The following is a 72,089-nucleotide window of genomic DNA, read 5'->3' as shown; positions in this document are numbered from 1 at the left end:
ATGTTTTCTTCTTCCACCGCCGGAGCTTGATCCTCCATGGCCTTCTTGATCCCTTCATCCTTGTTGATCTCCTCAGGTTCTTCTCTTTTCAGCTCTACCTTCAATAGCCAAGCATCCTTGTCTTCATTGTTGAAGGAGGGTGACGTCATGATGCTCTAGATCTGTCAGAAAAACATCTCGAAACGAAAACAGAGGATTTTTGCGTGATAGGATGGTCAAAACCTTCGGGATATTATATAATGAATTTTTACCGACCAAAAGGAGTAACGTGCAAGGAAACAGAGTCCGGGAGGCACACGAGGTGCCCACTAGATAGGGGGCACGCCCAGTAAGGGTGAGCGCCCTCCACCCTCGTGGAGGCCTTGTGTCCTTCCCGAATTAATTCTTGCTTTCCAAAATTCTTAAATATTCCAAAACGGAGAAAAATTGCCATTAGAACTATTTTGGAGTCGGTTTACTTACCGTACCACATACCTATTCCTTTTCGGAGTCTGAAATGTTCTAGAAAGTGTCCCTTATGTATTCCTCCGGGGTTACGGTCTCAATAATATTAGTTTCAACATTTATAGGATTATCTGATATATAATGTCTGATTCTTTGACCGTTCACCACCCTCGGACTTGTGCCTTCGAAGTTGTTGGTTTTTATGGCACCGGAACGATAGACCTCCTCGATAACGTAAGGACCTTCCCATTTAGAGAGAAGTTTTCCTGCAAAAAATCTTAAACGAGATTCGAATAGCAACACATAATCACCTACGCTAAATTCTTGCTTTTGTATTCTTTTGTCATGCCATCTTTTAACTTTTTCTTTGAACAGCTTGGCATTCTCATATGTTGGGTTCTCCATTCATCAAGTGAGCTAATACCAAATAACCTCTTATCACCGGCAAGTCTGAAATCATAGCTGAGCTCTTTAATAGCCCAATATGCCTTATGTTCAAGTTCGAGAGGTAAGTGACATGCTTTCCCATATACCATCTTATACGGAGACATACCCATAGGATTTTTATATGCAGTTCTATAGGCCCATAATGCATCATCAAGTTTCTTGGACCAATTCTTCCTAGATCTATTAACAGTCTTTTGCAAAATTAATTTAAGCTCTCTATTACTCAATTCTACTTGACCACTAGACTGTGGGTGATAAGGAGATGCAATTCTACGATTAACATCATACTTAGCAAGCATCTTACGGAAAGCACCATGAATAAAATTTGAACCACCATCAGTCATGAGATATCTAGGGACTCCAAACCTTGGAAAAATAACTTCTTTAAGCATTTTAATAGAAGTGTTATGATCAACACTACTAGTTGGAATAGCTCCTACCCACTTAGTAACGTAATCAACAACAACTAAAATATGTGTATATCCATTAGAGGCAGGAAAAGGTCCCATATAATCAAAGCCCCAAACATCAAATGGTTCAATAACAAGAGAATAATTCATAGGCATTTCTTGACGTCTACTGATATTACCAATTCTTTGACATTCATCACAAGACAAGACAAACTTACGGGCATCTTTGAAGAGAGTAGGCCAATAAAAACCGGATTGCAATACCTTATGTGCAGTTCTGTCTCCAGCGTGGTGTCCACCATATGGTTCGGAGTGACACTTGCGTAGGATCTGTTCCTGTTCATGCTCAGTTACACAACGTCTAATAACACCATCTACTCCTTCTTTATAAAGGTGTGGGTCATCCTAGAAGTAATGTCTTAAATCATAAAAGAACTTTTTTTCTTTTGCTGCTATGTGAAACTAGGTGGTATAAATTTAGCAACAATGTAATTAGCATAATCAGCATACCATGGAGCAGTACGAGAAGCATTAATGACCGCTAATTGTTCATCAGGATAGCTATCATCAATAGGTAGTGGGTCATCAAGAACATTCTCTAACCTAGACAAGTTGTCTGCAACGGGGTTCTCAGCTCTCTTTCTATCAATAATATGCAAATCAAATTCTTGGAGCAAGAGAACCCATCTAATGAGTCTAGGCTTAGCATCTTTCTTTTCCATAAGATATTTAATAGCAGCATGATCAGTGTGAATAGTAACTTTAGAATCAATAATATTTATCACATGCAAATACAATTGCTAAGAATTCTTTTTCAGTAGTAGCATAATTTCTTTGGGTAGTATCAAGAGTTTTACTAGCATACTGGATAACATTTAATTTCTTATCAACTCTTTGCCCTAGAACAGCACCTCCAGCATAGTCACTAGCATCACACATAATTTCAAAAGGTAAATTCCAATCAGGTGGCTGAACAATAGGTGCAGTGATCAAAGCTTTCTTAAGTATTTCAAATGCTTCTACACAATCATCATCAAAGACAAAAGGAATATCTTTTTGCAATAAATTAGTCAGAGGCCTAGAGATTTTAGAAAAGTCCTTAATGAACCTCCTATAAAAACCGGCATGACCAAGGAAACTTCTTATACCTTTAATGTCCTTGGGACATGGCATCTTTTCAATAGCATCAACTTTAGCTTTATCAACTTCAATACCTCTTTCTGAAATTTTATGCCCCAAGACAATGCCTTCATTAACCATAAAGTGGCACTTTTCCCAATTCAAGACGAGACTAGTGTCTTCGCATCTCTGCAAAACTCGATCAAGGTTGCTCAAGCAATCATCAAAAGAGGATCCATAAACGGAGAAGTCATCCATGAATACCTCACAAATCTTTTCACAAAAGTCAGAGAATATAGCCATCGTGCATCTTTGAATGGTAGCAGGTGCATTACATAAACCAAAAGGCATACGTCTATAAGCAAAGGTACCAAAAAGGCAAGTAAAAGTAGTTTTTGATTGATCCTCCGCTGACACAGGTATTTGAGAGAAACCAGAATAACCATCTAGAAAGCAGAAATGTGTGTGTTTGGATAGTCTTTCTAGCATTTGATCGATAAAAGGTAAAGGGTAATGATCTTTCTTAGTAGCTTTATTTAATTTACGGAAATCAATTACCTTCCTATAACCTATAACAATTCTTTGCGGAATCAATTCATCTTTATCATTAGGAACAACAGTAATACCTCCCTTCTTAGGGATGCAATGGAGAGGACTTACCCAATCACTATCAGCAACGAGATAAATTATACCTGCCTCAAGGAGTTTTAGTATCTCCTTTCTTAAAACTTCTTTCATCTTAGGATTTAATCGTCATTGAGGATCTCTAACTGGTTTGGCATCTTTCTCCAATTTAATTTTATGTTCGCATAGAGTGGGACTAATGGCCTTAAGATCATCCAGAGTATATCCAATAGCAGCACGGTGCGTTTTCAGAGTTTTCAATAATCTTTCCTCTTCCTACTCTGAAAGGTTAGCACTAATAATAACATGATATATCTTCTTTTCATCAAGATAAGCATATTTAAGATTATCAGGTAATGGTTTGAGCTCAAACACGGGATCACCCTTGGGTGGAGGGGGATCCCCTAGGATTTCAACAGGTAAGTTATGTTTCAGAATAGGACCCTGTTTAAGGAATAATTCATCTATTTCCCTTCTTTCATTCATAAACATATCATTTTAATGGTCTAGCAAATATTGTTCTAAAGGATCAGTAGGAGGCACGACAATAGAAGCAAGACTAATAATCTCATCCTTACTAGGCAATTCCTTATCATGGGGTTGTCTACGAAATTTAGCAAAATTAAACTCCTGTTTCATATCCCCCAAGCCAATTGTAACAACGTCCTTTGCACAATCAATCTTAGCATTGACAGTATTCAAGAAGGGTCTACCAAAAATAATGGGACAAAAGCTATCTTGTGGGGAATCAAGAACAAGAAAATCAGCAGGATATTTAACCTTCCCACACAAGACTTCTACATCTCTAACAATCCCAAAAGGTGTAATAGTATCTCTATTGGCAAGCTTACTTGTAACATCAATATCTTCTAACTCAGCGGGTGCGATATCATGCATAATTTCTTTATATAGGGAAATAGGTATTGCACTAGCACTAGCACCCATATCACATAAGCCATGATAACAATGATCTCCTATTTTAACAGAAATAATAGGCATGCCTACAATAGGTCTATGTATCTTAGCATCAGGTCTAGCAAAGTTTCACCACACAAGTAAATAACATGCCCATCTATATTATCATCCAGGAGATCTTTAACCATAGCAATACTAGGTTCAACTTTAATTTTCTCAGGAGGTGTATATGTTCTAGTATTACTCTTACAAACCACAGTTGAAGCTTTAGCATGATCCTTTATCCTAACAGGAAAAGGTGGTTTCTCAACATAAGTAGTAGGAACAATATGATCATTATAAGTGATAGTCTTTTCTTCAACTGTAGCAGGTGCAACTACTTTTACTTCAATGGGAGGATTAAATTTAAACCACTTCTCCTTATGGAGATCAACGTGAGCAGCAAAGGATTCACAAAAAGAAGCTACTATCTCAGAGTCAAGTCCATATTTAGCGCTAAATCCACGAAAAGCATCGGTATCCATAAAAGATTTAACACAATCAAACTTAGGTGTCATACCTGACTCCTTACCATCGTCGGAACCCCAATCTTCAGAGTTGCGTTTAATTCTTTCCAATAAGTCCCACTTGAATTCAGTAGTCTTCAGCATATAAGAACCAGCACAGGAAGTATCAAGCATGGTGCGATCATTGAGAGAAAGCCGAGCATACAAATTTTGAATAATCATTTCTCTTGAGAGCTCATGATTGGGGCATGAATATAACACTGACTTAAGCCTCCCCCAAGCTTGAGCGATGCTTTCTCCTTAGCGAGGCCAGAAATTATATATGTAATTACGATCACGATGAACAAGATGCATAGGATAGAACTTCTGGTGAAATTCCAACTTCAATCGTTTATAGTTCCAAGATCCCGTATCATCACATAGCCTATACCATGTCAATGCATCTCCCTTCAAAGATAAAGGGAAGACCTTCCTCTTAACAACATCATCGGGAATACCTGCAAGCTTAAATAATCCACAAACTTCATCCATAAAGATAAGGTGTAAATCGGGATGCAATGTTCCATCTCCTGCAAAGGGATTAGCTAGCAGTTTCTCTATCATACCCGAAGGAATCTCAAAGTAAACATTTTCAGTAGGTTCAGTAGGTTGAGGAGAAACTCTTTGCTCTACTGGTCGGTGCGAAGATACCCCGAACAAGCCCCTCAAAGGATTAGCTCCATAGCAACAAGTGACAGAAAATTTTAGCACACTATATAAATATTTCCTTACCAAGTTCCACTCACCAAAGGTGCTTCACTCCCCGGCAACGGCGCCGGAAAAGAGTCTTGATGGCCCACAAGTATAGGGGATCTATCATAGTCCTTTCGATAAGTAAGAGTGTCGAACCCAACAAGGAGTAGAAGGAAATGACAAGTGGTTTTCAGTAAGGTATTCTCTGCAAGCACTGAAATAGTAGGTAACAGATAGTTTTGTGATAAGATAATTTGTAATGGGTAACAAGCAATTAAAGTAAATAAAGTGCAGCAAGGTGGCCCAATCCTTTTTGTAGCAAAGGACAAGCCTGGACAATTTCTTATAATGAGAAAAGCGCTCCCGAGGACACATGCGTAGGAATTATTGTCAAGCTAGTTTCATCACGCTCATATGATTCGCGTTCGGTACTTTGATAATTTGATATGTGGGTGGACTGGTGCTTGGGTACTGCCCTTTATTGGACAAGCATCCCACTTATGATTAACCTCTATTGCAAGCATCCGCAACTATAAAAGAAGTATTAAGGTAAACATAACCATAGCATGAAACTAGTGGATCCAAATCAGCCCCTTACGAAGCAACGCATAAACTAGGGTTTAAGCTTCTGTCACTCTAGCAACCCATCATCTACTTATTACTTCCCAATGCCTTCCTCTAGGCCCAAATAATGGTGAAGTGTCATGTAGTCGACGTTTACATAACACCACTAGAGGATAGACAACATACATCTCATCAAAATATCGAACGAATACCAAATTCACATGACTACTAATAGCAAGACTTCACCCATGTCCTCAGGAACAAACATAACTACTCACAAAGCATATTCATGTTCATGATCAGAGGAGTATTAATATGCATTAAGGATCTGAACATATGATCTTCCACCAAGTAAACCAATTAGCATCAACTACAAGGAGTAATCAACACTACTAGCAACCCACAGGTACCAATTTGTGGTTTTGATACAAGATTGGATACAAGAGATGAACTAGGGTTTTGAGAGGAGATGGTGCTGGTGAAGATGTTGATGGAGATTGACCCCCTCCCGATGAGAGGATCGTTGGTGATGACAATGGTGATGATTTCCCCCTCCCGGAGGGAAGTTTCCCCGGCAGAACAGCTCCGCCGGAGCCCTAGATTGGTTCCGCCAAGGTTCCGCCTCGTGGCGGCGGAGTTTCGTCTCGTAAGCTTGCTTATGATTTTTTTCCAGGATAAAAGACTTCATATAGCAGAAGATGGGCACCGGAGGGCCACCAGGGGGCCCAGGAGACAGGGGGCGCGCCAAGTAGGGGGGCGCGCCCCCACCCTCCTGACCAGGGTGTGGGCTCCCTCTGGTACTTTCTTCGCTCAATAATTCTTATTAATTCCAAAAATGACTTTCGTGGAGTTTCAGGACTTTTGGAGCTGTGCAGAATAGGTTTCCAATATTTGCTCCTATTCCAGCCAGAAGTCCAGCTGCCAGCATTCTCCCTCTTCATGATAAACCTTGTAAAATAAGAGAGAATAGCCATAAGTATTGAGACATAACATGTAATAATAGCCCATAATGCAATAAATATCTATATAAAAGCATGATGCAAAATGGATGTATCAACTCCCCCAAGCTTAGACCTCGCTTGTCCTCAAGTGGAAGCCGATATCGAGAAATATGTCCACATGTTTAGAGATAGAGGTGTCGATAAAAATAAAATACGGACATGAGAGCATCATGATCATTCTTATAACAACAACGTATATAGATTTTTGTCATATGATTTCTTATGCTCAAGTAACAATCTATTCACAATGTCAAGTATGGTTCAGAAACTTCATTGAGAACTAACAAACTATAATCTCAGTCATTGAAGCAATTGCAATTTACCATAACATCAGAATGAGTCAAGAATAGAGCATTTCAGCAAGTCCACATACTCAACTATCATATAGTCTTGTACAATTGCTAACACTCACGCAATACTTATGGTTATGATGTTTTAATCGGACACTGAGAAAGATAGGGGCTTATAGTGTTGCCTCCCAACGTATTCACCTTTGGGTGATGTCAACAATAATAGTTCATGCTAACTTACATCCAGTTGGATATATATATCAGGATCTTCCTGATGTATACTACACAACCTTCTTCTTGTAGACATTGTTGGGCCTCCAAGTGTAGAGGTTTGTAGGACAGTTGCAAATTTCCCTCAAGTGGATGACCTAAGGTTTATCAATCTGTGAGAGGTGTAGGATGAAGATGGTCTCTCTCAAACAACCCTGCAACAAAATAACAAGGAGTCTCTTGTGTCCCCAACACACCCAATACAATGGTAAATTGTATAGGTGCACTAGTTCGGCGAAGATATGGTGATACAAGTGCAATATGGATGGTAGATATAGGTTTTTGTAATCTGAAAATATAAAAACAGCAAGGTAACTAATGATAAAAGTGAGCGTAAACGGTATTGCAATGATAGGAAACAAGGCATAGGGTTCATACTTTCACTAGTGCAAGTTCTCTCAACAATAATAACATACTTGGATCATATAATTATCCCTCAACATGCAACAAAGAGTCACTCCAAAGCCACTAAAAGCGGAGAACAAACGAAGAGATTATGGTAGGGTATGAAACCACCTCAAAGCTATCCTTTCTGTTCTATCTATTCAAGAGTCCGTAGTAAAATAACATGAAGCTATTCTTTCCGTTCAATCTATCATAGAGTTCATACTAGAATAACACCTTAAGACACAAATCAACCAAAATCCTAATGTCACCTAGATACTCCATTGTCACCTCAAGTATCCGTGGGCATGATTATACGATATGCATCACACAATCTCAGATCCATCTATTCAACCAACACAAAGTACTTCAAAGAGTTCCCCAAAGTTTCTACCGGAGAGTCAAGACGAAAACGTGTGCCAACCCCTATGCAAAGGTTCATGGGCGGAACCCGCAAGTTGATCACCAAAACATACATCAAGTGGATCACGTGATATCCCATTGTCACCACACATAAGCAAGGCAAGACATACATCAAGTGTTCTCAAATCCTTAAAGACTCAATCTGACAAGATAACTTCAAAGGGAAAACTCAATCCATTAAAAGAGAGTAGAGGGGGAGAAACATCATAAGATCCAACTATAATAGCAAAGCTCGCGATACATCAAGATCGTGCCATAGAGAGAACAAGAGAGAGAGAGAGAGAGAGAGAGAGAGAGAGAGAGAGATCAAACACATAGCTACTGGTACATACCCTCAGCCCCGAGGGTGAACTACTCCCTCCTCATCATGGAGAGCGCCGGGATGATGAAGATGGTCACCGGTGAGGGATTCCCCTCCGGAAGGGTGCCGGAACGGGCTCCCCAGAGGTTTTTGGTGGCTACAGAGGCTTGCGGTGGCGGAACTCCCGATCTATCTTGTTCTTCGATGGTTTTAGGGTATATGGGAATATATAGGCGAAAGAAGTCAGTCGGGGGAGCCTCGAGGGGCCCACGAGGGTGGAGGACGCGCTCAGGGGGTGGGCGCTCCCCTCTATCTCGTGGCCTCCTCGACGCTTCCTTGGCTTGCACTCCAAGTTCTCGGGATTGCTTCTGTTCCAAAAATAACTTTTCCAAAGGTTTCATTCCGTTTGGACTCCGTTTGATATTCCTTTTCTTCGAAACACTGAAATAGGCAATAAAACAACAATATGGGCTGGGCCTCCGGTTAATAGGTTGGTCCCAAAAGTAATATAAAAGTGTATAATAAATCACGTAATCATTCAAAATAGATAATAAAATAGCATGAATGCTTCATAAATTATAGATACGTTGGAGACGTATCAGCATCCCCAAGCTTAATTCCTGCTCTTCCTCGAGTAGGTAAATGATAAAAGAAAGAATTTATGAAGTGTGAATGCTAGAAGGTGCACAAGTTTGATCAATGATAATTTCAATCACCTTTTCTAGCATGATTTTATGTCATAATAGTAGTTCATCTCATGAAACTTCTCACGATCAAGTAACAAGCTATTCACATGTTAAAGCATAAACCATAAACTTTCTTGAAAAGTAGCAAACTTCATTCTCACTCATCAAACAATTACAATTCATCCTATTTTCAGGAAGGGTCCATGTCAGAGCTTTGATTTAGCAAACTCCACATACTCAACCATCATATAGTCTTCTACAATTGCTAACACACATGCAATACTTATGGTTATGGAGTTTTAATCAGACACTAAGAAAGATAGGGGCTTATAGTGTTGCCTCCAACGCATTCACCTTTGGGTGATGTCAACAATAATAGTTCATGGTAACTTACATCCAATTGGATATATATATATGTCAGGATCTTTCCAACACAAGGTGCTTGCCAAAGGATAAAATGAAAAAGGGAAAGGTGAAGATCACCTTGACTCTTGCATAAAAGTAAAATATAGGCCCTTCGCAGAGGGAAGTAGGGATTTGCAGAGGTGCCAGAGCTCAATTTTGAAATAGAGATAAATAATTTTGAGAGGTATGATCTCATTGTCAACATAACAACCAAGAGTTCCCAATATCTTCCATACTACATACATTATAGGTGGTTCCCAAACAAAATGGTAAAGTTTTTAGTCCCCCTCCACCAACAATCACACTCCATGGCCATCCAAAACAATGGGGTACCATCCATACCAACAACAGTCCTGGGGGAGTTTTGTTTTAATTATTTTTGATTTGATTTTGATATTTTGATCATGGGACTGGGCATCCCGGTTACCAGCCATTTTTCTCGTGAATGATGAGCGAAGTCCACTCATCTTGAGAATAACCCACCTAGCATGGAAGATACTGACGGCCCCTAGTTGCTACATGAGCGATTCGGGCATACAAAACAGATTATTATTTGAAGGTTTAGAGTTTGGCACATGCAAATTTACTTGGAACGGCAGGTAAATACCGCATATAGGTAGGTATGGTGGACACTCATGGCAAAAACTGGGTTTAAGGATATTTGGAAGCACAAGTAGTATCTCTACTTGGTGCAAGGAATTTTGGCTAGCATGAGGTGGAAAGGCAAGCTCAACATGTTTGAATGATCCATGACAATATACTTTAACTGAGATGTGAGAAAACATAACCCATTATGTTGTGTTCCTTGTCCAACATCAACTCTTTAGCATGTCATAAGATCGTATATTTATATGTGAAATCTCTCTTCCTTCAATATTCTTTCATGAATTGCTCAAATGACCAATACAATGCTTGCTAACCTTCAATAAATTTACAACCTCTACTTCTAGATGTGAAGTCATTACTTCCCATGGGATAAGCAAATGAAACATATATAATTTCAGATTTATGACATTCAACTCATTCAACCATTTACTCATAGGATATAAGTGAAGCACACGAGTAAATGACAAACTACTCCAAAAAGCTATAAGTGAAGATCAATGAGTAGCTAAATAATTATGTAGCTATGCGAAGACTCTCTTTCATTTAAGATTTTCAGATCTTGGTATTCTATTCAAACAGAAAGCAAAACAAAATAAAATGGCATTAAAAGGATAGCACAACTCATGTGAAGAAGCAAAAACTTAGGCTCAACCGATACTAACCGATAATTGTTGAAGAAGAAAGGTGGGATGCCTACCGGGGCATCCCCAAGCTTGGATGCTTGAGACTTCTTGAAATATTATCTTGGGGTGCCTTGGGCATCCCCAAGCTTGAAATTTTGTGTCTCCTTAATTCCACTCATATCATGGTTTCTCTTTTTATCAAAAGCTTCATCCACACCAAACTCAACAAGAACTCGTGAGATAGGTTAGTATAAACCAATGCAAAACCTTATCATTTTCTACTGTAACAAATAACTAAAATTATTATTCAATATTGCACACTAAATGCCCCTGCTTATTTAATACTCCTATCCTCAAACAGAATCATTAAATAAGCAAACATATGCAAACAATGCAAACATAACAGCAATCTGTCAAAACAGTACAGTCTGTAAAGAATGCAAGATTCATCATACTTCCCTAACTCCAAAAATTATGATAAAAATATCTTACTGTAGAAGATTTATCAGATCTCAATATGCAAAAAGTTTCAACATTATATCATTCTCTGACTTTTCTAGGGAATTTTTGCAACAGCGGTAAACTTTCTGTTTTGAAACAGCAACATGTATACTAGCAAAATAAGCATGGTAAAGGCTATCATTGACATTTTTATTGAAAATAAAGATGCAAAACATTATTATAAATAACAGCAAGCTAATACTATAAAAATAAAATGATGCTCCAAGCAAAACACATATCATGTGGTGAATAAAAATATAGCTCCAAGTAAAGTTACCAATGAACGAAGATGAAAGAGGGGATGCCATCCGGGGCATCCCCAAGCTTAGGCTCTTGGTTATCCTTGAATGTTACCTTGGGGTTCCTTGGGCATCCCCAATCTTAGGCTCTTGCCACTCCTTATTCCATGGACCATCGAAGCCTTACCCAAATCTTGAAAACTTCACAACACAAACTCAACAAAAAACTCGTAAGCTCCGTTAGTATAAGAAAATAAAACCACCACTTAGGTACTGTAATGAACTCATTATAAATTCATATTGGTGTAATATCTACTGTACTCCAACTTATCTATGGTTCATACTTTCCGGTACTACTCATAGATTCATCAAAATAAGCAAACAACACATAGAAAACAGAATCTGTCAAAAACAGAACAGTCTGTAGTAATCTGTATCAAACGTATACTTCTGGAACTCCAAAAATCCTAACAAATTAGGAAGACCTAAGAAATTTGTGTACCAATCCAGATCAAAAAGAATCAGATCAGAAGCACGTTTCTGTGAATTAACAACACTAATTTACTGGGTGCAAAAGTTTCTGATTCTCAGCAGGATCAACACAACTATCACCGTTAGCTATCCTAAAGGTCTTACTTGGCACTTTATTGAAACAAAAGCTATAAAACATGATTACTACAGTAGCATAATCATGTGGACACACAAAAACAGTAAATGTAAATATTGGATTGTCTCCCAACAAGCACTTTTCTTTAATGCCTTTCTAGCTAGGCATGATGATGACAATGATGCTCACATAAAAGATAAGAATTGAAACATAACGGGAGCATCATGAAGCATATGACTAGCACATTTAAGTCTAACCCACTTCCTATGCATAGGGATTTTGTGAGCAAACAACTTATGGGAACAATAATCAACTAGCATAGGAAGGTAAAACAAGCATAGTTTCAAGACTTTAAGCACATAGAGGGGAAGCTTGACATTATTGCAATCCTACAAGCATATGTTCCTCCCTCATAATAATTTTCAGTAGCATCATGAATGAATTCAACAATATAACCAGCACCTAAAGCATTCTTTTCATGATCTACTTGCATAGAATTACTACTCTCCACATAAGCAATTTTCTTTTCATGAATGGTAGTGGGAGCAAACTCAACAAAATAATTATCATGTGAGGCATAATCCAATTGAAAACTAAAAGCATGATGACAAGTTTCAAGGTTATCATTATTCTTAATAGCATATGAGTCATCACAATAATCATCATAGATAGCAACTTTGTTCTCATAATCAATTGGAACCTCTTCCGAAATAGTGGAATCATCACTAAATTAAGTTGACACTCTTCCAAACCCACTTTCATCAATATAATCATCATAAATAGGAGGCATGCTTTCATAATAATAAATATTCTCATCAAAACATGGGGGACTAAACATATCATCTTCATCAAACATAGCATCCCCAAGCTTGTGGCTTTGCATATCAATAGTATCATGGATATTCAAGGAATTCATACTAACAACATTGCTATCATGCTCATCATACAAAGATCTAGTGCCAAGCATTTTAATGCATTCTTCTTCTAGCAATTGAGCACAATTTTCCTTTTCATCATACTTACGAAAGATATTAAAAAGATGAAGCGTACGAGACAAACTCAATTCCATTTTTTTATTTTGTAATTTTCTTTTATAAACTAAACTAGTGATAAAACAAGAAACAAAAAGATTCGATTGCAAGATCAAAAGATATACCTTCAAGCACTCACCTCCTCAGCAACTGCGCTAGAAAAGAGCTTAGTTGATAGGGTGTGAGTGCCGCTTACCTAGCCTCCCCGGCAACGGCGCCAGAAAAGAGCTTGATGTCTACTACACAACCTTCTTCTTGTAAACGTTGTTGGGCCTCCAAGTGCAGAGGTTTGTAGGACAGTAGCAAATTTCCCTCAAGTGGATGACCTAAGGTTTATCAATCCGAGGGAGGCGTGGGATGAAGATGGTCTCTCTCAAACAACCCTGCAACCAAATAACAAAGAGTCTCTTGTGTCCCCAACACACCCAATACAATGGTAAATTGTATAGGTGCACTAGTTCGGCGAAGAGATGGTGATACAAGTGCAATATGGATGGTAGATATAGGTTTTTGTAATCTGAAAATATAAAAACAGCAAGGTAACTAATGATAAAAGTGAGCGTAAACGGTATTGCAATGATAGGAAACAAGGCATAGGGTTCATACTTTCACTAGTGCAAGTTCTCTCAACAATAATAACATACTTGGATCATATAACTATCCCTCAACATGCAACAAAGAGTCACTCCAAAGCCACCAAAAGCGGAGAACAAACGAAGAGATTATGGTAGGGTACGAAACCACCTCAAAGCTATCCTTTCTGTTCTATCTATTCAAGAGTCCGTAGTAAAATAACATGAAGCTATTCTTTCTGTTCAATCTATCATAGAGTTCATACTAGAATAACACCTTAAGACACAAATCAACCAAAACCCTAATGTCACCTAGATACTCCATTGTCACCTCAAGTATCAGTGGGCATGGTTATACGATATGCATCACACAATCTCAGATTCATCTATTCAACCAACACAAAGTACTTCAAAGAGTGCCCCATAGTTTCTACCGGAGAGTCAAGACAAAAACGTGCGCCAACCCCTATGTAAAGGTTCATGGGCGGAACCCGCAAGTTGATCACCAAAACATACCAAGTGGATCACGTGATACCCCGTTGTCACCACAAATAAGCATGGCAAGACATACATCAAGTGTTCTCAAATCCTTAAAGACTCAATCCGACAAGGTAACTTCAAAGGGAAAACTCAATCCATTACAAGAGAGTAGAGGGGGAGAAACATCATAAGATCCAACTATAATAGCAAAGCTCGCGATACATTAAGATCGTGCCATAGAGAGAACACGAGAGAGAGAGAGAGATCAAACACATAGATACTGGTACATACCCTCAGCCCCGAGGGTGAACTACTCCCTCCTCATCATGGAGAGCGCCGGGATGATGAAGATGGCCACCGGTGAGGGATTCCCCCTCCAGCAGGGTGCCGGAACGGGCTCCCGAGAGGTTTTTGGTGGCTACAGAGGCTTGCGGCGGCGGAACTCCCGATCTATCTTGTTCTTCGATGGTTTTAGGGTATATGGGAATATATAAGCGAAAGAAGTCAGTCGGGGGAGCCTCGAGGGGCCCACGAGGGTGGAGGGCGCGCCCAGGGGGTGGGGGCGCCCCCTATCTCGTGGCCTCCTCGACGCTTCCCTGGCTTGCACTCCAAGTTCCCGGGATTGCTTCTGTTCCAAAAATTACTTTTCGGAAGGTTTCATTCCATTTGGACTCCGTTTGATATTCCTTTTCTTCGAAACACTGAAATAGGCAATAAAACAACAATATGGGCTGGGCCTCTGGTTAATAGGTTGGTCCCAAAAGTAATATAAAAGTGTATAATAAAGCCCGTAATCATTCAAAACAAATAATAAAATAGCATGAATGTTTCATAAATTATAGATACGTTGGAGACGTATCACTTCCCAACACGAGGTGCTTGCCAAAGGATAAAATGAAAAAGGGAAAGGTGAGGATCACCTTGACTCTTGCATAAAGTAAAAGACATAAAGTAAAAGATAGGCCCTTGAGACTTGGAGTGGACGTCAAGAAGCAGCCGAGGCGGCCACGAGGGTGCAAGGCGCGCCCTAGGGGTTGGGCGCACCCCTCACTCTCGTGGGCCCCTCGTGGCTCCCCTTACTGACCTCCTTTGCCTATATATACATCCATACCCTGAAAACATCCAGGAGCACCACGAAACCCTATTTCCACCGCCGCAACCTTTTGTATTCGCGAGATCCCATCTTGGAGCCTTCGCTGGCGCTCCGCCGGAGGGGGAATCGACCATGGAGGGCTTCTACATCAAAACTATAGCCTCTCCGATGAGTTGTGAGTAGTTTACCACAGACCTTCGGGTCCATTGTTATTAGCTAGATGACTTCTTCTCTCTCTTTGATTCTCAATACAAAGTTCTCCTTGATCTTCTTGGAGATCTATTTGATGTAACTCTTTTTGCGGTGTGTTTGTCGAGATCCAATGAATTGTGGGTTTATGATCAAGTTTATCTATGAGAAATATTTGAATTTCCTCTGAATTCTTTTATGTATGATTGGTTATCTTTGCTAGTCTCTTCGAATTATCAGTTTGGTTTGGCCTACTAGATTGATCTTTCTTGCAATGGGAGAAGTGCTTAGCTTTGGGTTCAATCTTGCGGTGTCCTTTCCTAGTGACAGCAGGGGCAGCAAGGCACGTATTGTATTGTTGCCATCGAGGATAAAAATATGGGGTTTATATCATATTGCTTGAGTTTATCCCTCTACATCATGTCATCTTGCCAAATGCGTTACTCTGTTCTTTTGAACTTAATACTCTAGATGCATGCTGGATAGCGGTCGATGTGTGGAGTAATAGTAGTAGATGCAGGCAGGAGTCGGTCTACTTGTCGCGGATGTGATGCCTATATACATGATCATGCCTAGATATTCTCATAACTATGCACTTTTCTATCAATTGCTCAACAGTAATTTGTTCACCCACCATAATACTTATGCTATCTTGAGAGAAGCCACTAGTGAAACCTATGGCCCCCGGGTCTATCTTTTATCATATAAGTTTCCAATCTACTTTATTTTGCAATCTTTACTTTTCAATCTATATCATAAAAATACCAAAAATATTTATCTTATCTTATTATCACTATCAGATCTCACTTTCGCAAGTTACCGTGAAGGGATTGACAACCCCTTTATCACGTTGGTTTCCAGGTTCTTGTTTGTTTGTGTAGGTGTGAGGGACTTGTGAGGAGCCTCCTACTGGATTGATACATTGGTTCTAAAAAACTGAGGGAAATACTTACACTACTTTGCTGCATCACCCTTTCCTATTCAAGGGAAAACCAACACAGTGCTCAAGAGGTAGCAGCAGGTGCGGAGTCATGAGGAATCAGCCAAAGGTTTCCATTCCCATGCAACAAGACCAAGACTGCCAGGACGGCAGGACGGAGGTCATCGCCGAGCCCACCACGGCGTCATGACCAGAGGCTTTGCAGGCGAATACTAGTTTTGTCAGGATAAGATGTACTAGTTGTCTCCCTTCGAATTTGGCCATTGTGGGATCGCTTCCTGCCTCCATTTTGGGGGAAGAGGACCAAGGCCTCTATAAATAGGACCTAGCCACCACCATAGAGAGGGATCAGATGCGGATCCTGGAGATCATCCTCTCTCCCACCAACTCAAGAACACACCTCCTGAGGTCGTTCTTCCACTGTACTAGTTCATCCTCAGCCCACCTCGAGGCTAATCCATCACAAAAAGCAGGAGTAGGGTTTTACACCGCAAGGTGGCCTGAACCTGGGTAAACTGTTGTGTCCCATTTCCTTCTTGTTCAATGAACTAGGTTGTGAGATCCGCGAGTAGGCAGACTGGGGAGGTTGAGTTCTTTGCACACACCCCAGAGTTCGAATCTCTCAAGGGTCCGCGGAGCCTGAAATCCGACATTTGGTGCGCCAGGTAGGTGTGCGTCGTAGATCCGCCTCTCTGTCCACTTTGCTCTGCCGTTCGGCTCTCATGGTGGGCGCTGCTCCATCGACCGGACGGACGCGTGCTTTTGGGGGAGCCGAGGGCCTCCGAGGTTTCACCCCCGCCCTGCGACAGGTGCAGTGGCCACCCAAGTTCAGGACGGAGCTACCGCCCTGATACGACGGCGCAACGGACCCGGCAGGTTTTGTTCGAGCATACGAGGAGGCTGTTCTGGCAGCCGGTGGCGACGACAAGGTTATGGCCAACTGGCTTCCCATGGCCCTCGTAGGCGCGCCGCGCGCCTGGCTTCTCAGCTTGCCAGACTCTTCGGTGGCCTCCTGGGAGGAGTTGAACGGCCTCTTCACCATGCACTTCACGGCACCCCCCCACGCCATCGCTGCCCTCCTCGGCAGCTTGTAGGCTCCGCCCTTGGACCGCCATGTCAAGCAATTCTTTCGCCGGGTTGGTGCCGCCCATGTGTAGCAGGGAGCTCCTCCGAGCTGGGTGGCGCCTAAGGCCGACCTCACCTTCGACTCGAGGGACCACCCTGCGACTGCCGCAGGTGCCGGCGCGCTCCTGATGCTTTGCACCCCCACCGTCTGCAACGTGGCGGTCACCAAGACCCTCATCGATGGTGGAGCCGACCTCAATGTGCTCTCTGTGGAAGCATTCGGCTTGCTTCATGTGGACCCTTTCTCTGGAGTCATCGACGGATCCACCTCCCCGTCACCTTCGGCACCCGCGACAACTGCTGCACGGAGCTTATCGATTTCTACATCGCCCGCATCACCTTCCGTACAATGCCATTGTTGGGTACCTGGCCTTGGCCAAGTTCATGGCAGCAACTCACCTTGCCTACAACCTCATGAAGATGCAGGGAAGCAGCGGCATCCTCACTGTGGCAGGAGACACCAAGGCCACGCTGTTGGCCCTCAAGCTCGCCTTCAGGGCCGTGGCGGCCGCACGCTCAAGTGAGGAAGGAGACCCGAAGGCTCCGGGGGCTGCTCCAGCAAAGAAGAAACAATTGTTCTCTCAAGATCGTGCCGAGACGAAGCAGGTGCCGGTTGATGAAGACGGGGCATCAGGCGCCACCTTCACCATAGGCGTCAGTCTCCCTCTAGATTAAGAAGAGGCGTTGGTCAGCTTCTTACGCATGAACAAGGATGTGTTCGCGTGGGAGCCAAAGGATCTGGTGGGGATCCCAAGGGGAATAATTGAGCATCACCTAACGGTGTGCCCTAACGTACGCCCGATGAAGCAGAAGGCGCGACGGCAGTCCATAGAGAAGCAGTCGTTCATCATCCAAGAGACCCGCAAACTGCAAGAGGCTGGTGTCATTCGGGAGGTGCAGTACCCGGAATGGCTGGCAAACCCGGTTATTGCCCCCAAGAAAGGCGGGAAGGAGCATATGTGCGTCAATTTTACCAACCTCGGCAAGGCTTGCCTTCAAGACCCCTTCCCTTTACCCTTTTTCTTGAAACTAGTGGTCTTGTTAACCATCAACACTTGATGCTCTTTCTTGATTTCTACCTTCGCCGATTTCAGCATCGCGAAGAGCTCGGGAGTCTTTTCCGTTATCCCTTGCACATTATAGTTCATCACAAAGTTCTAGTAGCTTGGTGACAGTGACTATAGAACTCTATCAATCACCATCTTATCTGGAAGATTAACTCCCACTTGTTTCAAGTGATTGTAGTACCCAAACATTCTGAACACATGCTCACTGGCTGAGCTATTCTCCTCCATATTGTAGGCAAAGTACTTGTCAGAGGTCTCATACCTCTCGACACAGGCATGAGTCGAAAATACCAATTTTAGCTCGTGGAACATCTTATTTGCTCTATAGCATTCAAAATGTTTTTGAAGTCCCGGTTCTAAGCCATAAAGCATGGCGCACTAGCTTGCCAAACGTTCATAATGTCTGCATATTCTCATGCAACAGGTCTGTCACCTAGCGGTGCATCAAGGACATAATTCTTTTGTGCAGCAATGAGGATAATCCTCAGATCACGGACCCAGTCTGCATCATTGCTACTAACATCTTTCAACTTATATTTCTCTAGGAACATATCAAAAAATAAACAGGGAGCTATATCGCTCGCCATTGATCTGACATAATTTGCAAATACTATCAGGACTAAGTTCATGATAAATTAAAAGTTCAAATAATCAAATTACTTAAGAACTCCCACTTAAACTGACATCCCTCAAGTCATCTAAGTGTAACGTGATCCAAATCAACTTAACCATGTCCGATCATCACGTGAGATGGAGTACTCGTCAATGGTGAACATCTCTATGTTGATCATATCTACTATATGATTCACGTTCGACCTTTCGGTCTCCAGTGTTCCGAGGACATGTCTGTACATGCTAGGCTCGTCAAGTTTAACCCGAGTATTCCGCATGTGCAAAACTGTCTTGCACTTGTTGTATGCATGTGAACGTAGAGCCTATCACACCCGATCATCACGTGGTGTCTCAGCACGAAGAACTTTCGCAATAGTGCATACTCAGGGAGAACACTTATACCTTGAAATTTAGTTAAGGGATCATCTTATAATGCTACCGTCGTACTAAGAAAAATAAGATGCATATAAAAGATAAACATCACATGCAATCAAAGTATGTGACATGATATGGCCATCATCATCTTGTGCTTTTGATCTCCATCTCCAAAGCATCGTCATGATCTCCATCGTCACCGGCTCGACACCTTGATCTCCATCGTTGCGTCATGGTCGTCTCGCCAACTATTGCTTCTGCAACTATCGCTAACGCATAATGATAAATTAAAGCAATTACATGGCATTTGCATTTCATACAATAAAGCGACAATCATAAGGCTCTTGCCATTTGCCGATAACTTTTACAACAACGTATATCACATCATGTCTTGACCATATCACATCACAACATGCCCTGCAAAAACAAGTTAGCCGTCCTCTACTTTGTAGTTGCAAGTTTTACGTGGATGCTACGGGTTTCTAGCGATAATCGTTCTTACCTACGCATCAAACCACAATGGTATTTCGTCAAGTTTGTTGTTTTAACCTTCAGCAAGGACCGGCCGTAGTCAAATTCGATTCAACTAAAGTTGGAGAAATAGACACCGCCAGGCACCTTTATGCAAAACTAGTTGCATGTTTGTCGGTGGAACCGGTGTCATGAACGTGGTCATGTAAGGTTGGTCTGGGCCGCTTCATCCAACAATACCGCCGAATCAAAATAATACATTGGCGGTGTAAGCAGTATGACTATCACCGCTCACAACTCTTTGTGTTCTACTCGTGCATATCATCCACGCATAGACCTGGCTCGGATGCCACTGTTGGGAAACGTAGCATGCAATTGCAAAATTTTACTACGCTTATGCAAGATCTATCTTGGATATGCGTAGCAATGAGAGGGGGAGAGTGTGTCCACGTACCCTCGTAGACCGAAAGTGGAAGCGTTTGACAATGCGCTTGATGTAGTCGAACTTCTCGTTCCGACCGATCAAGCACCGAACGTATGGCACCTCCGAGTTCTGCACACGTTCAGCTTGATGACGTCCCTCGAACTCTTGATCCAGCAAAGTGTTGAGGGAGAGTCCCGTCAGCACGATGGTGTGGTGACGGTGATGGTGAAGTGATCTGTGCAGGGCTTCACCTAAGCACTATGAAGATATGACCGGAGGCGTAAACTGTGGAGGGGGGCGCTGCACACGGCTAACAATTGTTCTCGTATGTCCTAGCGGTGCCCCCCTTCATATATATGTTGGAAATATGCCCTAGAGGCAATAATAAAATGGTTATTATTATATTTCCTTGTTCATGATAATTGTCTATTGTTCATGCTATAATTGTGTTAACTGGAAACCGTAATACATGTGTGAATACATAGACCACAACAAGTCCCTAGTGAGCCTCTAGTTGACTAGCTCGTTGAGCAATAGATGGTTATGGTTTCCTGACCATGGACATTGGATGTCATTGATAACGGGATCACATCATTAGGAGAATGATGTGATGGACAAGACCCAAATCCTAAGCATAGCACAAGATCATGTAGTTCGTTTGCTAAAAGCTTTTCTAATGTCAAGTATCATTTCCTTAGACCATGAGATTGTGCAACTCCCAGATACAGTAGGAATGCTTTGGGTGTACCAAACGTCACAACATAACTGGGTGGCTATAAAGGTACACTACAAGTATCTTCGAAAGTGTCTGTTGGGTTGGCATGAATCGAGACTAGGATTTGTCACTCCGTATGACGGAGAGGTATCTCTGGGCCCACTCGGTAATGCATCATCATAATGAGATCAATGTGACTAAGTAGTTAGTCACGGTATCATGCATTACGGAACGAGTAAAGTGACTTGCCGGTAACGAGATTGAACGAGGTATTGGGATACCGACGATCGAATCTCGGGCAAGTAACATACCGATTGACAAAGGGAATTGTATACGAGATTGCTTGAATCCCCGTCATCGTGGTTCATTCGATGAGATCATCGTGGAACATGTGGAAGCCAACATGGGTATCCAGATCCCGCTGTTGGTTATTGGCCGGAGAGCTGTCTCGGTCATGTCTGCATGATTCCCGAACCCCTAGGGTCTACACACTTAAGGGTCGATGATGCTAGAGTTATAGGGAAAGTTTGTATGTGGTTACCGAATGTTGTTCAGAGTCCAGGATGAGATCCCATACGTCATGAGGAGTTCCGGAATTGTCCGGAGGTAAAGAATAATATACAGGAAGTGAGGTTTTGGCCACCGGAAGTATTTTGGGTGTCACTGGTAATGTACCGGGACCACCGGAAGGGTTCCGGGGGTCCACCGAGAGGGGCCACCAGCCCCGGAGGCTTGCATGGGCCAAGAGTGGGAAGGGACCAGCCCCTGAGTGGGCTGGTGCGCCTCCCACCAAGGCCCAAGGCGCAGCTAAGAGGAGAGGGGGAAACCCTAGGCGTAGATGGGCCTAAAGGCCCACCCTAGGGCGCGCCCCCCTCTCTTCCCCTCTTGGCCGCCCCCTCCAATCCCATCTAGGGCTGCCGCACCCCCTAGGGTGGGAACCCTAGAGGGGGCGCAGCCACCTCCCCGCCTCCTATATATAGTGGGGTTTTTTGGGGCTGCCAAAGACACGAGTCTCTCTCTCTCGGCGCAGCCCTACCTCTCCACATCCTCGTCTTCGTAGTGCTTGGTGAAGCCCTGCTGGAAACCACGCCGCTCCACCACCACCACGCCATCGTGCTGTTGCTGGAGTTGTCTTCCCCAACCTCCCCTCCTCCTCGCTGGATCAAGGCGCGGGAGACGTCACCGGGCTGCATGTGTGTTGAACATGGAGGCGCCGTTGTTCGGTGCTTAGATTGGAATTGACCGCGATCTGAATTGCTGTGTGTACGACTCCTCCAAGCGCATTCTTGTAACGCTTCCGCATCGCGATCTTCAAGGGTATGAAGATACACTCCCCTCTCTCTTGTTGCTAGAATCTCCATAGATTGATCTTGGTGATGCATAGAAAATTTTGAATTTCTGCTACGTTCCCCAACAATATATAGGTTGGAGGGAGGAGAGGCAGCCAAGGGGGTGCCCCAAGTAGGAGGAATCCTACTTGGGCGCCTCCCAATTCGGCCTCCCCCTTACCATATCCACCGGAGGGGGGAAGGAAAGAGGGGAGAGGGGAAAGGAAGGGGGAATCCTATTCCCTCTATTTCCTTTCCTCCTCCCCTTTTCCTTTCTCCACTTAGGCTGGTCCATACGGGGGGGCGCACCAGCCCCTTGTGGCTGGTGTGTTTCCCTTCTTGGCCCATAAGGCCCATGTCTTTTGCCAGGGGTGCCCGGAACCCCTTCCGGTGACACGATATGTACCCGGTATCCTCCGGAACACTTCCGGTGTCCGAATACTATCGTCCTATATATCAATATTTACCTGTCGACCATTTCGAGCCTTCTCGTCATGTCTGTGATCTCATCCGGGACTCTGAACAACATTCGGTCACCGAATCACATAACTCATATAATACAAAATCATCATCAAACGTTAAGCGTGCGGACCCTACAGGTTCAAGAGCTATGTAGACATGACCGAGACACCTCTCCGGTCACTAACCAACAGCGGAACCTGGATGCTCATATTGGTTCCTACATATTCTATGAAGATCTTGATCAGTCGTACCGTAATGACAACATACGTTATTCCCTTTGTCATTGATATGTTACTTGCCCGAGATTCGATCGTCGGTATCTTCATACCTAGTTCAATCTCGTTACCGGCAAGTCTCTTTACTTGTTCTGTAATGCATCATCCCGCAGCTAACTCAATTATTCACATTGCTTGCAAGGCTTCTTATGATGTGCATTGCCGAGAGGGCCCAGAGATACCTCTCCGATACTCAGAGTGACAAATCCTAATCTCGATCTATGCCAACCCAACAAACACCTTCGAAGATACATGTAGAGCATCTTTATAATCGCCCAGTTACATCGTGACGTTTGATAGCACACAAGGCATTCCTTCGGTATCCGAGAGTTGCATAATCTCATAGTTGAAGGAATATGTATTTGACATGAAGAAAGCAATAGGAATAAAACTGAACGATCAATATGCTAAGCTAACGGATGGCATCACATCATTCTCCTGATGATGTGATCCCGTTCATCAAATGACAACACATGTCTATGGTTAGGAAACTTAACCATCTTTGATTAACGAGCTAGTCTAGTAGAGGCTTACTAGGGACACAGTGTTTTGTCTATGTATCCACACATGTATCAAGTTTCTGGTTAATACAATTCTAGCATGAATAATAAACATTTATCATGATATAAGGAAATATAAAATAGCAACTTTATTATTGCCTCTAGGGCATATTTCCTTCACACTTCACCATCACCGTCACCATGCCGTCATGCTGCCGGAACTCATCTACTACCTCGCTGTCTTGCTGGATCAAGAAGGCAGAGGACGTCACTGAGTTGAATGTGTGCAGAATGCGGAGGTGCCGTACGTTCAGTACTTGATCGGTTGGAACGCAAATAAGTTCGACTACATCAACCGCGTTGTTAAACGCTTCCGCTTACAGTCTACGAGGGTACGTAGACATACTCTCTCCCTCGTTGCTATGCATCTCCATGGATAGATCATTGCGTGTGCATAGAAGTTTTTTGTTTTCCATGCAACGTTTCCCAACAACATGGAAGTGAAAAGTTGAGAAGCTTATTACTCTTGGGTGCTTGGTACCCTAGAGCTTGTTCCTCTTGGGTGATTGGGCGCCTTAGATGGTTGGTGGTGTCTCAAAGCTCAATCATTGTGGTGTAAAGCTCCGTACTTGCGTCGGGGTCTCCAATTAGGTTGTGGAGATTGTCCCGAGCAATTTGTACGGGTTCCGGTGACCGCCCCCAAGGGTTGCCAAAATGTATGGGTTTGGTGACCGCCCCCCAAGGGTTGCCATTTGTACGGGTTCGGTGACCACCTCAAGGGTCCCTTAGTGGAATCACGGCATCTTGCATTGTGCAAGGGTGTGACGAGATTACAGTGGCCCTAGTGGCATTTTGGGAGCATTTTGCCTCCACACCGCTCAAAACGGAGATTAGCATCCACAAGGGTGTGAACTTCGGGATACGTCGTCGTCTCCGCATGCTTCGGTTATCTCTTACCCGAGCCCTTTACTTATGCACTTTACTTTGTGATAGCCATAGTGTTTCATGTTATATACCTTGCTATCACTTAGCTGTTTATCTTGCTTAGCATAAGTTGTTGGTGAACATAGGTGAACCTAGTTGTTTTAGGTTTTGTGCTTGACAAATTAAACACTAGTTTTATTCTGCATTTGTCCAAGCCTAAACCGTAATTATTTTAAAGTGCCTATTCACCCCCTCTAGGAGATATCCATGATCTTTCACCTGGGTGACCAGATCTTGCAGGTGATTGAAGGTGGTCATGGAAGTTAACCAACTCCCCGGTGTTGGAGATATGTCCTAGAGGCAATCATGTATGATGATATTTCCTATGTGTTTATGAATAAAGATAATCCTTAGACATTATCAATGATGTGTATTAACAAGTACGTGACTTGTTTGTGGGACTATGCATTGTATGATGATTGTCCTAAAAGGTCCCTAATCGAAATGGCTGTGTGGACGTGCAACCTACTAGACTAGCATATGACACGGTGGATGGCTCGGTCTCACTAGCCATGGAGCATTGGATGCTAACCGGATAATATGGACTCAGGAGGATCTAGTCGGATTCGAATCGAGATAAGGTCCGAGTCGGACAAACCCAACTATGAGACACAGCGATATGTCATCTGTGAGTCTCTAGTACAACATATGTTCTATGTCCTAAGACCTGAGTTGGCGCATGCACTCGGGATGGTGATAGACCTGCTTTGGGCTAACCAAACGCTACTCCGTGACTGGCTAGTTATAAAGGTAGGTTTCGGGCTTGTCCAGACCCATGCTGCGAGACATGGTCGAGCAAGATGGGATTTGCCCCTTCGATTAGGAGAGATATACTCTGGGCCCCTTTTGTGATCCGACCAAGATAAGCATGGCCATGCGATTAGGATTATGATATAATCCGGTTTGTGGTTAGCATCACTTGAACGAGAAGTAGGTCGGGCTAGCACAAGCATGACAGACTCGCCTTGAGACCGACAACATATATTGTGTGGCAAAGAAAAACAAAAGTGTGATATACAGGTTCGCCTAACCAGCTTCATCGGACACCTGGACTCGGCATGCTTTACTAGAGGCCTCTACCGGCTAGACAAGCCGGATGTGATGTGACTCGCGACCAAGTGAGCGAGAACCTAAGGGGTCGTGCGCTTAAGGGAAGGAACCTGTGAGGTTGGATTCGACTCCACGAGTTAGGTGTGATCCTACTCGGACTCGGATCTAGACCGAACAGACATTGGGCTTTAGGGTCCGCTAAGTGTTGAGCCCGTGACGGATGCCTATATAAAGTGGAGGTGCGGCACACACATGCGGCTGATCACTTCGGCGCCGTCACTAGGGATTTGCATGTGTTGCGACTAGCCACCTCCACTCGCCCCCAGTTGTGTGATCGGACCTAGTAGTCCGCTGCACGACGTTCCTCCTGCACACACGGATACCGTTAGAGGCGGTGCACCTGCACCGCTCCGGCCAACCTGCTCGCGGGATCCATTCAGCTATGTGGGAGATTGAGGAGCAAGAGACGATCCACGCTGACGCGCTATCCCAATTCTTCTTCTGCTGCACGACACTGAGCGTCTAGTCGTAATAATCCGTGATCCGTCTCCTGTGGCATTTCTTGTTTGTTCTGCTCGTAGGAAAATTTAATTTTGCAGTCGACGCACCCTATCGTAGATCCCAATACCCGGTCCTCTGGGTGGGGCCATCACTTCACTAGAGGAATATGGATGGGAACTCGCGGCACCCATTGCCATAGCCTCTCCACAGTCCCCGCGGCCAGTAGCCACGCCTCCTCCTCTCGCCATCACTGCTGCCAGTAGCTTCAGATTTGTGCTCTGCTTCCAACAATAGTGGAGAAATCATGAGGGGATCAGAGGAGGGAGAGGCGCAGTTCACGTCCTTCTCCCTTGGTTTATAAGGATGCACGCAAAACGCGAGGCAGCGACACGTCTCCCGGAGATTATGCCAGGAGTGGAGTGACACGTAGAGCTCCGACACAAAAGGCGAGGACATGATTATCACTGTCACCTGCGCCTCGGCCTGAAAGCCTTTTCTCAGCGACCTTTGATAAACATGGCTCAACCCATTTTACAGGAAGCCGCGGAAGAGAGGGCTGCAAAATCTTAAGTCCATACACAACGTAGGCCGTAGATCTGAAATCACGGATTTATGTCACCGTAGGCTCACCACACCCCAGGAGCGGCAGAATGGCACATGAATGACCCGGTAGCCGCACACCCGGCAAGACGCAGGCACACCTGAAGCCGGGCTCATAAAGATAGGCCATGGTTTCCATAAAGACAAGGGGAGCCCACCTGGGTTCTCACTCCTGAAGACCAAGACACTCCAACACCATACACGCTCGACGGCTACTGACGGGGGTGCCCTCTCAAAGGCCCGAATAGAGCTCGGGGATAGGGAGGGAGCCCGGAGGCCCGGATAGAGCTCATGCGTGCCGTCACCAGCTTTGGCGGCAGGTGCCACGTGTCGCTTGTCGGGCTTGCTACCACGATAGTTTTACAAATTGTTGATGGTATAATTTTGCTACTTAGTATGTGATGAGCCAAATTAAATCAATGATTTATCAAGCTGATCGGTTAATGCATTGTTGAAGTATTGCCACGGGAAATTTCATGGAAGGTGAAGATACAAGTCTTAAGAAGAAGCATATGCTATACTGGACCATGGGCGTGATGCATGCAAGTGATATATATCTACGTATATGAAGAAGTATGCTTAGTCCTGATGGCCATTATCCAGTTTGAGTTGCGACGTTGCCGGAATATTTAATATTTTCTTGGTGGGCTCAAGGTATTGCTTAGCCACTATATTTAGTGTGATGGCGACGTGGCCGGAATACTTTATTTATATATGTAAGACTGCATGTACGTGGATATGGCCTAGATTTGTTACGTACTTAGATTGGCAAGTATATTTTTTGTACGCATGTTACATGGTAACCGAATCAAGTCCTATTCGGTTTTAGTTTTGGAGTTGTATTCCTGTACAGCAAGGCATGCTACAGAACCAAGTCCTGCCTTGTATACGCAAAGTCCAACGTACCTTATTTATAAGGCCACGGCCGATTGGAAAAGCCCCCAACAATCGATCTATCAAGACAAACATTACTTTTTTCAACGTACGTCTATTTTCTGTCGCTACTTCCTGCCGAGCCCTAACAACCCTAGGGTTTGGTTGATCTTTGCCGTTTTGCGCTGAAAACGGTCGTCTCTCCTCTACGAAAGCGAGGAAATCTTTCTTGCTTTGCTCGTAAAGCAATCGTTCGTCGTCACGAAAGCACGACAAATATCCTGGTGTTGCACGACGATTTTCCGTGCCAACACAATTGGCAACTCGGCTGGGGACGAGAAGAAAAGGAGCTACACGATGAGTATCGAGTCAAAGAACGGGAGCGACATCGACCCGGAGAACGTCATCACCGTCACACTCGACGATCTGTTGGAAGATGTTCGGCCCAAGCTTGAAGAGGAGCTTGAAAAAGAAAAGGTTGAGAGGTTGAAGTTCAAGTTGGCTGGATACGTGAAGACGAGGAACGGCGTCGTCAAAAAGGTAGTTCCAAGCCCTTCTGATGCTCAGGTAAAAAACTCAACCGAAGAAATTGCTCATCTAATTGATGTGTCCGTAGCTAGTAAATATGGTTCTGATATGGAAAATACGACACGTACAATTACTCAAGCAGTAGATAATAGACTTGATGAATTTAAGGAGCAGTTTAATAAAGATCTTGAAAAATGTCTACCTGGTCATGTACGCTCATTAGTGCTACAAGTCAATGATGAGTATTCTGGAAAAAGACCGATGCCACCAGACAGTAGCAGATTTAACAATTTTCTAAGTAATATACATACGCCTAGTGCATCGGCTAATGCTATGCAGCCTCACGTTCCTTTAAACAACAATCTGGATGGCCGAAACTATGTTGGTAGTTCGGCTAATAATTTAGTTCCTAGTACTACTGCTCCTATTATTTCGACTTCGGTTCCACAAAATCACAATAACAATAACTGAAGTTTTGGTTTTAATTCTAATTTGCAGCAGCCTAGTTATCAAACAGTAGCATATAGTACGCCACCACTACCGCCTGTCGGTACCGGGGTTCCGTATGGACCGGTACCTGATTCATATTTTAGTGGGTCTCCGTTGCAAACTTCGCATGCTCCAATTTCTTTGCCGGAATTTCCACCACATGCTAGTATTTCATCTGCTCCACAAGCCAGTTCTCTACAACCCAATAATAATTTTAAGGATCAGCTTGCTAATATACTTAGAGAATTTGGTTTAGAACCTAAGGGTAGAGAACGTGCATATCAAAAACCATACCCTGATTATTTTGACTCGACACCATATCCTCGTGGTTTTAGAATTCCAGATTTTGTTAAATTTACGGGGGAAGATGGTAGATCTACTTTTGAGCATGTGGGACAATTTTTAGCACAATGCAGCGAGGTCGACACATCAGATGTTTTTAGATTAAAATTATTTCCTTTATCTCTATCTGGTACTGCATTTACTTGGTTTACATTGGCTGCACCTAATTCTATTTCAACATGGGCACAATTGGAGCAAAAATTTCATGAGTATTTTTATAGCGGTGAAACAGAACTTTGGCTTTCAGATTTAACTATGGTAAGGCAGAAATATAATGAGCATGTTCATGATTATATTAGGAGGTTTAGGGATGTCAAAAACCGATGTTTCAGCTTGACCATAGCCGAAAAGGACTTAGCCGATCTTGCCTTTTCGGGTTTACTCGCTCATATTAAGGATAAACTAGAAGGGCAAGAATTTTTAGATGTTAACCAAGTTTTGCAGAAGGCTTTGGTGCAAGAAAACCGGGCTAAGGAAATTAAACAATATAGCCGGTTTAAAGATAACAGAAATAAAGAGAAAGATAATCATGTGGTTAATGCCTTAGATTATGATAGTGATTCGGCTAGTGAGGATGATGTTAATATATGTGTAGCCGAATGGGTTCAAGCACCAAAGTCAAAACCTTTTGCATGTTCTGCTTTGAAACCTACACCTGCTAGAAGAGATGAAATTAAATACACTTTTGATGTTAGCAAGTGTGATAGAATTTTTGATATGTTATTGCAGAATAAATTAATTAGAGTGAGAGAGGGTCATGTAATTCCACCTCCAGAAGAATTGGGTAGAAGAGCTTATTGTAAGTGGCACAATTCTTTTTCTCATGCTACTAATGATTGTAACGTGTTTCGTCGACAGGTGCAATCGGCCATCAATGAAGGACGATTGACGTTTACAGAAGGTCCTAAGATGAAGCTCGACAACGACCCTTTTCCTATCAATATGGTCGAGCTTGAGAGTAAAAAAATGCTTATTCGGTCGGATCAGACCGAATCCGCAAGAGAGAAAAAATTTTGTTGATAACAGTGCTCCTCCAAGGATGATCAAACCAAAAAATCCAGAAATAGGAGTGTGGAAAGTCAACGGAGGAAGGAGACAAGCTCCAAGGCCAAAGCCGACAGTTAGCATGTTGTTGGAAAAATATACCTCACGCAAGATCAACAATGTGTTTAATCGGCTCGGAGGTAATAAACGTCCTAGATCTCCTTCTGGACCTCACAGTCATGAGCAATGGCAAGGAAGTGCATATGACCAACAACCGTATTTTGCAATGGAGCCGACATATTGGGATTGTGCACCTCCTATGTATCCGATGTTTCCTCCATGGGGGTTTAATCCTTGGGCGCCATATCCTACACGGCCAGCAGGTTATTTTCAGACGGGATGGATCCCGCCGAGGCCTATGTTCAGACCAAACATACATGAGAAAAGGGCTCGTTTCAATGAGGAGGCTAAATCACATAACGCCATCGAGATTCGAGGAGGTCGATCACCGGTACACAGTGCAGAGCGCAACAACTATAAGGGCAACTACAAGCGCGTACGGATGCCGGTGAAGCATGCTGAAACTAAAGCAGCAAAAAATTCAGATGATTCGGATGTTGATCATGGTCTGAAAATAGCGGAACACCAGTCAGATGAAGGTCTTGTCAATTGTACAGAAACAAGCAGTGTCTCAAAAGAAGCTCTCGGTATAGAGGAGAAAAGTAATGGCGTAAAGTTGCGGCAAGCTGGCCAGTCTAATCAATTTGAAAAGCAAACTAATTCTGGGCATAACCCGCATGCACGGCCGGATGCTATATCCTCATGTACTATTCAGAAGCCTAAATCGGCTAGCACACAAGCTGATTTGATCATAAACAATTGTTGCACAGGAACGTCCAAGAGTTTGCCTCCGAGGAGTTTCAAGTCTAATACTAGTACATCTACACGTTGGGACTCAGGCAATGTATGCGCCCAGGGATTTAATTCCAGTACCGTATATGATCAGCAAAGAAGTTTTTTGTCCAGAGATGAAATGTTTGCCAGAAAAATAGAAGTACATCAGTATAGGCCGAAGGACCCGGGGGGCAGCCAAATTAAGTCAGTCGCGCGAGGTACTAAACCAGCACCGCAGTGGTGCCCGAATGGACTTACCCATACTCAAAAACGACGTGTACAGCGACTGCGGACATTGGAAATAAAGGAAGAGATAGCTGAGAAGAAGCACGATAGATGGTTCAATCAGGATAAACCAATGATGCCTACAAAGACTTGGAAGGAGAAGCGCATCGCAGCAGAGGAAAATAAAAATGCAGATGACATTATTATTGCAGAAAATTCAGAGAATAATAAAGATGCACCAACTGATATGGATGTTAATATAGTGTTCGCATTGCCTGCTGAATTTCGCGCGCCCGTGGCAGAAATTGCTGAACTTGTTCTTGGCCCAAAGAATGCTACATTTGAGAAACCAGAGAAGCATGGGCAGCACCTAAAGCCATTATTTATTTGATGGTAAGCCTATTGGTCGCATGCTCATTGATGGCGGTGCAGGTGTTAATATTATGCCCTTTTCAGTATTTTCTAAACTGAACCGAAAAGAGAGCAAGTTAATGAAGACCAACATGGGACTTAGTGGATCCTCAGGAGAATTGTCCGAGGCTAAGGGTGTTATTTCTATGGAGCTCACAGCCGGAAGCAAAACATTGTCGACTGCATTTTTTGTTGTTGACGTCAAAGGCCGGTATAATATTCTTTTGGGACGTGACTGGATTCATGCAAATTGTTGCATCCCTTCTACTCTTCATCGATGCTTAATTCAGTGGGTTAATGATGATGTCGAGGTGATTGAGGCGGACAATTCTTCTTGCATTGCTTTGACTGAGGCGCCGGTTGATTGGCAACACGGTGACATGCGATGTTTGACCGGTAGGGATTTATCGGATTATAATTATATCAGTATCGGTAGAGATGGTTTTGTACCTATAAATGCACTGCCAGCTGATATAGCTCGACTTAATGATTTATCTATATAAATGATGAATAAAGACGATAGTATTGAGTGGCTACAAGGACGCACGGAGGAGTATTGTTCCGAAAAGAGCGATATGCATGAAACAATTGAAGATTTTGATGACATGGAAAAGCTGGGACAAGGATTCTCATCGGCTGACCCACTTGAAGAAATTGATATTGGTGATGGAAGTATCCCGAGGCCTACATTTATCAAAGCTAGCTTGAAAGCCGATCAGAAAAGTAAGGTATGTTTATTACTTAAAGAATTCGTTGATTGCTTTGCTTGGAATTATACTGAGATGCCCAGTTTAAGTAGAGATTTAGTAGAACATAGATTACCTATTAAATCCGGTTTTAGGCCGCATAAACAACCTCGTCGAAGTTTCAATCCTAATTTGTATGACCGCATCAAAGAAGAGGTTGATCGGTTGTTAAAAGCTAAGTTTATTCGGCCATGTAGATATGCAGATTGGGTTTCTAATATTGTGCCCGTGGAAAAGAAAAATACTGGTAATATTAGAATCTGTGTTGATTTTAGAGATTTGAATAAAGCTACTCCGAAAAATGAATATCCTATGCCTATAGCCGACATGCTTATTAATGATGCATCGGGACATAAAGTGATTAGCTTTTTAGATGGTAATGCAGGTTACAATCAAATATTTATGGCCGAACTGAAGGAAATATGCCCTAGAGGCAATAATAAAGTTATTATTTATTTCCTTATTTCATGATAAATGTTTATTATTCATGCTAGAATTGTATTAACCGGAAACATAATACATGTGTGAATACATAGACAAACAAAGTGTCACTAGTATGCCTCTACTTGACTAGCTCGTTAATCAAAGATGGTTATGTTTCCTGACCATGAACAATAAGTTGTTATTTGAGTAACGAGGTCACATCATTAGTTGAATGATCTGATTGACATGACCCATTCCATTAGCTTAGCACCTGATCGTTTAGTATGTTGCTATTGCTTTCTTCATGACTTATACATGTTCCTATGACTATGAGATTATGCAACTCCCGTTTACCGGAGGAACACTTTGGGTGCTACCAAACGTCACAACGTAACTGGGTGATTATAAAGGAGCATTACAGGTGTCTCCAAAGGTAGATGTTGGGTTGGCGTATTTCGAGATTATGATTTGTCACTCCGATTGTCGGAGAGGTATCTCTGGGCCCTCTCGGTAATACACATCACATAAGCCTTGCAAGCATTACAACTAATATGTTAGTTGTGAGATGATGTATTACGGAACGAGTAAAGAGACTTGCCGGTAACGAGATTGAACTAGGTATTGGATACCGACGATCAAATCTCGGGCAAGTAACATACCGATGACAAAGGGAACAACGTATGTCGTTATGCGGTCTGACCGATAAAGATCTTCGTAGAATATGTAGGAGCCAATATGGGCATCCAGGTCCCGCTATTGGTTATTGACCGGAGACGTGTCTCGGTCATGTCTACATTGTTCTCGAACCCGTAGGGTCCGCACGCTTAAGGTTTCGATGACAGTTATATTATGAGTTTATGAGTTTTGATGTACCGAAGGAGTTCGGAGTCCCGGATGAGATCGGGGACATGACGAGGAGTCTCGAAATGGTCGAGACGTAAAGATCGATATATTGGACGACTATATTCGGAGTTCGGAAAGGTTCCGAGTGATTCGGGTATTTTCGGGAGTACCGGGGAGTTACGGGAATACGGGAAAGAGTATTGGGCCTTGATGGGCTTTAGTGGGAAGAGGAGAAAAAGGCTGCGCCCCCCCTCCCCTCTAGTCCGAATTGGACTAGAGAAAAGGGGGCCGGCCACCTCTCCTTCTCCTTCTATTCCTTCTCCCTTCCTCCCCTCTTGGTGGACTCCTACTAGGACTTGGAGTCCTAGTAGGACTCCCCACCCTGGCCGCACCTCTGCCTTGGCCGGCCTCCTCCTCCTCCATCCTTTATATACTGAGGCAAGGGGCACCCCATGAACACACAAGTTGACACAAGTTGATCCACGTGATCTATTCTTTAGCCGTGTGCGGTGCCCCCTGCCACCATATACCTCGATAATACTGTAGCGGAGTTTAGGTGAAGCCCTGCTGCTGTAGTTCATCAAGATCGTCACCACGCCGTCGTGCTGACGAAACTCTTCCCCGACACTTTGCTGGATCGGAGTCCGGGGATCATCATCGAGCTGAACGTGTGCTCGAACTCGGAGGTGCCGTAGTTTCGGTGCTTGATCGGTTGGATCGTGAAGACGTACGACTACTTCCTCTACGTCGTGTCATCGCTTCCGCAGTCGGTCTGCGTTGGGTACGTAGACAACACTCTCCCCTCGTTGCTATGCATCACATGATCCTGTGTGCGCGTAGGAAATTTTTTTTGAAATTACTACGAAACCCAACAGTGGTATCAGAGCCTAGGTTACTTATGTTGATGTTATATGCACGAGTAGAACACAAGTGAGTTGTGGACGATACAAGTCATACTGCCTACCAGCATGTCATATTTTGGTTCGGCGGTATTGTTGGACGAGACGACCCGGACCAACCTTACGCGTACGCTTACGCGAGACCGGTTCCCTCGACGTGCTTTGCACATAGATGGCTTGCGGGCGACTGTCTCTCCAACTTTAGTTGAACCGAGTATGGCTACGCCCGGTCCTTGAGAAGGTTAAAACAGAGTCTATTTGACAAACTATCGTTGTGGTTTTGATGTGTAGGTGAGATTGGTTCTTACTTAAGCCCGTAGCAGCCACGTAAAACATGCAACAACAAAGTAGAGGACGTCTAACTTGTTTTTGCAGGGCATGTTGTGATGTGATATGGTCAAGGCATGATGCTAAATTTTATTGTATGAGATGATCATGTTTTGTAACCGAGTTATCGGCAACTGGCTGGAGCCATATGGTTGTCGCTTTATTGTATGCAATGCAATCGCGATGTAATGCTTTACTTTATTACTAAACGGTAGTGATAGTCGTGGAAGCATAAGATTGGCGAGACGACAACGATGCTACGATGGAGATCAAGGTGTCGCGCCGGTGACGATGGTGATCATGACGGTGCTTCGGAGATGGAGATCACAAGCACAAGATGATGATGGCCATATCATATCACTTATATTGATTGCATGTGATGTTTATCTTTTTATGCATCTTATCTTGCTTTGATTGACGGTAGCATTATAAGATGATCTCTCACTAAATTATCAAGAAGTGTTCTCCCTGAGTATGCACCGTTGCCAAAGTTCGTCATGCCCAGACACCACGTGATGATCGGGTGTGATAAGCTCTACGTCCATCTACAACGGGTGCAAGCCAGTTTTGCACACGCAGAATACTCAGGTTAAACTTGACGAGCCTAGCATATGCAGATATGGCCTCGGAACACGGAGACCGAAAGGTCGAGCGTGAATCATATAGTAGATATGATCAACATAACGATGTTCACCATTGAAAACTACTCCATCTCACGTGATGATCGGTTATGGTTTAGTTGATTTGGATCACGTGATCACTTAGAGGATTAGAGGGATGTCTATCTAAGTGGGAGTTCTTAAGTAATATGATTAAATTGAACTTAAATTTATCATGAACTTAGTCCTGGTAGTATTTTGCAAATCATGTTGTAGATCAATAGCTCGCGTTATTGCTTCCCTGTGTTTATTTTGATATGTTCCTAGAGAAAATTGTGTTGAAAAATGTTAGTAGCAATGTTGCGGATTTGATCCGTGATCTGAGGTTAAATCCTCATTGCTGCACAGAAGAATTATGTCCTTAATACACCGCTAGGTGACAGACCTATTGCAGGAGCAGATGCAGAAGTTATGAACGTCTGGCTAGCTCAATATGATGACTACTTGATAGTTTAGTGCACCATGCTTAACGGCTTAGAATCGGGACTTCAAAGACGTTTTGAACGTCATGGACCATATGAGATGTTCCAGGAATTGAAGTTAATATTTCAAGCAAATACCCGAGTTGAGAGATATGAAGTCTCCAACAAGTTCTATAGCTAAAAGATGGAGGAGAATCGCTCAACTAGTGAGCATGTGCTCAGATTGTCTGGGTACTTCAATCGCTTGAATCAAGTGGGAGTTAATCTTCCAGATAAGATAGTGATTGACAGAATTCTCTAGTCACCATCACCAAGTTAGTAGAACTTCGTGATAAACTATAGTATGCAAGGGATGATGAAAATGATTCCCGAGCTCTTCGTGATGTTGAAATCAACGAAGGTAGAAATCAAGAAAGAGCATCAAGTGTTGATGGTTGACAAGATCACTAGTTTCAAGAAAAGGGCAAAGGGAAAGAAAGGGGAACTTCAAGTAGATTGACAAGCAAGTTGTCACTCCCACGAAGAAGCCCAAAGCTGAACCAAAGCCTGAAACTGAGTGCTTACACTGCAAAGGAAATAGTCACTGGAAGCGGAACTACCCTAAATATTTGGTGGATAAGAAGGATGGCAAAGTGAAAAAGGGTATATTTGATATACAGGTGTTTGATGTGTACTTTACTAGTGTTTATAGCAACCCCTCGGTATTTGGTACTGGTTCAGTTGCTAAGAGTAGTAACTCGAAACGGGAGTTGCAGAATAAACAGAAACTAGTTAAGGGTGAAGTGATGATGTGTGTTGAAAATAGTTTCAAGATTGATATGATCATCATCGTACACTCCCTATTCTTTCGGGATTAGTGTTGAACCTAAATAAATGTTATTTGGTGTTTGCGTTGAGCATGAATATGATTTGATCATGTTTATTGTACTACGGTTATTCATTTAAGTAAGAGAATAAATTGTTGTTCTGTTTACATGAATGAAACCTTATATGGTTACACACCCAATGAAAATAGTTCGTTGGATCTCGATCATAGTGATACACATAATCATAATATTGAAACCAAAAGATGCAAAGTTAATAATGATAAGTGCAACTTGTTTGTAGCACTGCCGTTTAGGTCATATTGGTGTAAAGCGCATGAAGAAACTCCATACTGATGGGCTTTTGGAATCACTTGATTATGAATCAGTTGATGCTTGCGAACCATGCCTCATGGGCAAGATGACTAAGACTCTGTTCTTCGGAACAATGGAGCGAGCAATAGATTTGTTGAAAATCATACATACTGATGTATGTAGTCCGATGAATATTGAGGCTCTCGACAGGTATCATTATTTTCTGATCTTCACAGATGATTTGAGCAGATATGAGTATATCTACTTGATGAAACATAAGTCTGAAACATTTGAAAAGTTCAAAGAATTTCAGAGTGAAGTGAAAAATCATCGTAACAAGAAAATAAAGTTTCTACGATCTGATCGTAGAGAAGAGTATTTGAGTTACGAGTTTGGCCTTCAGTTAAAAACAATGTGAAATAGTTTCACTACTTATGCCACCTAGAACACCACAATATAATGGTGTGTCCGAACGTCATAACCGTACTTTATTAGATATGGTGCGATCTATGATGTGTCTTACCGATCTACCACTATCGTTTTGGGGTTATGCATTAGAGACAGCTGCATTCACGTTAAATAGGGCACCATCAAAATCCGTTGAGACGACGCCTTATGAACTGTGGTTTAGCAAGAAACCAAAGTTGTCGTTTCTTAAAGTTTGGGGCTGCGATGCTTATGTGAAAAAGCTTCAACCTGATAAGCTCGAACCCAAATCGGAGAAATGTGTATTCATAGGATACCCAAAGGAAACTGTTGGGTACACCTTCTATCACAGATCCGAAGGCAAAACATTTTTTGCTAAGAATGGATCATTTCTAGAGAAGGAGTTTCTCTCGAAAGAAGTGAGTGGGAGGAAAGTAGAACTTGACGAGGTAACTGTACCTGCTCCCTTACTGGAAAGTAGTTCATCACAGAAAACTGTTTCAGTGACACCTACACCAGTTAGTGAGGAAGCTAATGATAATGATCATGAAACTTCAGATCAAGATACTACTGAACCGCGTAGATCAACCAGAGTAAGATCCGCACCAGAGTGGTACGGTAATCCTGTTCTGGAGGTCATGCTACTAGATCATGATGAACCTACGAACTATGAGGAAGCAATGATGAGCCCAGATTCCACGAAATGGCTTGAGGCCATGAAATCTGAGATATGATCCATGTATGAGAACAAAGTGTAGACTTTGATTGACTTGCCCGATGATCGGTGAGTCATTAAGAATAAATGGATCTTCAAGAGGAAGACGGACGTTGATAGTAGTGTTACTATCTACAAAGCTAGACTTGTCGAAAAAGGTTTTTGACAAAGTTCAAGGTGTTGAATACGATGAGATTTTCTTACTCGTATCGATGCTTAAAAGTCTGTCCGAATCATGTTAGCAATTGCCGCATTTTATGATTATGAAATTTGGCAGATGGATGTCAAAACTGCATTCCTGAATGGATTTCTGGAAGAAGAGTTGTATATGATGCAACCGGAAGGTTTTGTCGATCCAAAGGGAGCTAACAAAGTGTGCAAGCTCCAGCGATCCATTTATGGACTGGTGCAAGAATCTCGGAGTTGGAATATACGCTTTGATAAGTTGATCAAAGCATATAGTTGTTGTACAGACTTACAGTGAAGCCTGTATTTACAAGAAAGTGAGTGGGAGCACTACAACATTTCTGATAAGTATATGTGAATGACATATTGTTGATCGGAAATAATGTAGAATTATTCTGCAAAGCATGAAAGGATACTTGAATAAAAGTTTTTCAAAGAAAGACCTTGGTGAAGTTGCTTACACATTGAGCATCAAGATCTATATAGATAGATGAAGACGCTTGATAAGATTTTTTCAATGAATACATACCTTGATAAATTTTTGAAATAGTTCAAAATGGAACAGTCAAAGAAGGAGTTCTTGCCTGTGTTGCAAGGTGTTAAGTTGAGTAAGACTCAAAGCCCGACCACGGCAGAAAATAGAAAGAGAATGAAAGTCATTCCCTATGCCTCAGTCATAGGTTCTATAAAGTATGCCATGCTGTATACCAGATCTATTGTATGCCATACCACTGAGTTTGGCAAGGGAGTACAATAGTGATCTAGGAGTAGATCACTGGAGAGCGGTCAAAATTGTCCTTAGTGGAATAAGGATATGTTTCTCGATTATGGAAAAAGGTTCGTCGTAAAAGGTTACGCCGATGCAAGTTTGACACTAATCTAGATGACTCTAAGTCTTGATCTAGATACATATTGAAAGTGGGAGCAATTAGCTAGAGTAGCTCCGTGCAGAGCATTGTAGACATAGAATTCGCAAAATACTTACGGATCTGTATATGACATACCCGTTGACTAAGATTCTCTCACAAGCAAAACATGATCACACCTTAGTACTCCTTGGGTGTTAATCACATAGCGATGTGAACTAGATTACTGAATCTAGTAAACCCTTTGGGTGTTGGTCACATAGCGATGTGAATTTTGGGTGTTAATCACATGGTGATGTGAACTATTGCTGTTAAATCACATGGCGATGTGAACTAGATTATTGACTCTAGTGCAAGTGGGAGACTGAAGGAAATATGCCCTAGAGGCAATAATAAAGTTATTATTTATTTCCTTATTTCATGATAAATGTTTATTATTCATGCTAGAATTGTATTAACCGGAAACATAATACATGTGTGAATACATAGACAAACAAAGTGTCACTAGTATGCCTCTACTTGACTAGCTCGTTAATCAAAGATGGTTATGTTTCCTGACCATGAACAATAAGTTGTTATTTGAGTAACGAGGTCACATCATTAGTTGAATGATCTGATTGACATGTCCCATTCCATTAGCTTAGCACCTGATCGTTTAGTATGTTGCTATTGCTTTCTTCATGACTTATACATGTTCCTATGACTATGAGATTATGCAACTCCCGTTTACCGGAGGAACACTTTGGGTGCTACCAAACGTCACAACGTAACTGGGTGATTATAAAGGAGCATTACAGGTGTCTCCAAAGGTAGATGTTGGGTTGGCGTATTTCGAGATTAGGATTTGTCACTCCGATTGTCGGAGAGGTATCTCTGGGCCCTCTCGGTAATACACATCACATAAGCCTTGCAAGCATTACAACTAATATGTTAGTTGTGAGATGATGTATTACGGAACGAGTAAAGAGACTTGCCGGTAACGAGATTGAACTAGGTATTGGATACCGACGATCAAATCTCGGGCAAGTAACATACCGATGACAAAGGGAACAACGTATGTCGTTATGCGGTCTGACCGATAAAAATCTTCGTAGAATATGTAGGAGCCAATATGGGCATCCAGGTCCCGCTATTGGTTATTGACCGGAGACGTGTCTCGGTCATGTCTACATTGTTCTCGAACCCGTAGGGTCCGCACGCTTAAGGTTTCGATGACAGTTATATTATGAGTTTATGAGTTTTGATGTACCGAAGGAGTTCGGAGTCCCGGATGAGATCGGGGACATGACGAGGAGTCTCGAAATGGTCGAGACGTAAAGATCGATATATTGGACGACTATATTCGGAGTTCGGAAAGGTTCCGAGTGATTCGGGTATTTTCGGGAGTACCGGGGAGTTACGGGAATACGGGAAAGAGTATTGGGCCTTGATGGGCTTTAGTGGGAAGAGGAGAAAAAGGCTGCGCCCCCCCTCCCCTCTAGTCCGAATTGGACTAGAGAAAAGGGGGCCGGCCACCTCTCCTTCTCCTCCTATTCCTTCTCCCTTCCTCCCCTCTTGGTGGACTCCTACTAGGACTTGGAGTCCTAGTAGGACTCCCCACCCTGGCCGCACCTCTGCCTTGGCCGGCCTCCTCCTCCTCCATCCTTTATATACTGAGGCAAGGGGCACCCCATGAACACACAAGTTGACACAAGTTGATCCACGTGATCTATTCTTTAGCCGTGTGCGGTGCCCCCTGCCACCATATACCTCGATAATACTGTAGCGGAGTTTAGGTGAAGCCCTGCTGCTGTAGTTCATCAAGATCGTCACCACGCCGTCGTGCTGACGAAAATCTTCCCCGACACTTTGCTGGATCGGAGCCCGGGGATCGTCATCGAGCTGAACGTGTGCTCGAACTCGGAGGTGCCGTAGTTTCGGTGCTTGATCGGTTGGATCGTGAAGACGTACGACTACTTCCTCTATGTCGTGTCATCGCTTCCGCAGTCGGTCTGCGTTGGGTACGTAGACAACACTCTCCCCTCGTTGCTATGCATCACATGATCCTGTGTGCGCGTAGGAATTTTTTTTTGAAATTACTACGAAACCCAACACGAACAAGATATGTCTAAGACTGCTTTTTGTTGCCCAGGTTTTGTTGGTTTATTTGAGTGGGTCGTTATGACATTTGGGTTAAAAAATGCCGGTGCTACATATCAACGCGCTATGAATTTAATTTTTCATGATCTTCTAGGCATTGTACTAGAAATATATATTGATGACATAGTTGTTAAATCGGATGGGTTTGATCATCATTTAGCCGATTTAAGATTAGCTTTTGAAAGGATGCACCGGTATGGATTAAAAATGAACCCACTCAAATGTGCTTTTGGCGTGTCGGCTGGTAAGTTTTTAGGATTCATAATTCATGAAAATGGCATAGAGATTGACCCTAAGAAAGTGGAGGCAATTAGAAATTTGGAGGAACCCACGTGTAAAAGGGATGTGCAAAAGTTGTGAGGAAAAATTAATTACTTGAGACGAATCATATCTAACCTTGCAGGAAAAATTGAATCGTTTGTTCCTCTACTTCGGCTAAAGAATGAAGTCGAATTTACTTGGGGGCAGAGCAACGATATGCTTTTAATAATATAAAGCAATGCTTGTCAAATCCTCCAATATTGCGGGCGCCCATGTCCGGTGCGCCGTTCAGGCTGTACATTGCTGCAGAAGATAGGGTGATCGATGCAGTGTTGGCGCAAGAGGTCAGCGGCAAAGAATACATCATTGCATACTTAAGCCGTCGTTTTCTCGACCCCGAAAGTCGGTACGTGTTTATTGAAAAGTTATGCTTATCTTTATACTATGCATGTACAAAGTTTCGGCCTTATCTTCTTTCTAGTACGTGTGTGGTAGCTTGCCAGCCTGACGTCATTAAGTATATGTTGCAACAACCGATTCTTAGTGGTAGGATTGGAAAGTGGGCTTACGCACTAATAGAATATGATTTAACATATGATTCGTTGCGTGCTATGAAGGGTCAAGTTATCGCCGATTTTATTGTTGATTATAGGATTAAAGGTGATGAAAATATCAATTATGTTAGTGTGTGTCCATCGAAACTTTATTTTGATGGATCGGTTTGTAGGGACGGGCAAGGCGTCGGTAATGTTTTAATTTCATCTAATAATGTTGTTTATGATACATCGGTCCGTTTGGAATATCCTTGCACTAATAACCATGCTGAGTACGAAGCTTTACTGTTTGGTTTACAAACTGTAGTTGATATGGGTGTAAAGGATCTAGATGCTTTTGGGGATTCGCTTCTGGTAGTACAACAAATTAAAGGCGAATTTCAATGTTTTGATGGGTTATTAAATAGTTATTTGGACCGATGTTTAGACATAATTAAATCTCTAGATACGTTCACCATCCATCATATACCCAGAGAAGAAAATTCTAGAGCTAATTGTTTAGCACAGCAAGCATCCGGTTATCACATTAGCAAAGGAATGTTTTTTATATTAGAAAAGCCGATGCATGCTGAGTCTATAATGTTGGATACTTTGCCACAGAGTGCACTTGGGCCAAGCACAGTTGAACAATTAGTTGTACAATGTAGTGCAGATTCGGTGCATGAGTCACAAACGACCGAATTAGCAAATAACTTAGACCCGAGTGATTTGAGAGTTCCTCTAGTTAATCATTTAAAGGATCCAAGTCAAACAAGAGATAGAAAAATTCAGCGACAAGCTTTAAAATATACCTTATTTAACGATGAGTTGTATCGCCGAACAATCGATGGGTTATTTTTAAAATTCTTGGATTCTGATCAATCTAGAGTGGCCATGGGTGAAGTGCACGAAGGAATGTGTGGGACACATCAGTCGGCTCACAAAATGCGATGGTTATTAAAAAGAGCAGGGTTTTATTGGCCGACTTTGCTAGAGGATTGTTTTCAGTACTATAAAGGTTGTGAGGCATGTCAAAAATTTGGGAATGTACAGTTAGCGCCCGCAGCTATGTTGAATCCTATAATTAGGCCGTGGCCATTTAGAGGATGGGGCTTAGATTTTATTGGTGAGATACATCCTTTGTCTTCTAAAAAACATCGCTTCGTCCTAGTTGCCACAGATTATTTTACTAAATGGACTGAAGTAGTTCCTTTGAAAAATATGACTCACAAAAAGGTTATTAGTTTTGTTTCAGAGCATATTATTCATAGATTTGGTATTCCTCAAACTTTAACTACTGATCAAGGTGCTTCTTTTATGTCTCATCAATTTCGTGAATTTGCCAAATCTTTAGGAAGTAAATTGTTAAATTCGTCGCCTTACTATGCTCCAGCTAACGGACAGGCTGAATCTAGCAATAAAACTTTAATTAAGCTTATCAAAAAGAAAATTGAGGAGCATCTGAAAAGATGGCATGAGGTACTTTCGGAAGCTTTATGGGCTCATCGGATATCTAAGCACGGAGCGACTCAAGTGGCACCGTATGATCTGGTATATGGTCAGGAGGTGGTGTTACCTGTAAAGGTTAATTTACAAGCTCTTAGAGTGGCCAGACAAAATGATTTGTCGGCTGTAGATTATAATGATTTGATGATGGATAAGATAGATGACATTTCAGAAGAGAGATTAAGAGCTTTGCGAGAAATTGAGAAGGAGAAATTAAGAGTAGCCAAGGCTTATAATAAAAAGGTGAGAGAGAAATCGTGTCAAATAGGGGATTTACTGTGGAAAACGATTTTACCTATTGGAACTAAAGATAGAAAATTCGGCAAATGGTCGCCGAGTTGGGAAGACCCGTATAAAATTATAGAGATTGTTCCTGGAAATTCATATTTTGTACAATCTTTGCAGGGAGAGAAGTTGTCCAAAGCTCTTAATGGAAAATATTTGAAGAAGTATTATCCTAGCATGTGGCAGGAGGCCTGAACATGTTGTGGCCGATATGTTATTTCAAGTATCGCCCTGAGAAAATTTGGCCGATATATTATTTGAAATATCGCCCTAAGAAAATTTGGCCTATGTATTGTTGGACATCGCCCTAAGTAATGATGTGATCAATGATCGACTTTATCCTACGACAATTCCTATATATTTTTGGTCAATGCAATTGTACCAAAAACAGGGTGGCATGTGTTGATGGTATAATTTCGCTACTTAGTATGTGATGAGCCAAATTAAATCAATGATTTATCAAGCTGATTGGTTAATGCATTGTTGAAGTATTGCCATAGGAAATTTTATGGAAGGTGAAGATACAAGTCTTAAGAAGAAGCATATGCTATACTGGACCATGGGCGTGATGCATGCAAGTGATATATATCTACGTGTATGAAGAAGTATGCTTAGTCCTGATGGCCATTATCCAGTTTGATTTACGACGTTGCCGGAATATTTAATATTTTCTTGGTGGGCTCAAGGTATTGCTTAGCCATTATATTTAGTGTGATGACGACAAATATCCTCGTATTGCGCGGCGATTTTCCATGCCAACACAAATTTCATTCGCAGGTAGTTTTTTCTGTCATTACACTCGTGCATATGGCCTAAAATGCTCTTGGATATTGTACTCCTAGGATGAGAAATGTAGGAGATGCTTATGTTAATAGACAAATATAATTACTACATTACACACTTTAGATCGATTTCGTAGGCTCCACATCCATTTATTGAAATTTACTTGTTGGATTATATAGTTAAATTTCAGTGCAATTTTATAGCCTCAATGTATGGAGTGGGTCATTTTGGTGACTGAGCTCCATGGAGCTTGATTATTTTTCTTTAAAAAATTAAAATGTATATTTTTCAGTTTAAAAAAATCTGAAAAATGCAAGTATACAAGGATGGAATGTATATGTGTGTAATTTTGTGTGTGCGAGTGCCTTGAAATGCAACTTTTGCGAAAAAGACAAAATCATAGACTTTGAGAATGAATAGTATCATGTGTTGAAAAGCTTCTTTTTTTTGCACGGCCCTCATTTCAATGTATTTTGTCCTGAAAATTTACACACATGTACATTGTGTGTCCATGTATATGTGTATTTTTCATAATTTTTTGAAACATAGAAATATGAATTTGATGAATTTTAAAAATTGCAAAAGGAGGGTACAAAAATCTTCAACAGCGTGGATAATAAAAATACCAAAGAGCGCTCGGGTCGCCTCCCGCTCGGGCGACTCGGGAGGCTCCCCAACCCTAGCCGCCGCTGGGGCCTAGCCCATCCTCCTCCCCTCCTCCCGCCGCCTCCAGAGGACGCCGTCGGCTTGGGCCCGGAGGCCGACGGCGGTGGCGGGGGCTCTTCCTCCCTCCCGCGTCTCAGGGGTGGCGGGACCCCAACATGCGTGGAGGTGCGGCCGATCTACAAGCGACGGGGTTGGCTTTGACGGCGGCGGCGGTCGGCCCTGCCTCGGGCCACGGGCGGCTGCTGCGGCGGCTGGCCTGGATCGGGCGGCGGCGTGATGCGGTCTTCGGCGGCATGTCATCTGGCTTTAGATCGGCGGCGGCGTCGAGGGCCAGGTGGACTGCTTGGCGGCACCCATGGCAGATCTGTTTTGGCCGCTGTAGCTGCTTGGCGGCACCCATGGAAGATCTGTTCTGGCCGCTGTAGCCAGTGGTGGTGGTCATCTTCTTCGTCGGCGGCGGCCGACCAGAAGCTTGGTGATCGGATCTCAAGATCCATCATCTAGTCCCAGCTGCGAGTTGGGGAGACATGGTTGCCGGTGAAAACCGAGCCGACGGCAGGCGATGGCGACGTTCTAGGCCGTTACCTTGATGAAGGCATCGTCTTGTAACTACCGTCGACCCACTCGTGCTGCTCCGGGGGAAACCCTAGGATCTGGCGTTCCAGATCGGACGATGGTGGCACTGCAGTGTCGTTTCTCTCTTGGGAGCATCGTTTGTGGAGCAGCGCTGGAAGTCAGAGGCAGGAGGTGGAGCGGCTTCGTCTTGCATGGAGCTTCGATGAAGATGTCAAGTCATGCCTGACCGACAGGTGCTACACTTGGTCATGCCTGGTCGGCAGGTGCTACACACGACAGATCCTCCAAGGACTTCAAGTTGTGTCGGCTGGTGATACTTGACAGCATGGCGCTGAGGTGTATCAGTGGCGACTGCGACGTGTTCAGCTGTTTGCGCGCAGGAAGGAGGTGTCATTGGGCGTCGTGGTGGCGTCGACGATAGCTGGACCGAGCAAGGTTGATGCATCAGTACAGTGTTGAAGATGGAGCGGTGGCAGTTGGCGGCGGCGGCCTCTGAGAGCACACCGGACCAGTGTGTGCCCCAGACCCGGCAAGTGGCTAGGTTGGGGTCTCAGGTCTTAGATGTTAGGCTTGGCTGGCGATGTCTGTTTGGTATTAGGCCCAGGCTATCTGCGCCCCTTCATCAACTGGATAGGTGTAGCGACAGTTTGTTGCTTAGACGACGGCTTTAGTCTTACTATTGTATTGATTTTGTAAGGTCTTGTGAGAATAATTAATAAAGTGGCCGTATGCATCGCCCAGATGCAAAGGCCGGGGTCATCCTCCTTTTCTAAAAAAAAATGGAGCTCAGCCTCCAAAAGCAATTTTCGCTATGTTATACACTTTGGAAAATTCAGTCTCAATCATGTTTCATGTAAAGGCTATAGCCATTCTTCTCTTGGAGAAAGACAAAGAAAGGCTACGGCAGAGGCGCGTACACCAACACAGCGGATCGTTTGCCCGCGAGATGAGCCTTCCTCAGACGTTCAAAGGCTGCCGCACCTCTGCGGTCTGCACCTGCTCAGGTCTGCTGCACCCACCACACTTTCCCCCTCCCTCGCACACTTCGCCACCTCCTCTCCCATCCTCCCCTCGGTCGCCTCCCGCATCCACCGCAATGGCGTCCCAAACCCTGCGCCGCCTTCGCTTGCTCGCGGCTCGGGCCGCCGCCCTCCCCGCCTCACCGCACCTGCCCTTCTCCGCTCCGTCGCGGGCACAGGCCCACATGGCGTCGTCGTCGTGGGCCGTCCTGGGCAGCATCCCGCGGGTCGCGCCCCCCGCGGACGGCGCCGACGTCTCCCTTGCGCTCACCCCGCCCCCGCGCGTCTCCATCCTCACCGTCTCCCCTCGCGTCTTCCCGGAGCCCGTCACTCCCAAGTACTTCCCCTTCGTCCTCGCCGCCGACCCCTCCGGCCTCCTCCTCCTCCAAGCCACCCTTGGCCGCCCCTGGACCCGCGAGATCACCGACGGTCCCCACGGTCCCGGCGTCCACTGGCACGACTCCGAACCGCGCTACTTCGTCCTCGACGCCAACGCCGGCTCCGCGTTCCGCCTCCCCGAACCCAAGCCCGTCGACATCATGCACCAGGCCCTCCTCGGCCTCATCGCCTCCCCTGGCGGCGGCGGCCACTACATGGTCTCGGAGCTGCGCCCCATCATGGGCACCGACCATGCCACGCTCCTCTCCTTCTCGTCCGAGGTCGGGAAGTGGGTCGAGAAGAGCGTCCACTACCCGCTCGCGCGCCGCATCTTCGCGCCCATCGGTGTGGTCTCGCACCACGGGAGGCTCTGGTGGGTCGACCTCACATGGGGCGTCATCACCAGCGACCCCTTCGCCAGCGACCCGGCCCTCCGCTTCGTGCCGCTCCCGCCGGACAGGGTGCTGCGGTCCAGGGAAGCTTGGGGAGAGTCCGACATGTACCGCTGCGTGGGGGTGAGCGCCGGCAAGCTGCGGTTCGTCGACACCTACTACATGGGCCGTGTCATCGGCGGCACTCCCAACATCAGCGTGTGGACGCTGCCTGGTCCGGACTCCACGGGGTGGACGCTGGAGCACGAGGCAAGCTTTGGTGAGATCTGGGCCGATGAGAGCTACAAGGCCACTGGGCTGCCCGTGGAGATCCCCACGCTCGCACTCATCCATCCCGAGAACCCCGACGTCGTCTACTTCTTCCTGGAGAAGCACATGTTCGGTGTCGACGTGCGTGCGCGCAAGGTTGTGGACTGCAAGCTCTACGACCTGGTTGCGCCGCCGAGGTGCGCAGTCGCCAGCCGCTTCGTTCGAGCGTGGAGGCTTCCACAACAACAATCACCAGGTTAATTCTCATCACATTCATCACGAGACAGTTAGGAGAACTGAATTCCATCTGCGTATGTCTGCACAAGCATGTTAAATGGTAAATGCACGGATTCTTTATCTTAGCCTATTAGGCTAGGTATTCAGTATTCGCCTATAACTGACATACTAGTTGATACAGTTGACACACTATAAAAGACGAGGGCTTTGTGGTTAATGATTATAGATCTGTAATCTCTATCTTGTTGTGCTTAAGCAAGGCAGGCTTTAGAGGCTGCACTTACCTTGGATCGAGGTCACGAAGTGATGCACATGTCGGAATTGGTTGTATGTTTTGTGTACGATGTTGTATGCCTTGATGGTAGGATCTAAGATGTGCGTAGTCGATGCTGATGTATTCCTTGATGGTAAAATGCACGTCATTGTGGTGCTTAATTGATACATGTATGTAAGATATTAGTTGTACTAGCATCATCGGAGTAGGCAGTCAGTACATTTCCCCATATATAGCTCTGTTTTGTTTGCATTTATTTCCCGTTGCTAGGAAGATATATATCTCAGTTAGTGCCATCATAATTTTTCCATATGACTGATAGTACAATATATCGAATGTCTCTTCTGTATTGACTAATATTGTTGCCTTTCAACTTCTCAAGGGATGCTTAACTGGTCTAATGATCCAATCTTGACTGCAAAAGACAAAGCTCCACATGGGAGTTACCCCCTGGAGGGACTTACCAAGCAGACATTCATAGGATGAATTGGAGGAACATGAAGCAGCAAGTGTTTTTGGCTAACTCTCTCCTAGGTGAGCTAAATTCTCACATAGATCTGTTATGATTTGGTGCTCTCTCTTCGAACATCACGCAACTCTAGTAGTACTAAGTTTTCTCATGCCCAACTTTCCTTTGATCCAGGTGAATTTAGTACTAAATTCAGGTCGTGGAGCGCATGGGATATGATATTGTCTGTTCTGGTGACATGCCTGCTCTAGCAGTCACGGAGTTCTTCACTGAGACGCCAAGTAGCTTAACATGTCGTCTTTGGTCTGTAAGATGGTGAATGGTATCGGTCGCTTAGTTTGTATTACTCCTCGGATGGAATGCTGATACTCAGAGTAGTGTTGTTTTGGTTGATGGTGATGCTGCCAGACTTTCAAGTGATCCCTTGAATCTGCTAGAATGATATGAAGCTCTTCAGTGATTTATTGCTTCTTCCTTTCGCTCAGAGTTTTTAGTGTTGATCGTTGGTTTGAGCCTTGAATGCTATTTGCATTGTTGATCATCCTTGAACTGCCCGTACGTCTCCCTCCCGAGCCGCCCCCCGCGTGGGCGACCGGGAGGCCCCAGATCCCATCGCCGCCGAACCTCCCCCACTCCTCCTCTTCCCTCGCCGCCGCCCAAGGGCGCGGCCGACGCCGCCGGGCCGGAGCATGGCGGCGGGCCGGTCGCCACGGCGGGTGGTGGCGGCGCCTCGGCGACGTCGATTCCCCGCGGCAAGAGGCCTTGCGATCTGGTGCGTTGCGGGCCGCCAGGGACGGAGGGGGCGTGACCGGATCGGCTCGCGGCGGCGCGGCCGGATTGATCGCTGGTCGGCCGTCGGCACGGTGGTGGGTGCGACTCGTCGGCAGCTGGGCAGATCCGCGGGATTCTACCCTTGTCTGGCCCTTGACAGCACGGGCAACTACGGGGGAAACCCTAGATCTCCTTGGGATCGAGCGATGGCGGCGCTTTTGTGTTGTAGTCCCTCTTTAGGGCATTGTTTTGAAGTTTGCTCCGGTTGAAGGGACCAGCGACGTCGGCGGCGCACGTCTGGTGGAGCAACTCCGATGAAAATCGCGCCGACTACGGTCATGGCGGACGATGGCGGCGTCTTAGATGTCGTTACCTTGTCGAGGCATCGTCGTTGCAGTCTGCGTCATCAGGCTCGGGATGCTCCGGGGGAAACCCTAGATCTGGGTCTTCCGGATCGGACGATGATGGCGTTTTATCGCTTTCCCTCCTGGGGGCATCGTTTTGGAGTAAGTGCTGGCTGGGGGTATGGTGGAGCGGTGCTTCATCTCACACATCGATGGCGGCAGATATCGGCGGCATGGCGCTGTGGAGGCTCGGCGTCCGATGCATGGAGATGGACTCGCGCAGGAGGAGGTTGCTGTCTGGCGTCATGGTGACATCGATGGCAGAGTGGCCAGACAAGGTAGAAGCCTCAATATGATCTGAAGACGGACCTGTGGAAGATGGTGGCGACGACACACGAGTGCGTCTGACCGGATTGTGCCCCAGACCCGGTATGTGGCTCGACTAGGGCTTCCGAATATGTTTCGGCTTCCGGCTTTTGATGTTAGGCTTAGGTGAGTGGTTTGGGTAGTGGCCCAGCTAGCACCCCTTCATCATTTTAGATAGGAGTAGTGGCATGTGTTGCCAAGATGGTGGATTCAGACACATTGTTGTAATACTTTATAAGGTCCTCGAGAATAATCAATAAAGTGGCCGTATGCATCTCCCAGATGCAGAGGCCGAGGGTCATCCTCCTTTTCTAAAAAAAAATCTGGTATAAGAAGACAACAGTGAGAGCTTGTTGCTTGGCCACGAGCTTTATTGCCCGAGGAAGGGAATGCAAAATAAGCATGCAGGCTGCCGAAGGAGCTGGAAATTAGAGATTCCCATTTCCCAATAAAAAGCTGATATTGGAGGAGTTGGGTTAAAAAACAGTTCCAACAGGTCTCAAAACGCAAAATAATATGGGAAAAGCTTGCGTTCAGCCTGTGGACATTCTCCACGTGGCGTGTGTCTTTATGTGTGTCTTTCTATAAATTTTTTCGCAACATCATGTGTGTTGCAAAATTGCCTTCCGCAACAACACCCATGTTGCAAAAGAAATGAAGCCAATTTTTTTTTCTGCAATATCATCTGTGTTGCGAAAATTTCTTCCGCAGCACCCATGTTGCAAAAATAGTAAAGAAAAAAAATCCGCAACATCACCTATATTGCAAAAGGTTTATGCAACATAAGCTTTGTTGCAAAAGATTCCACAACACTACCCTTGTTGCAATAATGAGGATGATGTTGGACACTGGGTAACTGTAGATCTAACTGCTGCCGAGTCGGCGGATCTTTCAAAAAGATCGGTCGGAGCGCGGCCCAAATAATATTGGGGGCTTGTATGACTGGTCATACTTTTCCACTACTTAGGGAAAAACATCTTCTCCATTAACTCTTTGTAACCCTGGCGGGAATTAACCTTCTTCCACACCCCTTTTTGTCTCTCGCTGCCACAAGCTGTTGTACTACCGTCGACTATACTGCCCCCCTAGGTCTTCACGCCACTCCTCCCACGACACCGACCACCAGCCTTTCCCACCCTTGGCCTTCGTCCTTGCCTAGGCGATCTGGTTGGGAAGCAGCCTGTCCGGTCATCTGCCGCCGCAAGCCGGTGTGCCGCTGCCGACTGTACCGTCAATCCTGTTGCCCTGTAGGTCTTCACAAGCGCCCTCCCCTACGGCCCGCCGCTCCTCTCGTGACGCCTATGGGCCCGCCTCCTCCACCCTCGGCCTTTATCGTCACCCTAGCATAGGCGATCCGGCAAGGAAGTGGCCCATCCGTAACGGCGCCGTGGGGGAGGATGGTGGCATCGTTCGTTGGTGCCCCCTCGAGCAGGCAACGAAGCCATGAGCATCAAAGAAGGCGACGACGGCCACGTCTGCAACCCCACCACCGTCCTTCACGGCAACTCCATCAACGTCCGTCACACAAATGCCGTCGGACGTGCCCCCCTTCTCTGACGTCGATGAGGATTTCGACATGTACAACACCAATGAGGTGTACAACAAAACGCAAGGGAGGTATGTTTTTCATTTGTTTAATTTTTAGAAAACACAACCATTATTTTACATGGAAATATGCGAGGCACATTAGTTTCATATTTGCATTATGTAGCCAACAATCATATCTTGGTCCACTTCGTTTGAGGGTGAGGATGATCAAGTTGTTTTTAGGCTTGCAAAACAAAGAGATGGAGTAGGGGAGAGCAACTTCTCCACGGACGAGGATGACGCATTGGGCATGCCATGGGAGGGTGTGAGCATTGATGTGATACAAGGGACCGATCGAAGCGAAGACATAGTGGAACTGTTTTGCATATCAGTATCGTAGTAATGTGTTTGTTTCCATCGATCGCTCCACTAAGACCCTTGCACATTGATGGATCAAAGTTCAGGAATGTTACAACTGTTGGGTAGGTTATGTGGCTCAAGTGGACCGTGCCAAATCTAGTGGAGTCATAGAGGACATGTTGGTGAGTATATTTTCGTAACACACACACAGGCACGCACGCACGCACGCACGCACGCACGCACACACTCACACACACACACACACACACACGTGAATTGTTTCCAACCAAATTGTTAATGTGAAACTTTGAACTTGACAGCGCAGCTACACAAACGAGTTCTACAAGTAGAGGGAGTCGAAAGGCAAGTCGTTGCTCCATTGTTGGGCTTTGCTCCACGATAACGAGAAGTGGAGGACATGAACTATGACGCAAATCCAACCAAAGAAGAAGGCTAAATCACCATCGGCTTCACAAGTGCACAACAATGACGATACCGGTGATGATGTTGATGAAGTCCCAAATCCTAATCCCAACACGACTCCAAGCATCACTGCGAAGAGGCCACCCAAAACGAGAAGTGAGAAAGATAAAAAATAATGGACTTGACATAGTTGTGTTCAAGAATACCGTGAAAGAGATCATAACAAGCACACATAAGTTGGAGGAAATGAATAAACAAGAGAAGGAAATGAGGTGGTCCGAGGCCAAGGCAATGGAGGAGCGCAAGGCGACAATCAGAGAAGAGAAGCTAAGACTTGACGGGTCCAAGCCGCAATATCTTGAGATGATTAAGGCACAAATTATAGCATTGAAGATAGTAGGGTGTAGTGAGTGGATGACAATGGAAGTGGGAATGGGAATGATGATGGGAGTCAGGAGTGATGTTCTCTGTTTGATCTTCATGTTTATGCTTTATGTTTGATGATTTCCGTGTGTTAGGTGAACCATATATATTGCATGTTTGATCTTCATGTTATGTTTCTTTCAATCATTTGGACCATTTGTTATGTCTACTTCGAATCATTTTACCAAATTTGTTATGTTTCAATTTGACTTTCATTTTCGAGTCTAAATCCATAAATTGTGGGTTGGAAAAGATGTTCAATTATGTGTGTCCAAAATAACATTATTTGACTTACTATATTGATAGAATAGATATGCATATTCCATTTATATGCTTTTTAAAAGAGAAACAGAAAAAATACATTATTGAGAAGATGTTGGCTTGGGAGCCATTGGATGGAGCCCCAAATAGCCGCCCAATCTCTCCCATGTGAGTGCCAGCCTTTGCAAGAGGGCTAGTGTTGCGCTCGATACTCTGTAACAGGAGCCTTGTTGCAATCTTCCATAAACTGTTTCCTTTGAAACAAGACCCATATGGCATAAGCGCACCGCAGCCACCATTGCAATATCACACATGCTTCAAACACATAGCCCCTATTGTAGACCCTTGCAACAACACAAATGTTTCACAAACATAGCCCCAGTTGCAAACCAGTGCACCACACATGCATGTTTCAGAAAGAGGAAATTGTGCAAGGACACAACATTTCGGGACGAGGTAACAAAAAATCACAACTCTAGGGGATTTAACCAGAAAACACAACTCTAGGACTAATTGTTTTTTGAAAAATGAAAAATGAAAAAAAACATTTTTTCAAAAAAATGAAAAATGTTTTTTATTCTTGTATTTTTTTCCAATCTTTTGAAATTTACTATTTTTTAACTTTGAATATTATATTTTTCTTCCAGAGAGAGCCATGCTCGGCTCGCTCAAGCCAAGTTGTCCCTCTGGTCACTTAACACGTAGGACCGACACATCGTATTTCTAATTAAGTGACTAAATGAAGCAATTTATGTTTTTACTGATTAGTCGTAGAGTTGTGTTTTTTTGTTAAAATCCCCTAGAGTTGTGGTTTTTTGTTACCTCAGCCTCAAATGTTGTGTATTTGTGCAATTTCCTCTTTTAGAAACATAACACCCGTTGCAGACCGTTGCAACGTCACACATGTTTCAGAACATAGCCTTGTTGCGGCGCCACCCTCTGCCAAGACCTGTGGCACCGGCGCCCGCCTGCAGCTTCCACTTTTACAACAACACGGTGGTCGCCCAGGAATCTACCTTGTGAGGTAGGCACCGCAGTCCTCGTCGGCCCATGCATTGGAAGCCTGGATGGAGCAGGGCCTACTACGTTGGGCGGGCACAGATCTGGAGCTTGTTGTTTAGGAAGCAGCCGATGCAAGCGGAGATAGAGAGAGAAACATATGGATAGGAGAGAACGAGATAATACATGGTTTCACCAAGCTTCCATCTCCTATGCTCTGCCTTCACGTGGTCCTTTTTATCGAAACAATCCAACCACCCGCTACGTGGCAGACGATTTGTTCGCCATATAACTTTATCGTTAAAGTTAATAAAAGGACGTCGATAACACACGTACGTTTGTCCTAGGGACCTTCCAGACCGAACGATAGTTCAATATGAGGGATCATTGCCCACGAAATGTTTAGTTCCAATCATAAGATGAAATTGCCATGGCAAATGTTGAGATGAGGAAAATTTCGAGACATGCAAAAACTAAGACTTGTCATATGTCCATACAACAATGCCATGTTAGCATTTACTATTACTTATGCCATTGAACAAAGAAACTTTCATAAATTTTCCAGCTAAATATGGCCAAAATGATGTATATCAAACAGTAATTTCGTGCCATACCTCATCTAAAACAACTGCCATGTTAAACAATAATTTTGCATGTTTCGGCAGCTAAATTCCTTGCCATACCCCATCTAAAATAATTTCCATGTGGTCTCCATTCTAGTTATCTTTTTGCCATACACGACCAAAAAATTTGACACAAAAAAGCATGGTAAAAACCCTAAAACATGGCAATTTCCAGTAATTTGAAAACATTGCAACTAATGTTGATTGCATGATTTGGAACATGGCAATTTAGTTGATTCCAACTGACCTTCATGGGAAGGGATGGTTGATTCCATTCACAAGCGACAGGGGGGCGGAGTAGGAAGAGAATGTAGATGTGTGGAGGGAGGGACATGCGGGGTGCTTCCTGAGGGGCCGATGTGGATGGCGTCGAACTTGGTGGTGGAGAAGTATGCATGGACGACGAGGAGCAAGCCGGCGACGAGGGAGATGTCGAAGTTGCGTGGCTCGACGGTGTGGCGGATGGCCTTGAGCAGCCTAGCGGTGTAGTTAGTGGTTGCGTTCACCCCGCGACTTGGTGCTTGGTCCTGGCCGTGACGGTAAGGATCACCTCGATTACATCAATGGATGCTTTCACCCCGGAGCGCGGTGCCTGGTGCTGGTCACGACAGTGAGGACCACGTGTTTAGAGGCGGACCCAACGTCGGGTGTGTCAGCGGGCGAGCAGGCAGCGCTTGGCCTCTGCCTGTGATGGCACCTTGACTGGTCAGCGACGATCTTGCGGAGGAAGGCAGACCCGGAGCGCGGTGGAGGGCCTGATGGTTAGCGTCGACGAAGATCTCGCGGAGGGGGATGACCTCCAAGTTCGCCGCAATGAGTAGGCGGCTCTTGGCCTCCGCCCACGACCACACCTCCAACCAGTCACGCGTGGATAAGAAATCATGACAGCATGGGGCTCACGCCGGCGAGGAGCACGCGGAGAGATTCGACCTCGACCTGCTCGCCGCGGCGGCGGGGGCGAGCAAGCGGCAGGGGCGGTCTGATGAGGGCATCAATACCATTGTTACACCCACAACCCCTACTGCTACATATACTGGACAAATTACTAGAGCTCGCGCATGCCAATTAAATTATCATGTACTTTCGTTTCTTGGTAATGATTCTAATGTTCATGAGAATATGATGCTGCCTAAATTGGATACATTTGTTTTGCTTACAAATGAAGGGCCTGGCATGGATAAGAGGGATGAACACTGGAGCAAGACCAAGCATGGAGATGATGGCATGCGCACGGGAAACAAGAATGTAGTTACAAGTGATTATTTCAGGACTTTGAAACCACCATAATGAGTGCATGAAGCCTTAGACAAAATATACAAGATGCCACTTCATAAATTTCGTACAGAGGCTATTTTAGGTGCTGTGTCACCTTATTATTGGGCCAGGCCCATGTAATTTCGAAATACATAAGTATAGGCTATTTTTAGAGTCCGTTTGTGTGGGGAAACAAGAGATAGAGTTGGTTTTGGACCCCTCCCCCAAGGCCACGAAATTCCCCCCTCTTCCTCCATATATATATATATATATATATATATATATATATATATATATATATATATATATAGCCTTTAGGGCACCGTTTAGACTTTAAGTTCTGTTAGATTAAAAGTTCGCCATAGCTGCAACTTTGTGTACTTCGTCTGTATTCAACGACCAGACCAAGATGTCACAGAACCCCATCTTGATCAATAAAGCTTTCATCTTATATTCGCAATATCCAGATTGCAATCTCAGTTTATTGCTTGTTCTTCGTTTGCTCGTAGGAAATAGACCCTCGTGATCAGGTTGATTGTGCTCTGGCGTGGTCAATAACCCCTCGGAAGTTGGTTTAGCGATTGCTAAGGCGTGACGTCTTCACACGTTTGTAGTCGGATCGTCAAAGTCGACTCCCACAGAAAATGATAACTATCTCATCGAAACATTGAGACACCTTCGCCTCTATCATGGTCGGTTTCTCTATCTCTCTCACTAAGATGGGATGGAAAGATAGAAAGTGGGTGAGTTGAGAGTGAAGACAAGGTCAGAGAAAAGAAGGGATTAGGGCATCTCCAACGGTAACCCCCCAAAATCCTCCCGCATACGTCCGCGGATAGGGGGAACTAGTCCGTGGACACGGATGCGGAAGACAACCATCCGACTATAGCCGCATACATTTTCACAACAACACGAACCAACCGGACGAAACTCGTTCAAACAAGTCCGCAATTCATATAAACACGACCAGTTTTCATATAAACATACCGGATTTCATATAAACATGACAGATTTCGTTACAAATACATCAAAGCGAAATCTAAATGATCGTCAGCGTCCGGTACCTGTCTCTGGCCATCAGCCGTGAGAACTGAGGCTTCACCGTCTCTAGTTCCGCCTCGGCGCTCTCGAGTTACGCCTCCGTGACCTCCGCCTCTGAAGCCCTAGGAACTAAAGTTGTCCGCCTCAATTTCGCCGGCGCGACTAATCGGCCAAAGATGCTCGGCCCACCAAGCTTGGTGTCGATAGGAGGGGCGGATCGGTGGCCTTCCCGGGACACGAGCGACGGTGACCTAGCGTGCACTACTCTTCCTCATTGCCGGCGACGCCCGCGGACGTGCCGACTTCTTCGTGGTCGTGGCACTAGGGGGTGGCGTCCTCATCGTCGGTGTCGCCGAACAACGCCTCGCTCACCTTGCTGTCGCACTCATTGCCGGCAGCCGCCACCTCCGTCACCCACTGTCGGTACTGCCAGCGGGCGAGGCAGATCTCGTGGACGGAGCGGTAGGACTCGAGCAACTCCTCCTACTCTGCCAGGTCCGGGTCCGACGCGACCTCCCTGCCGAGGACGACCTGCTCCTCCGCCTGCAGATGCTCCTGGAGGAGGTTGTGGTTGTAGTTGGCGTCGGCCTGTGCCTTCCGGAACTACTCCTCATGCACCATGCCCATATAACGGGCACGAGCCTCGCCAATGGTCATGGTGCAATGTACCAGCGAGAGTGGAGAGGAGGAGGAGGGTGGCACGGAGGAAGAGGAGGGTGGCACTGGCTCGTCGGAGGAGGCGTCCTGCATTTGCGCGTCCTTCGTCTGCCTGCCGGCCTGCCAGTCGGCAGCAATGGCGGCCATGGCCTTCTTCTTCTCCGACGTAAGCCCGTCCCAGAGAGCTTTGGCGGCAGAGAGATTGATGGCGGGGAGTGGTGCAGAGACAGATGACTGTGGCTATGGCCGGGGTACCGGGGCAGCGGTTTATATAGCACCGGTGGGTGGCAGCAGGACGAAAGGGTGACGTCAGAGGAGACGCCTCGGCAACCGCTGCCATCAATGCGGCGGCAGACGGACAGACGGCCTGCCATTGTGTCATTTGAATGTGTGGTAGTCACCTGCACTGGGAAGCGGCGCGGGCAGTGCTCTCTCGGCCGGCATGCCGCTTCAATGCCGGTGCCAGTGAGCGGTCGCGTCCGCTCTAGACAGGCATGAATGCGGGCGCAGACGCTCTGGAGTGGTGCTGACCGAAAACGCACGAGAAGGGGGATGATTTTTTGGTGGGCCAGAGCAATCAGAAGTGGGCTTGGGATCGGTCCGGACTCCCACAAATCTCCCCCACTTTTGTCTCCGGTTTGCGGGAGAAATCGCATCTGAACCGCTCTACAGATCGATACAGGTCGGCGTTGAATGACTTCCACATTCCGGAGCACGCAGTTCGAACCGTTGCGGGAGGTTTGCGGGTCCGCGTTGGAGATGCTCTTAGCTTGTTCGCTCGGTCAGCCGCACAACCCGAATGTTTTCGTCTGCTGACTTGGCACTGACACATCCAATTAGATTCGTGCAAAAACATCTGACAACAGCTAGCATGTTCGGCCCCAAATTGAACAATTCTGACGTTCGGGTGTTATTATCTTTTCTGTAATATAAAATCCAACCTTTATCGGGGAAAAAATAAGTTGGATCCTGTCTCGATTTATGGCTTTATGCTGGATAGATAGGGTTACCCGTGTCTCGCCTTGGTTACTTCGTGCATCGATCAACCCTAGCTTATCCTGGTTTCCCTTGGATGAATAGGGAAGACAGGATCAACGCACTCCCCGACGATGTCCTTCTCGGCATCGTCCAGCTCCTCGACCTGCGCACGGTCGTCCATGTCGGCGCCGTCGTGAGGCGATGGAGGCACCTCCCTCGTCTGCTTTCCGACATCGACATCGACTTCGACGACGTGATACGACACCCCAAGGATATGGCGAATTACGTCATGGAGGCGTACGCCGACGCGACGAAGTGGTTGCTGGCTCCCACGGAACACCGCACCATCAGGCCTCATTTGGTAGAAGTGGATTTGAGAGGTTTTGGGAGGGGGGAATTTCAGGGGATTTGGTGAATCCCCCTCTTCCACCCAATCCCCTCAAAATCCCTTGAATCCTCAAAACCCTTCCTTTCACAATCTTCTTTGTTTAAAATTTCTATTTGGTAGAAAGGGTTTGTCATGTTGACATAACATGGTGTAGAACATTTAAAAATTCAATCTTTACAATGTAACTAACTCCCCTTATATCCTTGCTGCAGAATTGATAAAATGACTTGAAATCAACATCGCATCACGGCAACTACATAATTTATCATAACAGCATGTTTTTGAAACCCAAATCCAAACATTCATAATTTATCATAACAACATAATCTTTCGCAGCAAACACCCATCAGATTTTGCCCAAAGTGCTGTTGAGCAAGTTGTAAACATGAGTCTCATAGCAGTCCCCAAATGAGATGTGAGGAATTAGCTAGTACACTTCACTTCATCAGCTCTACTTCTACACGCAAAATCTCCTTTTTGATCATGTCAGGCGATGTCTCCCTTTTCACAACGGTCTTCTTGCTCCAATCTTCAACCATGCAAACAAGAATGAACAGTCAATTACAATGTATACATTTCTCTGAATAGTATATATGGCTTGAAATGGCAGAACATGTTACAGTAATTAGATGAATGAAATGCATAAGTGCCGGATCAAAACAATAACAAAAGAATACCATGTTCCCAACACTGTTTTGATACACGATATGGGTGAAGTGACATGACACTTCCAGAAACAAGGATACATCAATCACTGGTCCAAAATGATAATACAAGGCGGTGTAGATCTCTAAGGAGTAGCATTAAAAGGGAAGGACACGCCACAAGATGCCATCAAGCTCCCAGCAGCAATGATCGGGGAGCATGTCCACATTGTGCATCAGAGGAAGGCTTGTATACGTTATAAAGTATGTTTTAAATATTTATATTTATACATCGACATGATTCAGATACTGAGCAAAACATAATGGAATCATTGGTATAGGATGCAATAGGTATGACAACTCACTAAAGTATCAGTGAAACCTTTACCTACCAACACAAGTTAATAGGCTGATATTTTCTCCATATTTTTATTGAAAAGGAAGTTCAAACCTGCTGGTCTCTACGTCCTTGGATGCACACAGCCGAGCAGTCACAAAAAAATGTAATAAAATCAACAAGTTAATAGGCAGTCACAGGTGACATGAGCTGTGCTTGCTAATAGGATGAGCTTGGCCCAATCTGATGGGGTTTAAAAGGCAACAAAATGAACAGACTCAGCCTTTCACTATCTTGGCTGCACTTCTCCCTTCTTATTTATTTTTTACGGCTATGTCCCTTTCTATTTAGCAATGCTGGACCACAATAGAAAGGCTACAATTACTATTGTTCCTTAAATTCACCTAATTCACAACAAAATTATAGTACAATTTATATACAGAGGACCCTAACATAGGCTTCCAAGCACACAATTTCAGAAGATGTGTTAAAAAAATGTGCCCAATCTAACAGATGTATAGTACACTCTGTTCTTCCTAGCTTGGATGCACTTCTCCTCTTAAGTTGACCACAAGAGAAAGGGAGCAATGGTGAGAAGGATTCACAAAGCAAGCTAGCACATATAGACAACAGTTCCTTGCTTTGCCAACAGAAAAAACATTGACTAATTAGTGCAGTACAAGATTAAAATTTGCGCTAGTAGTTTAAAGTTTTTTTAGAAGAAAAAACTTCGAACTATCACACTCTGAATCACTCAACAAGTGACGTCCAGTTGACTGCCCTAAAGGCAGAGGATGTGGAAGGTGGTGCTTTGTTTATTAAGTTTGCTAACGCAGTCTGTCAAGTTTTTTTCTTCACACAAGCATGCCCTGTCACCTTGCTACTATTCAGCGACGACGGTATCGAATGATCAGTGCGACATAATTCAATAGTATTCCTCTTAGCTAGCAGATCCAAGTATACATTACCCTCCCACATATAAACTGGATATGTTGTTATGTTAGCTCCATCAATTTACTCTAGTACAGAGATATGCCACCAAAATAAACTGGATTTTCTCAGCCCATCAACTTGCTCTAATGGTTCAGTTAGCTCCGTCATATAATTAGCACTAGAAATCGCAGACAGAATACAAATGGCCAGACAAGGTTGTGTTCAGTTCAAATGAGTAGAAAAGCAAACATCAATCAAACCATCACTGATACAGAGATAGAACCAGAACTGCAACATTCTAGATAGATACCAGTTTGCAAAATCAACAAGCTCAGTCCTTACAACCTACGAACCAACAAATGTTGGCAATCATCTAGCACTCGAACGACTACAACCACTACTTGGAGATACATAAGCAGAATCCGTGACATTTAAGACAAGCTGCTGCTGGTGGTGGTATACTAATTGCAGAGTACTGGAGTACAAAAACAAGAACAGGACATGCAAGGCAAACAGTTCGGTTTGCACCACAGACAAAAGTGCATCATTATTTCTCAATCTAGTAAAAATTAACCTGTCGATTCAAGCGCCTAGTAAAAATCAAATCACTCATAAAGAAGTGCATCATTATTTCTCAATCTAGGTTTGCACCACAGAATTCAGTTCTCACAACCAACGGCTTCAGCAAGCATTCAACAAACATCAGTCAAACCATCAGAACACGTCCAACATCCAAGCAGCAACATGGCTTTCTTCAGAGGGGAAATTACATGTCTGTGATGTTCCACTACAAAGAAAACATCTAGTCAGGGCACAATCCAGCAGCTAACTACAGATAAACACACAAAGCGTATCTAGCCATCTAGGACGAGGTGAACATGGTGATGGCCTTGGTGCCCTCCCATACGACGTGCTAGGCGAGCTCTCTAGGGAGGACGAGGTTCAGCCATGGCCGGGCGGATGGAAGAAATCTAGATAATGAGGGGGAAAGGACGGGAGGCGGGGTGAGGGGAGGCGACGACTTACTGCTGGGGAGAAGGCCAGTACGCCGGAGTCAAGGCGTCGGGCGGCGGCGTGGTGAGCAGGCGGCGGGCGGCGGCGTCTAATAACCCACAAGTATAGGGGATAATTGTAGCCTCTTTCAATAAGTAAGAGTGTCGAACCCAATGAGGAGCTAAAGGTAGAACAAATATTCTCTCAAGTCCTATCTGCCACTGATACGACTCTACGCACGCTTAGTGTTCGCTTTACTTAGAACAAGTATGTAACTAGAAGTACTTTGTACGTGTTATTGGATAGGTTTGCAAGATAATAAAGAACACGTAAATAAAAAGTAGGGGATGTTTAGATAAAGAAGCAATAAAGTAAATATAGCGAGAGTGGAAAAGTGGTGGTAGGAGTTGTGAAATTGTCCCTAAGCAATTCACTACGTTACTAGCCGGTAATAACTATTGCAATTCTAATTGAGGGAGAGGCATAAACTAACATACTTTCTCTTCTTGGATGATATGCACTTATGATTGGAACTCTAGCAAGCATCAACAACTACTAAAGATCATTAATGTAAAACCCAACCATAGCATTAAAGCATCAAGTCCCCTTTATCCCATACGCAAACAACCTACTTACTCGGGTCTGTGCTTCTGTCACTCACGCCACCCACCATAAGCAAATCATGAACATATTGCAAACCCTACAGCGGGAATCCCTCACGCTTGCGCGACACGGAGGGCACAATAGGACAACACCAATAATAAAACATGCAACTCAAACCAATCATAGCAATTCATCAATCGCCGATAGGACAACGAAAATCTACTCAGACATCATAGGATGGCAACACATCATTGGATAATAATATGAAGCATAAAGCACCATGTTCAAGTAGAGGGTACAGCGGGTTGCGGGAGAGTGGACCGCTGAATATAGATGAGGGAAGGTGATGGAGATGTTGGTGAAGATGGCGGAGGTGTTGGTGAAGATCGCGGTGATGATGATGGCCCCCGGCAGCCCTCCGGCGCCACCGGAAGCAAGGGGGAGAGATCCCCCCTTCTTCTTCTTCTTCCTTGACCTCCTCCCAAGATGGGAGAAGGGTCTCCCCTCTGGTCCTTTGCTCCCATGGCATGGGAGGGGCGAGAGCCCCTCCGAGATTGGATCTATCTCTCTGTCTCTCTCTGTTTCTACGTTCTTAGATTTTGCCCTTTCACCATTTCTTTTATATCCGAAGATCCATAACTTCGATTGGGGTGAATCTTTCGCCCAGATTTCTCATAAAATTAGCTTTCTTGCAGCAAAAGAAGAGCCTCAACCGCCTTACGGGGTGCCCACGAGGGTCCAGGGCGCGCCCCCTGTCTCGTGGCCCCCTCGGGCACCGTCTCGCGTTGATTCTTCCTCCCAAAAATCACAAAGATTCCAAAATAATTCTCCATCCATTTTTATCCCGTTTGGACTCCGTTTAATATTGGGTTTCTGCGAAACCTAAAACATGCAACAAACAGGAACTTGCACTGGGCACTAGATCAATATGTTAGTCCCAAAAAATGGTATAAAAAGTTGCCAAAAGTATATGAAAGTTGAATAATATTGGCATGGAACAATCAAAGATTATAGATACGACGGAGATGTATAAGCATCCCCAAGCTTAATTCCTGCTCGTCCTCGAGTAGGTAAATGATAAAAAGATAATTTTTGATCAGGAATGCTACCTAGCATAATCTTGATCATATGTTAATCATGGCATGAATATTAAGACACGAGTGATTCAAAGCAATGGTCTATCATTTGACATAAAAACAATAATACTTAGGGCATCCCAACAAACAATCATGTCTTTCAAAATATCAATGCTTCCAGAATGTTATCCCTACAAAATCATATAGTCGTGTATGCTCCCTTTTCTTAACACAAGGTACCCCTCATGCCTATCCCGGTGTCAGCCAAGCAATTGTTTCATACTTTAGTATTCTCAAACCTTTTAAACTCTCACGCAATACATGAGCATGGGCCATGGATATAGCACTATGGTTGGAATAGAATATGATGGTGGAGGTTATGTGGAGAAGACAAAAAGGGAGAAAGTCTCACATCGACGCGACTAATCAACAGGCTATGGAGATGCCCATCAATTGATGTCAATGCAAGGAGTAGGGATTGCCATGCAACGGATGCACTAAGAGCTATAAGTGTATGAAAGCTCAAACTCAAACTAAGGGGGTGTGCATCCAACTTGCTTGCTCATGAAGACCTAGGGCATTTGAGGAAGCCCATCGTTGGAATATACAAGCCAAGTTCTATAATGAAAATTCCCACTAGTATATGAAAGTGATAACTCAAGAGACTCTCTATATGAGGAACATGGTGCTACTTTGAAGCACAAGTGTGGTAAAAGGATAGTAACATTGCCTTTTTTTTCTTTTTTTTTCTTTTTTTGGGCGGGCTTCTTTGGCCCCCTTTTTTATTTAGGCTTCTTTGGCCTCTCTTTTTTTATTTTTTTATGGGGCAATGCTCTATAATAATGATCATCACACTTTTATTTACTTACAACTCAATATTACAAGTCGATACTAGAATAAAGATATGACTCTATATGAATGCTTCCGGCGGTGTACCGGGATGTGCAATGATCTAGCGTAGCAATGACATCAAAAACCGACAAGCCATGAAAACATCATGCTAGCTATCTTACGATCATGCAAAGCAATATGACAATGAATGTCAAGTCATGTATATGATGATGATGGAAGTTGCATGGCAATATATCTCGGAATGGCTATGGAAATGCCATGATAGGTAGGTATGGTGGCTGTTTTGAGGAAGATATAAGGAGGCTTATGTGTGATAGAGCGTATCATATCACGGGGTTTGGATGCACCGGTGAAGTTTGCACCAACTCTCGAGGTGAGAAAGGGCAATGCACGGTACTGAAGAGGCTAGCAATGATGGAAGGGTGAGAGTGCATATAATTCATGGACTCAACATTAGTCATAAAGAACTCATATACCTATTGCAAAAATCTACAAGCCATTGAAAACAAAGTACTACACGCATGCTCCTAGGGGGGAGGTTGGTAGGAGATAACCATCGCGCGCCCTCGACCTTCACGCAAAGGTAAACAATCAAAATACAATGCGCGCCAATTTGGTTACATAGTTAGTAGACCACACGTGCATGCTTCGGGAATCACAAACCTTAACACCAACATCCTTACTAAACACAACCATCTACTAGTACCTCCCACATATTATCACCTCTATATCGCAAAACTATTGCAAGGAATCAAACATATCATATTCAGCGATCTACAAGTTTATGTAGGATTTTATGACTAACCATGTGAATGACCAATTCCTGTCATCTATCTAAATTGATATAAGTGAAGCAAGAGAGTTTAATTCTTTCTACAAAAGATATGCCAACGCTCTAACAATTATAAGTGAAGCAAAAGAGCATTCTACAAATGGCATTTTTCTACGTGAAGAGAAACGGGCAATCCAAACTTCAAATGATATAAGTGAAGCACATGAAGCATTCTATAAAGCCATACTCAAAAGATATAAGTGAAGTGCAATGAGCATTCTATAAATCAACCAAGGACTATCTCATACCAGCATGGTACATAAAAGAAAAATGAAAACTAAATGCAAAAGACGCTCCAAGACTTGCACATATCGCATGAGTGCAACGAATACGAAACATACCGATACTTGTTGAAGAAAGAGGGGATGCCTTCCGGGGCATCCCCAAGCTTAGACGCTTGATTCTCCTTGAATATTTACTTGGGGTGCCTTGGGCATCCCCAAGCTTGAACTCTAGCCTCTCTTCCTTTTCCTCATATCGAGACCTCCTCGATCAAACACTTCATCCACACAAAACTTCAACAGAAACTCGGTAAGATCCGTTAGTATAATAAAGCAAATCACTACTCTAAGTACTGTTGCAAACCAATTCATATTTTGTTTTTTCATTGTGTCTACTGTAATATAACTTTTCCATGGCTTAATCCACTGATATAAGTTGATAGTTTCATCAAAACAAGCAAACTATGCATCAAAAACAGAATCTGTCAAAAACAGAAGAGTCTGTGGCAATCTGAACATTCACCATACTTCTGGTACCCCAACAATTCTAAAAAAATTAGGAAAAATATTTTTTTTACAGAAAGACAATGCAAAAAGAATCAGAACCACTTGACGTTCCAGTAAAAATCGTAAAATCGCACACTACAGCCAAAGTTTCTGTCCTGCACCGTACAAACCAACAAGCATTGTAAACATCCTAAAGGCAAACCTTAGCACATTATTTTTACAATACAATGGAATTGTACAAGGGGATAATTATTTTTGATGAAAAGTTTCTGTAATCAAGATTCACAAACTTTCCGTGAGCATGAACAAAGTTCAAGGAGCTCTCCCACTTCAACAATGCTTGTCTCTCTCACTTTCACTTTCCTTTTTGAAAAGTTTTTAGGTTCCCCTCTTTATTTTTTTGTTTTTAAACTAAATAAAATCACTCAACAGAAATAAATGACTCTCTAAAACTTCCAAGTTGTCTCCCTGGCAGCGCTTTCTTTAAAGCCATTAAGCTAGGCATATAGTGCTCAAGTAATGAATCCACCCGGATCCCAAGGTATATCAAAGCCAATTTTAATTAACAATGATTTGTAATTTAGTAGTGAGCACAAAGTAACATATATCATGCAACAACGAAGTCTAACTCTCTTCCTATGCATCGGCATGTCATAAAAGAACAATTCATGCACACATAGTAAATGCCAATGCATAGTATAAGTAGTTTCTTGCAATTCTATCGTGTTGGAAACATAGAGAGGTGGAGATATAGTTCCTCTCTCATAATAATTGCAATTAGGAGCAGAAAGAACATGCATATTACATTCATCTAAATTATCATGTGCAACAGTAAAAGGCAACCCATCAATGTAATCCTTAATAAGAACAAACTTCTCCGATATAGTGTAGTCGAGAGAATTCAAAAAGATAATAGGACTGTCATGCGTGGGTGCAATAGCAACAATTCCATGTTTAACATAAGGAACTATAGCAAGTTCGTCTCCATAAGCATCATTCATAATGGCATCTTGGCCACAAGGATATCAAGCATCATCAAAAAGGGATATTTCAAGAGAATCAATGGGATCATAACAATCATCGTAGCAATCATCATTCGGTAAGTACGAAGGGGAATTAAACAATGTATGAGTCGAAGAGTTACTCTCATTAGAAAGTGGGCACAGGTAGCTAATTCTCTCTTCCTCATTTTGTTCTTTGCTCTCCTCATCATATTTTTCATCCAATGAGCTCACAGTTTCATCAATTTCTTCTTCCATGGCTTCCTGCAAAATATTAGTCTCTTCTTGGACAGCGGAGACTTTCTCAATAAATGCATCAATATTGTAATTGTATTCATAATTCTTATAACAATATTTAAGTATAGCAAAATTTTTGGGTCTATAAACTGAATCATCAAGATCTTCAAATTCTTTAAACATAGATTCAATCTCATAAGCACCCATAAAAGCAATGATTCTTCTATTTGTTCCACATCATAGTAATCATATAGACCATTAGCATAAGAAGCTAAGGTTTCATTATCATTAAATTTGCATGAAAAGGGAAGGTGTGGAGCCTTCATCCTAGAGCAACAAGTATAATCATGTCTCAAGCATAGATCCCGAGCATACCAGCGCAACATATAAATTTGATCCCATAATAGTTTCCCTTTTTGTGTCAAGCGATAATCCCTAAAGTATTCACGTTGATCCAACGTGTCTCCCATAACATAATTGAATGGGGTTTTCTCAGGATTATCAAAGTAGTACATAATATCTTTCACATAATGAGCATCGAGGGTTTTAGGAGGTTCCCCATCTCCATGAGTAGCAAGTACACCTAATTTTTTTGGTATTTCCTGTTCCATATCCATAACTAAAGATAAAGAACAACTTAGAACAGCAAATAAAAATTACTTAGTGATAAAATAAACATGCACACACGAGAATATTCACCCCACGCTATGACTCCCCGGCAACGGCACCAGAAAAAGGTCTTGATAACCCACAAGTATAGGGGATAATTGTAGCCTCTTTCGATAAGTAAGAGTGTCGAACCCAACGAGGAGCTAAAGGTAGAACAAATATTCTCTCAAGTCCTATGTGCCACTGATACAACTCTACGCACGCTTAGTGTTCGCTTTACCTAGAACAAGTATGAAACTAGAAGTACTTTGTAGGTGTTTTTGGATAGATTTGCAAGATAATAAATAACACGTAAATAAAAAGTAGGGGCTGTTTAGATAAAGAAGCAATAAAGTAAATATAGCGAGTGTGGAAAAGTGGTGGTAGGAGTTGTGAAATTGTCCCTAAGCAATTGACTATGTTACTAGACCGGTAATCACTATTGCAATTCTATTTGAGGGAGAGGCATAAGCTAACATACTTTCTCTTCTTGGATCATATGCACTTATGATTGGAACTCTAGCAAGCATCCGCAACTACTAAAGATCATTAAGGTAAAACCCAACCATAGCATTAAAGCATCAAGTCCCCTTCATCCCATACGCAAACAACCTACTTACTCGGGTCTGTGCTTCGGTTACTCACGCCACCCACCATAAGCAAATCATGAACATATTGCAAACCTACAGCGGGAATCCCTCACGCTTGCGCGACATGGAGGGCACAATAGGACAACACCAATAATAAAACATGCAACTCAAACTAATCATAGCAATTCATCAATCACCGATAGGACAACGGAAATCTACTCAGACATCATAGGATGGCAACACATCATTGGATAATAATATGAAGCACAAAGCACCATGTTCAAGTAGAGGGTACAGCGGGTTGCGGAAGAGTGGACCGCTGAATATAGATGAGGGAAGGTGATGGAGATGTTGATGAAGATGGCGGAGGTGTTGGTGAAGATTGCGGTGATGATGATGGCCCCCAACAGCGCTCCGGCGCCACCGGAAGCAAGGGGGAGAGAGCCCCCCTTCTTCTTATTCCTCGACCTCCTCCCTAGATGGGAGAAGGGTCTCCCCTCTGGTCCTTTTCTCCCATGGCATGGGACGGGCGAGATCCCCTCCGAGATTGGATCTATCTCTCTGTCTCTCTCTGTTTCTGCGTTCTTAGATTTTGCCCTTTCACCGTTTCTTTTATATCCGAAGATCCATAACTCCGATTAGGGTGAATCTTTCGCCCAGATTTTTCTCATAAAATTAGCTTTCTTGCAGCAAAATAAGAGAGTCAACCGCCTTACGGGGTGCCCACGAGGGTCCAGGGCGCGCTTGCCCCTCTAGGGCGCGCCCCATGTCTCGTGGCCCCCTCGGGCACCGTCTCGTGTTGATTCTTCCTCCCAAAAATCACAAATATTCCAAAATAATTCTCCGTCCGTTTTTATCCCGTTTGGACTCCATTTGATATTGGGTTTCTGCGAAACATAAAACATGCAACAAATAGGAACTGGCACTGGGCACTAGATCAATATGTTAGTCCCAAAAAATAGTATAAAAAGTTGCCAAAAGTATATGAAAGTTGAATAATATTGGCATGGAACAATCAAAGATTATAGATACGACGGAGACGTATCAGCGTGGTGAGCAGGCGGCGGTCGGCGGCATGGTGAGCAGGCAACGGACGACTTCGTCTCCTCCCAAATCCGCGCCTCACCCCTCGAGGGCTCTGAACCCCATGGAAAGGGGGGTACAGGAGCGGATCGGAGGGGGTTGGGCCGCCGAAACCCCGCGTACCAAATGGGCTAACGGGGATTTGCGAGGGTTCTGGGCCACGAGGAAAATCTGCAAAAAACCCCTCCGATCCACTTCTACCAAACGAGGCCTTAGGTCAAATTCTTCCTGTTTGAGCTCATCCCATGCATGTACACCTTTTCCATTCCACAACTGTAAGAGTTCCTCAACTAATGGCATTACGTACACATCAATGTTGTTGATGGGTTGCTTAGGGCCTTGGATGAGCAGTGGCATCATAATGAACTTCCGCTTCATGCACAACCAAGGAGGAAGGTTATACATACATAGAGTCACATGCCAGGTGCTATGGTTGCTGCTCTGCTCCCCAAAAGGATTAATGCCATCTGCGCTTAGACCAAACCATACGTTCCTTGCGTCACCTGCAAACTCCTCCCTGTACTTTCTCTCAATTTTTCTCCACTGCAACCCGTGAGCGGGTACTCTCAACTTTTCGTCTTTCTTACGGTCTTCTCTGTGCCATCGCATCACCTTGGCATGCTTTTTGTTTTGGAACAAATGTTTTAACCGTGGTATTATAGGAGCATACCTCATCACCTTGGCAGGAATCTTCTTCCTGGGGCGCTCGCCCTCGACATCGCCAGGGTCATCGCGGCTGATCTTATAGCGCAATGCACTGCATACCGGGCACGCGTTCAAATCCTCATACTCACCGCGGTAGAGGATGCAGTCATTAGGGCATGCATGTATCTGCACCTCTAACCCTAGAGGGCAGACATCCTTCTTTGCTTCGTACGTACTCTCGGGCAATTCGTTGTCCTTTGGAAGCATATTCTGTATCATTACCAGAAACTTGCCAAGTCCCTTGTCAGATACACCATTCTCTGCCTTCCATTGCCGCAATTCCAGTGTGGTGCCCAGATTTTTCTTGTTTTCTTCGCAATTCGGGTACAACAATTTCTTGTGATCCTCTAACATGCGCTGCAACTTCTTCTCATTTTCACTTGTGCAGTTTCTCTTTGCATCGGCAATGGCCCGACCTAGATCATCAGCGGGCTCATCTAATGCCTCTTCTTCAACTTCTTCCTTCATTGCCAGCTCAGCTTCTTCCCGCATTGCCGGCTCAACTTCTTCCCCCATTGTTGTACCATCGTATTCAGGGAACCCATGGCCAGGATAGATGTCGTCGTCCTCTTCTTCTTCATTGTCTTCCATCATAACCCCTCTTTCTCTGTGCTTGGTCCAAACACTATAGTGGGGCATGAAACCAGACCCAAACAGGTGGATGTGAATGGTTTTTAACTTAGAGTAATTCCGATCATTCTTACAGCCAGCACATGAACAAGGCATAAAACCATCCGTCCGCTTGTTTGCCTCAGCCGCAATCAGAAAAGTATGACGCCATTAATGAACTGGGGAGATCATCGGTCGTCGTACATCCATTGCCGGCTCATCTTCATTACACAACACTGAAAAGACCAAATCAATACAAGTTCATACATAAAGTTCATACAACACTTAAATGCAACATACAAATAACTCTCTAGCTAAACCATGTAAATGCAACAACAAATGCGATCAAGATCGCAACTAAGGTAACAATTGACCCAACAGCATAATAATACCAAGCCTCACTATCAATGGCATATTTTCTAATCTTTCTAATCTTCAAGTGCATTTTCTCCATCTTGATCTTGTGATCATCGACGACATCGACAACATGTAGCTCCAATTGCATCTTCTCCCCCTCAATTCTTTTCAATTTTTCTTTCGAATACTTATTTTCTCTTTCAGCTAAATTTAACCTCTCGACAATAGGGTCGGTTGGAATTTCTGGTTCACATACCTCCTAGATAAAAATATCTATGTGAACTTGATGGGCATAATTTGTCATAAACACAAAATGCAACAAATAGTTTTAAAATAGAATATACCACATCCGAATCATAACACGGACGAGGGCCGACGAGGACGGATATCAAAACCATGGCACTATGTATAA

The 72,089-nt window shown here is 44.1% G+C and overlaps 2 protein-coding genes across 2 annotated transcripts; both read left to right on the top strand.

Moving 5' to 3' along the window:
• The first annotated feature begins 32,212 nt into the window (after positions 1 to 32,212).
• LOC119279494 (protein NYNRIN-like) lies at positions 32,213 to 44,186 on the top strand. The gene is made up of 2 exons (XM_037560714.1): positions 32,213 to 32,365; positions 43,254 to 44,186. The coding sequence occupies exons 1-2, from the start codon at positions 32,213 to 32,215 to the stop codon at positions 44,184 to 44,186; spliced, it is 1,086 nt and encodes a 361-aa protein (XP_037416611.1).
• Positions 44,187 to 47,031: 2,845 nt separating this feature from the next.
• On the top strand, positions 47,032 to 49,483 carry LOC119281182. Its single transcript, XM_037561780.1, has 3 exons — positions 47,032 to 48,310; positions 48,948 to 49,099; positions 49,209 to 49,483. Exons 1-2 carry the CDS (start codon positions 47,113 to 47,115, stop codon positions 49,049 to 49,051), a joined length of 1,302 nt encoding a protein of 433 aa, XP_037417677.1. The 5' UTR covers positions 47,032 to 47,112; the 3' UTR covers positions 49,052 to 49,099; positions 49,209 to 49,483.
• Positions 49,484 to 72,089: the final 22,606 nt, after the last annotated feature.

The sequence above is a fragment of the Triticum dicoccoides genome, chromosome 3B (genome assembly GCF_002162155.2).
Source record: "Triticum dicoccoides isolate Atlit2015 ecotype Zavitan chromosome 3B, WEW_v2.0, whole genome shotgun sequence".
Lineage (NCBI taxonomy): Eukaryota > Viridiplantae > Streptophyta > Magnoliopsida > Poales > Poaceae > Triticum > Triticum dicoccoides.
This window is presented reverse-complemented; position numbering and strand designations above follow the sequence as displayed.

Excerpts from the sequence above, each read along its gene's own strand:
- LOC119279494 (XM_037560714.1), top strand. The coding sequence starts at position 32,213 with ATGCATGAAACAATTGAAGATTTTGATGACATGGAAAAGCTGGGACAA. Across the intron at positions 32,366-43,253 it reads AAGCCGATCAGAAAAGTAAG|TTAGCGCCCGCAGCTATGTT; the intron begins GTATGTTTATTA and ends GGGAATGTACAG.
- LOC119281182 (XM_037561780.1), top strand. The coding sequence starts at position 47,113 with ATGGCGTCCCAAACCCTGCGCCGCCTTCGCTTGCTCGCGGCTCGGGCC. Across the intron at positions 48,311-48,947 it reads TCCACAACAACAATCACCAG|GGATGCTTAACTGGTCTAAT; the intron begins GTTAATTCTCAT and ends CAACTTCTCAAG.